At 44.9% G+C, this 72,089-nt stretch overlaps 2 protein-coding genes across 2 annotated transcripts; both read right to left on the reverse strand.

The window, feature by feature from the left end:
* Positions 1-18,002: 18,002 nt before the first annotated feature.
* Positions 18,003-18,671, reverse strand: LOC127347748 (uncharacterized). Its single transcript, XM_051373909.1, has one exon. The coding sequence runs from the start codon at positions 18,669-18,671 to the stop codon at positions 18,003-18,005; it is 669 nt and encodes a 222-aa protein (XP_051229869.1).
* Positions 18,672-24,719: 6,048 nt separating this feature from the next.
* On the reverse strand, positions 24,720-30,518 carry LOC127295882 (cardiolipin synthase (CMP-forming)). The gene is made up of 7 exons (XM_051325885.2): positions 30,051-30,518; positions 28,300-28,397; positions 28,148-28,198; positions 27,954-28,067; positions 25,539-25,595; positions 25,369-25,454; positions 24,720-25,269 (listed from the first exon to the last, which is right to left on the reverse strand). The coding sequence occupies exons 1-7, from the start codon at positions 30,412-30,414 to the stop codon at positions 25,149-25,151; spliced, it is 891 nt and encodes a 296-aa protein (XP_051181845.1). The 5' UTR covers positions 30,415-30,518; the 3' UTR covers positions 24,720-25,148.
* Between the last annotated feature and the right edge of the window lie 41,571 nt (positions 30,519-72,089).

Genomic DNA, 72,089 nt, shown 5'->3' on the forward strand with positions numbered 1-72,089 from the left:
GACACTACTTGACAATAAAAGTAAAAGGTAGTGATGATGTGATACCGCGGCACTCCCCCAAGCTTGGAACAAACCAAGGGGATGCCAATACCGATGATGAATTACTCCTTTGGAGATGGTGGTGATGAACTCCTCCCGCGCTTCTTGATAAACTCCTTCAACTTCAGTTTCTCAGCTTGACAATTCTGCACTAAGATGCGAAGAGATTCATTATTATCTGAAGTTGGCGATGACGACCTTGTGATGCGAATCGAGTGGTATTCCAGCATTCTTCGGAGACGACAATTCTCCTCTTGGAGTATCTCCACTTCTCTTCTTAGGGCCCGATATTGATCACAAAACTCATCGGTAGTCCGTAGAACTTCTTCCAACATGGGGAAGGAGTCGAGGCTAAGAGCGGGTGGTAAAGGTCCCTGCAGGTTATGAGAAAAAGAACGTCGAGTGTCAATAGATCCCACCAAGATTTGCTTGCTCCCTCCAGCTTGCTGCTCTTGTCTTGATGGCATCTTCTTCACTTCTTCCTCCGAAAGCCCCTTGCCCTTGTTGTTGGAGGTCATGGTGCTTCAAGACCGAAAACAGATCCTGGCAGAAACAGCTCGAAACAAAACACGTCGAGAACACGATATACGGACCTCCAGGGGTCCGAGGGATTATATAGCAAAAAATTTCGCGACATAAGGAAAGTACCAGATCGAACTAGAGTCGGAAAGGGGCGACGGGGTGGCCAAACCATAGGGCGGCGCGGGCCCTGGTCAGGCCGCGCCGGCCTATGGTTCCACGCCCTCGTGCGTCCTTTCCACTCCGTTTCGAACTCGTAATTTTTCATATTTTCCAAAAACAGCGAATATATTGTTCGGAAAGTAAATTGCGTACTTTTCATTACCAGTACTGTTACCTATTCAAAGTCGAGTTACGCGGACTGTCAATTTGCCCTTTGATGTAAGCTTCCGGTGTTTCCACTTGAATAATATCAACATCAACATTATAAGAATCACCTGAGATATAATGCTTGAGTCTTTGTCCATTCACCACTTGCGTAGCATTGCCTTGGAGAGAGCTAATTTTGATTGCTCCTGAACGATGCACCTCCTCGACAACATATGGTCCTTCCCATTTCGAGAGTAATTTCCCTGCAAAGAATCTGAGACGAGACCGATACAATAGGACTTTATCCCCAATATTAAATTCTCTTTTGATAATCCTCCTATCATGCCATTTTTTAACTTTCTCCTTAAAGAGTTTAGCATTTTCATAAGCTTCACTTCTCCATTCATCTAGAGAACTCAATTGCAACAACCTCTTATCACCGGCAAGTTTAGGATCTTTATTTAATTCTCTAACAGCCCAATAAGCTTTGTGCTCTAGTTCTAAAGGTAAATGACAAGCTTTCCCATAAACCATTTTATAAGGTGACATTCCCATGGGATTTTTATAAGCAGTTCTATAAGCCCATAATGCATCCTTCAATTTACTAGCCCAATTCTTTCTAGTTTTATTAACGGTCTTTCCCAAAATAGATTTAATCTCTCTATTTGATAATTCTACTTGACCACTAGTTTGAGGATGATAAGCGGAAGCAATTCTATGATTAATACCATACTTAGCAAGAGTTTTTCTAAAACCTCCATGAATAAAATGAGAACCTCCATCAGTCATAATATATCTAGGTACTCCAAATCTAGGAAAAATAATATCTAAAAGCATTCTTAAAGAGGTCTCACCATCAGCACTTTTTGTAGGTATAGCTTCCACCCATTTAGTAACATAATCAACAGCAACAAGTATGTGAGTGTTACCTTCTGAAGACGGAAAAGGTCCCATGAAGTTAAATCCCCAACAATCAAACGGTTCAATAACAAGAGTATAATTCATTGGCATTTCATTACGTCTGGAGATATTACCAACCCTTTGGCATTCATCACAAGATAAAATAAACTTCCTCGCATCTTTGAAGAGAGTTGGCCAATAAAAACCTGATTGTAGAACCTTTTGCGCGGTTCTTTCTCCGGCGTGATGTCCTCCATAAGCACTACCATGACATTTACTCAATATCTCCTGTTGTTCATATTCGGGAACACATCTTCGCATAATACCATCCACTCCTTCTTTATATAAGTGTGGGTCATCCCAGAAATAATGCCTCAAATCATAAAAGAATTTCCTCCTTTGCTGAGCTGAAAAGGTTGGAGGCAAGTACTTGGAAACAATAAAGTTAGCATAATCAGCATACCAAGGACTGTCTCGCGAGCTCACCTTTATTACAGCCAATTGTTCATTTGGAAAACTATCATTAACAGGAACAGGATCATAAGCAATATTTTCCAATCTAGACAAGTTATCAGCAACAGGATTATCAGCACCTTTCCTATCTACAATATGTAAATCAAATTCTTGCAAAAGAAGTACCCATCTAATAAGCCTCGGCTTAGCATCTTTCTTTGTCATTAGGTATCTAATTGCAGCATGATCAGTATGAATAGTAACTTTTGAATCAACAATATAAGGTCTAAATTTATCGCAAGCAAAGTCACTAGCATCGCACATAATCTCAAAGGGTAAGTTCCAATCAGGAGGTTCAACTATAGGAGCAGTTGTTAAGGCTTTCTTAAGAGTTTCAAAAGCTTCCTTACAATCATCATCAAAAACAAATGGTACATCTTTTTGAAGAAGATTAGTAAGAGGCTTTGAAATCTTGGAGAAATCTTTAATAAATCTCCTATAAAACCCAGCATGACCAAGAACACTACGAATACCTTTAACATCCCTCGGATAGGGCATCTTCTCAATTGCTTCAACTTTAGCTCTATCAACTTCAATACCTCTCTCAGAAATTTTATGTCCCAATACAATTCCTTCATTAACCATAAAGTGGCATTTCTCCCAATTAAGAACAAGGTTAGTTTCTTCACATCTCTGCAAAACTTTATCAAGGTTTCGCAAACAACTATCAAAAGAATTCCCATAGTCGGAAAAATCATCCATGAATACCTCTACAATACTTTCACAAAAACCATGAAAAATAGCAGGCATGCATCTTTGAAAAGTAGCAGGAGCATTACATAAACCAAAAGGCATGCGTCTATAAGCATAAGTTCCATAGGGACAGGTAAAGGTGGTTTTCTCTTGATCTTTAGCTTTAACAGCAATTTGTGAAAATCCAGAATAACCATCAAGAAAACAAAAATGAGTATTTTTAGACAATCTTTCTAGCATTTGATCAATAAATGGTAAAGGGTAATGATCTTTCTTAGTAACTTTATTAACTTTTCGAAAATCAATGCACATTCTATACCCTACAACTACTCTTTGAGGGATAAGCTCATCATTATCATTAGGCACAACAGTCATTCCTCCTTTCTTGGGAACGCAATGCACAGGACTAACCCATCTACTATCAGCAATAGGATATATAATACCAGCTTCAAGAAGTCGTAATACCTCATTTCTTACCACTTCCTTCATCTTCGGAATTAGACGACGCTGATGTTCAACAACAGGCTTTGCATCATCTTCCATATTAATAGCATGTTGGCAAATAGAAGGAGAAATCCCCTTCAAATCATCAAGAGTGTAGCCAATAGCTCCTCGGTGCTTCTTCAATATTTCCAATAACCTTTCTTCCTCAATCCCTGAAAGCTTAGAACTAATAATAACAGGATATATTTTCTTATCATCAATATGAGCATATTTAAGATTATCAGGCAAAGGCTTTAAATCAAAAACAGGATCTTCCTTTGGTGGAGGTGTTGTACCCAAATCTTCCACCGGTAAATCATGCTTGAGAATAGGTTGGCGAAGAAAAATTTCCTCAAGCTCATCTCTTTCTTTCCTAAAAACTTCACTCTCGCTATCCTCCAAATGTTGCTGCCAAGGATTATTAGGAACAAGAACAATAGATGCACATTGCTCCATTTTAAGATCATTACTAGGCAAGTCAGCTTTGTAAGGAGTTTTAGTAAATTTAGAGAAGTTAAACTCATAAGATTCACCAGCAAATTTAGTCAAAATTTTCTCTTTCTTGCAATCTATAATAGCTCCACAAGTATTTAGAAAAGGTCTACCAAAAATAATAGGACAATAATCACTAGCTGGAGAACCAAGTACCAAAAAGTCAGCAGGATATTTAATCTTACCGCATAAAACTTCCACATCTCGAACAATACCAATTGGAGAAATAGTTTCTCTATTAGCCAGCTGAATAACCACATCAATATCTTCAAGTTCGCAAGAATCAATTTCGTGCATAATCTCCGTGTAAAGCTCATAAGGAATAGCACTAACACTTGCACCAATATCACATAATCCATAATAGCAATGATCACCAATTCTAACAGATAGCATAGCAACACTAGCTTGTTTGGGTTTATTAGGATGTGAAACAATATTAGAAGCATCTTCACAGAAAATAATATGACCATCCTCCACATTTTCAGTCACAAGATCTTTAATTATTGCAACAAAGAGGTTCAACTTTTATTTGTTCTTCAGGTTCTACAGGTTTCTTTTCACTTTTATGAACCGCACTATTTATAACAGAGTACTCCTTCATTTTAGCAGGGAAAGGAGTTTTTTCAATATAAGCTTCAGGAATAACATGATCAGCAGTTTCAACTACAACACATTTATTAATAGACGAATCAATTTTATCTTTATACGGTTCATGATACTTATCAAAATTCTTCTTAGGCAATTCATAATGAGAGGCAAAAGCTTTATAAAGATTTGCAGCAACTTGAGAATCAAGACCATATGTAGCACTCATATTACGAAATTTATCAGTATCCATAAAAGCTTCAATGCATTTATAATCATAAATTATACGATTCTCTATCCTTGTCGTTCTCCCAACCTTCAGTATTTTCTTGGATTCGATCAAGAAGGTCCCTTTTAAACTCTTCTTTGTTGCATGTAAATGATCCAGAACAAGAAGTATCCAGCAAGGTCTTGTCTTGAAAAGAAAGTCTTGCATAGAAATTATCAATAATAACATTACCAGGAAGCTCATGAATGGGGCATTTGAGCATTAAAGACTTCAATCTCCCCCAAGCTTGGGCAATACTCTCTCCATCATGAGGCCAAAAATTATATATGCGATTCCGATCCTTGTGAATTTCACTTGGAGGATAGAACTTAGAATAAAACCGGGGCACAATATCATTCCATTCAAGAGAATCCCCATTATCCAGTAATTTATACCAATGCGCCGCTTTACCAGACAGCGATAAAGAGAATAGTTTCTTCCTCACTTCATCCATAGCAATACCTGCACATTTGAATAACCCGCATAATTCATGCAAAAACAGTAAATGATCACCGGGATGGACAGTTCCATCCCCTTCATAGCGGTTATCCATAACACGTTCAATAATTTTCGTAGGTATTTTATATGGTATCACTTCCTCACCTGGCGCCTCATCCACTACCGTTGCAGTAGTAGTAGATTTCCCAAATAAAAATTGAAGAGAAGATCTCTCCATAATGACTTATAGCAGCAGGCAGAAATAAAATCAGCACAACAAGAAAGGTTTTCCTTACCAAGTCCACTTACCAATAGCGCTTCACTCCCTGCAACGGCGCCAGAAAATAGTCTTGATGACCCACAAGTATAGGGGGTGTATCGTAGTATCTTCGATAAGTAAGAATGTCGATCCCAACGGAGGAGCAGAAGGTGTTGACAAGCAGTTTCGATGAAGGATTCACTTGTAAATGCTCACAGACAAGTATTCAGGGGGTTTTGATGTAACAGTTGAATAAAGTACGAGTAAGTAAAGTGCGAGAGTATCAATTGCAGCGAGTGGCCCAATCCTTTTTAGCACAAAGGACAAGCCGGTTTGTTTACTTATAATTACCAAACGTTCTCGAGGACACACGGGATTTTAGTCTAGTGCTTTCGCTACATACGGCTAAATAATCTTCATTGTTATGATAAGTGTTGTGTGGGTGAACCTATGCTAATGTACCGCCCTTCCTAGGACTAATACATACTTGTGATTATACCCCTTGCAAGCATCCGCAACTACAAGAAAGTAATTAAGAATAAATCTAACCACAGCCTTAAACTCTGAGATCCTGCGATCCCTCCTGCATCGATATACCAACGGGGGTTTAGGTTTCTGTCACTCCGGCAACCCCGCAATTAGCAAACGAATACAAGATGCATTCCCCTAGGCCCATAAATGGTGAAGTGTCATGTAGTCGACGTTCACATGACACCACTAGAAGAATAACACCACAACTTAAATATCACACCATTGAATATTACTCAACCATAGTTCACTACTAGCATTTAGACTTCACCCATGTCCTCAAGAACTAAACGAACTACTCACGAGACATCATATGGAACATGATCAGAGGTGATATGATGATGAATAACAATCTGAACATAAACTTGGTTCAATGGTTTCACTCAATAGCATCAACAACAAGTATGAATAGATACTGGGAGAGTTTCCCCTATCAAACAATCAAGATCAAACCCAAATTGCTACGGCGGTGACGAGGTGCTGCGGAGGAGATGGTGGTGATGATGGTGGAGATGATGATGATGGTGATGGAGATGATGTCCAGCTCGATGACGGTGACGATGGCGTCGATTTCCCCCTCCCGGAGGGAATTTCCCCGGCGGATTCCTGCCCGCCGGAGAGCTCTTTTCTCTCTGGTGTTCTCCGCCCCGCAGAGGCGGCTGTAACTCTTCGTGAGGAACCCTCTGTGGCTTAGGTCTTCGGGACGAAGGGTTTCGCGAAGAAAAGGAGGCGAAAGGGGTCGTGGGCCCCCCAAACCACATGGCGGCGCGGCCAGGGCATGGGCCGCGCCGCCCTAGGGTGTGGGCCCACCCTGGGTCCTCCTGGCCCCTCCTTCTGGCTTCCTCCGTCGTCTTGAAAAATAGGATTTTTGGTATAATTTCCTCCCACAGTTGATCTTCCGAAATATTGCGTTCTGACGGTGCTTTTTCCAGCAGAATCCTGGCTCCGGTGCTTGATCCTCCAATAATGATGAAACATGCAAAATAGATGAAATAACATAAGTATTGTGTCCCAATATGAAATATATCAATGAATAACAGCAAATTATGATATAAAATAGTGATGCAAATTGGACGTATCAGGCGGCTACAAAGCTTCTTGATGATATGATGATAAATTACTCTGAATGGCACACGGAAAGAGCTCCACAAGGTAAGAAGGTAAATTTTGTCGAAAAAACCTCCTCCTTGAGTGATAAGATTGATGTGATTATGTCTATGCTTGTGAATGGTAGATCTAATGTTGATCCAAATAATGTTCCTTTAGCTTCATTAGTTGCCCAAGAAGAACATGTTGATGTGAACTTCATTAAAAATAATAATTCCAATAATAATGCTTATAGGAATAATTTGGGTAACAACTATAGGACATATCCTGCTAGTGGTAATGATCATTCTTACGGTAGATATGAGGAAAAGATGCTAGAAATTGAAAGATCCACTAAGAGCTTTATGCACTCACAATATGAGCAAAATCAATTGTTTACTAAAACTATGAATGAACAATCTACCTTGTTGAAAAATATGGGAAATCAACTTGAGAATTTGAATATGGGGATTTCGGGTTTGCAAACTAAGATTTCAAATGCTGAAAACCGAATCTCATACTTGTCTGCGTCACAATCCTCCTTAATTAATAAAATGGCTGCTAAACCTGAGGATATTGAAAATAAGATTGTTACTACAGCAAATGCCATCCAAGTTCGAATTAATGAGAATATAAGATTAATGGCTGAATTGCGTGCTAGGTGGGATAGAGAAGAAAATGAAAAACTAGCTAAAGAGAATAATGTAGCTAAAGTTTGGACTATTACCACCACTAGTAATGATAATGATTCACATGTTGCTACACCTCCTACTATCAATGGTAAAATAATTGGTGTTAGCAATGTTTCTACTCCTAGTGCAAAGCGTGCAAAATTACCTGAAATTGCTAAAACTGCTGAAACTACTTGTGATAAAACTGCTGAAATTTTTTCCAACATTGGGGACAATGATCCCATTGCTGTAGCTCATAATGGTTTAGATTTTGATGATTGTAACATCTCTGAAGTTATAAAGTTCTTACAAAAACTTGCTAGAAGTCCTAATGCTAGTGCTATAAATTTGGCCTTTACAAAACATATTACAAATGCTCTCATAAAAACTAGAGAAGATAAACTAAAACTTGAAACTTCTATTCCTAGGAAGTTAGAAGATGGTTGGGAGCCCATCATTAAGATGAGGGTCAATGATTTTGATTGTAATGCTTTATGTGATCTTGGTGCAAGTATTTCTGTTATGCCTAAGAAACTCTATGATATGCTTGACTTGCCACCATTGAAAAATTGTTATTTGGATGTTAATCTTGCTGATAATACTATGAAGAAACCTTTGGGGAGAGTTGATAATGTTCATATTATGGTTAACAATAACCTTGTCCCCATTGATTTTGTTGTGTTGGATATTGAATGCAATGCATCTTGTCCCATTATATTGGGAAGACCTTTTCTTCGAACTGTTGGCGCTACTATTGATATGAAGGAAGGTAATATTAAATATCAATTTCCTCTCAAGAAAGGTATGGAACACTTCCCTAGAAAAGAATGAAGTTACCTTATGATTCTATTATTAGAACAAATTATGATGTCGATGCTTCATCTCTTGATAATACTTGATTCACACTTTCTGCGCCTAGCTGAAAGGCGTTAAAAAAAGCGCTTATGGGAGACAACCCATGTTTTTACTACAGTACCTTGTTTTATATTTGAGTCTTGGAAGTTGTTTACTACTGTAGCAACCTCTCCTTATCTTTATTTTATTGCATTGTTGTGCCAAGTAAAGTCTTTGATAGTAAAATCAATACTAGATTTGGATTACTGCGCAGAAACAGATTTCTTGCTGTCACGAATCTGGGCAGAATTCTCTGTAGGTAACTCATAAAAATCTGCCAATTTACGTGCGTGATCCTCAGATATGTACGCAACTTTCATTCAATTTGGGCATTTTCATCTGAGCAAGTCTGGTGCCATTTTAAAATTTGTCTTTACGGACTGTTCTGTTTTGACAGATTCTGCCTTTTATTTCGCATTGCCTGTTTTGCTATGTTTGATGGATTTCTTTGTTCCATTAACTTTCAGTAGCTTTGTGCAATGTCCAGAAGTATTAAGAATGATTATGTCACCTCTGAATATATGAATTATGCACTGACCCTCTAATGAGTTTGTTTCGAGTTTGGTGTGGAGGAAGTTTTCAAGGGTCAAGAGAGGAGGATGATACAATATGATCAAGAAGAGTGAAAAGTCAAAGCTTGGGGATGCCCCCGTGGTTCATCCCTGCATATTTTAAGAAGACCCAAGCGTCTAAGCTTGGGGATGCCCAAGGCATCCCTTCTTCATCGACAACATTATCAGGTTCCTCTAGTGAAACTATATTTTTATTCAGTCACATCTTATGTGCTTTACTTGGAGCGTTTGTTTGCTTTAGTTTTTGTTTTGTTTGAATAAAGTCGGATCCCACAATCCTTTATATTGGAGATATTACGCTCCGCTGTTTCGTATGAACACATGTGTTCTTAGCTTTATCTTTAATGTTCATTGCGAAAGTTGAACTACCTCATTCATTGATATATGGTTGGAAACGGAAAATGCCGCATGTGGTAAATGGTATAATGTCTTGAATAATGTGATACTTGGCAATTGTTGTGCTCATATAGATCTTGTTTAAGCTCTTGCATCATGTACCTTGTACCCATTAATGAATAACTACATAGAGCATGTTAAAATTTGGTTTGCATGATTGTTCTCTCTAAGTCTAGATATTTTCTGGTTGAGGTGTTTGAACAACAAGGAGACGATGTAAAGTCTTATAATGCTTACAATATGTTTATATGTGAGTCTTGCTGCACCATTTCATACTTGAGTTTGCTTCAAACAACCTTGCTAGCCTAGCCTTGTATTGAGAGGGATTCTTCTCGTGCATCCAAATCCTTGAGCCAAAATCCATGCCATTTGTGTCCACCATACCTACCTACCACATGGTATTTCTCCGCCATTCCAAAGTACATTACTTGAGTGCTACCTTTAAAATTTCTATTCTTTACCTTTGCAATATATAGCTCATGGGACAAAATAGCCTTAAAATCTATTGTGGTGAAGAATATATACGTATGTGTCTTATTTCTTAGTAAGTTGCTTGTTGAGCGGTAACCATGTTTTCTGGGGACGCCATCAACTTTTTACCTTTGTTGAATATCATGTGAGTTGCTATTCATGTTCGTCTTGTCTGAAGTAAGGGCGGTGTTCATAATCAAATGGTTTGAGTATGCATACTGTTAGAGAAGAACATTGGGCCGCTAACTAAAGCCATGAATCATGGTGGAAGTTTCAGTTTGGACATAAAACCTCAATCTCTTATGAGAATATTAACTGTTGTTGAATGCTTAAGCATTAAAAGAGGAGTTCATTATCTGTTGTCTATGTTGTCCCGGTATGGGTGTCTAAGTTGAGAATGATCAAAAGTGAGAAATCCAATGTGAACCTTCTCCTTAGACCCTTGTACAGGAGGCATAGAGGTACCCCTTTGTGACACTTGGTTGAAACATATGTTATGCAATGATAATCCGTGTTAACCCAAGCTAATTAGGACAAGGTGCGGGCACTATTAGTATACTATGCACGAGGCTTGCAACTTATAAGATGTCTTATACATAACTCATATGCTTTATTACTACCGTTGACAAAATTGTTTCTTGTTTTCAAAATAAAAGCTCTAGCACAAAAATAGTAATCAATACTTCCCTCTGCGAAGGGCCTTTCTTGTACTTTATTGTTGAGTCAGTTTACCTATTCTTTCTATCTTAGAAGCAAACACTTGTGTAAACTGTGTGCATTGATTCTTACATGTTTACTTATTGCACTTGTTATATTACTTTGTGTTGACAATTATCCATGAGATATATATGTTGAAGTTGAAAGCAACCGCTGAAACTTATATCTTCCTGTGTTGCTTCAATGCCTTTACTTAGAATTTATTGCTTTATGAGTTAACTCTTATGCAAGTCTTATTGATGCTTGTCTTGAAAGTATTATTCATGAAAAGTCTTTGTTATATGATTCATTTGTTTACTCATTATCTTCATCATTGCTTCGAATCGCTGCATTCATCTCATGTGCTTTACAATAGTATGATCAAGATTATGATAGCATGTCACTTCAGAAATTATCTTTGTTATCGTTTACCTACTCGAGGGCGAGTAGGAACTAAGCTTGGGGATGCTTGATACGTCCCAAACGTATCTATAATTTCATATGTTCCATGCTACTTTTATGATGATACTCACATGTTTTATATACATTATATGTCATTATTATGCATTTTCCGGCACTAACCTATTGACGAGATGCCGAAGAGCCGATTCTTTGTTTTCTGCTGTTTTTGGTTTCAGAAATCCTAGTAAGGAAATATTCTCGGAATTGGACGAAATCAACGCCCAGGGTCCTATTTTCACACGAAGCTTCCAGAAGACCGAAGAGGATAAGAAGTGGGGCCACGAGGCGGCCACACGCTAGGGCGGCGCGGCCTGGGCCTTGGCCGCGCCGGCCTGTTGTGTGGGGCCCTCGTGTGGCCCCCTGACCTGCCCTTCCGCCTACTTAAAGCCTCCATCGCGAAACCCCCAGTACCGAGAGCCACGATACGGAAAACCTTCCAGAGACGCAGCCGCCGCCAATCCCATCTCGGGGGATTCAGGAGATCGCCTCCGGCACCCTGCCGGAGAGGGGAATCATCTCCCGGAGGACTCTTCATCGCCATGATCGCCTCCGGATTGATGTGTGAGTAGTTCACCCCTGGACCATGGGTCCATAGCAGTAGCTAGATGGTCGTCTTCTCCTAATTGTGTTATCATGCTCGATCTTGTGAGCTGCCTATCATGATCAAGATCGTTTCTTTGTAATCCTACATGTTGTGTTTGTTGGGATCCGATGGATATTGAATACTATGTCAAGTTGATTATCAATCTATCATATATGTTGTTTATGTTCTTGCATGCTCTCCGTTGCTAGTAGAGGCTCTGGCCAAGTTGATACTTGTGACTCCAAGAGGGAGTATTTATGCTCGATAGTGGGTTCATGCCTCCATTAAATCTGCAGGACAGTGTGAGAAAGTTCTAAGGTTGTGGATGTGCTGTTGCCACTAGGGATAAAACATCGATGCTTTGTCTAAGGATATTTGTGTTGATTACATTACGCACCATACTTAATGCAATTGTCTGTTGCTTGCAACTTAATACCGGAAGGGGTTCGGATGATAACCTGAAAGTGGACTTTTTAGGCATAGATGCATGCTGGATGGCGGTCTATGTACTTTGTCGTAATGCCCTGATTAAATCTCATAGTACTCATCATGATATATGTATGTGCATTGTTATGCCTTCTTTATTTGTCAATTGCCCAACTGTAATTTGTTCACCCAACATGCTATTTATCTTATGGGAGAGACACCGCTAGTGAACTATGGACCCCGGTCTATTCTTTACATCTGAAATACAATCTACTGCAATACTTGTTCTTTACTATTCTTTGCAAACAATCATCTTCCACACAATACGGTTAATCCTTTGTTCACAGCAAGCCAGTGAGATTGACAACCTCACTGTTACGTTGGGGCAAAGTACTTTGCTTGTGTTGTGCAGGTTCCACGTTGGCGCCGGAATCCCTGGTGTTGCGCCGCACTACACTTCGCCGCCATCAACCTTCAACGTGCTTCTTGACTCCTACTGGTTCGATTAAACCTTGGTTTCTTACTGAGGGAAAGTTGCTACTGTGCGCAGCACACCTTCCTCTTGGGGTTCCCAACGAACGTGTCAACTACACGCATCAGTAGGCCTGTGTAATGCTAGCAATAGTGCCTTCATCTAATTGGTTCACATTACTTCCTTTGTGCGGTTAAAGCTATATACCATTGATAATGTTAACTATCAGTGGATGAGCTTTGGCATCAGGTCATAATGATTAATTTCAGTCACCGCATGAACGAGCTTCCAATTGTGCATAGTCAGTTGTCATAGTTAAGCACACATACAACCCCATTACAACATGTAGAGTTGACGGTGCTTTCCTTTGATATAGCACTCATCTATTTGTTCTTGCCTTTATCAAGTGTGACACATGCATGTAGAAGTTGTTTTTTTAGTTCTGATGGACTGATTAATGAATCTGGCTCTGAAGAATATAGAATGTAAACTGAGTTTAGAAAGTTATTCTTGTGACTAGGTGAAGGTCAAAATATGTGTGAACCGGGGGATGACTCTTCTTCTGATGATGAGAACATGCTAGATCGAGATGCTCGGATGACGAGATCATTACACTTGCAAGAGATGAGAGCGGGTTAGTTCATAATGAACTGATGTTTGCATCATGCATTGTCTGTCAACAAGAAAATGTTTTGTGATCTGACTTTGTGTTTTCTTAATTTGACAGCTGGGATGGTGACAGGTTCCAGTGTCTGGTGTTCCTGATGCTTTATTGATGCCCTTTATGATGCAAGAATGGTGTTTGCGCTCACCCGACATGAATGGCAAACCTCGAATGGTAAGATTCTTTACCAGGTTGATAAAACATGAGTAAAACATGAAATAAGAAACCAAGGTAATTTTTTCGAATTGTTATTGGACCCAGCTCCAATTTCTTCAAATGGTTGTGTGATTTGCTTGACTCATGTGATAATGCATAATGTGGTTGTGGTGCATTTCTCAGCTGGCTACATGGATGCAAGCATAATAAGAGACTGCTGAAAGGCTGATCTCATAGCTTTGCTACTCAAGGTGTGTGATGGAAGCTGTGAAATCCACGTATGTTACATATCTCAAGGCTATTTATTTATTTCTGAGTCGCAAAAGTATGTTAACTAATTATAAGTGCAACCTAATGAACCTGTAATGATTCAGAATACTTGCTGAAGGCCCTCACTATTGTTGCAGATTCATTCGTCCAATTTTGGATCCGTTGTGATGCAGCGGTGGTCGGCGTCTTGGGACCACTGATGTACAGTTCATGTACATTGCTATATCCTTTTCAAGAATTTGATTAAGAAACCTATGAATGGACCCGTGATGTAACTTCACCTCTGGTACTTTCATTGATTACGAATATTTCTGAAAACATGAATTCCTCTGTTTTATTGGTTACCACATTTGTGGTATTATTCCCAAGGGTATGTTCTAATCACCTGCATTTCTAAACCAGCATATCTAAGAGCTGAAGTACATTCTGCTTGTATTTTTGCAGAAGCGCATTGTATTCAAGCCCTTGTCAAAAGTATTCACAACTCATAGCATGTGCAGTCTTTAGCACTTCGAGCTTGCCGCTGATCACATCCCACATTGCGGTTTCAGCATTTGTCAATAAAATTACATTTGATCGGGTAAGCCTCCGTGGTTTGGGCCATTTGTTATTTGGATATTGAGATGGGGTTTGTGCTTTATAGAGGGCAATATGGTTATCTCGGAATGGTACTTTTAGTATGTAGCTGATTCACCCTGCATGTAATCCTAATATTGAATTTCAATTTATATGTTTCTATTTTTGCATTGCTTGACCGATTGAGGAAACACAAGGAGAGGCGAAGCTAAATGATATTTGAGGCAGATGGCTTATCCCTGCTAGTTTTCCTGTTTGTTAGTTAAACCAATAATCCATCCATATTATTTAATTAGAGTATGTTCAATGCGACATTTAATGTAGATGATCAATCTTTCCTTTGATGAGCAGTCGCCAACAATCATGTAGGCGAGACCATTCATGTGCATTTCCTTCCCTTTTCCTTTCTTTGGTACTTTCTTCCCTTGATTCAGTATGTTTGTTCACACGTAAAAGTAGAATATACAAAATCAGTGATGCTTGCTATGATAGTTTAGTATGTCAATAGCCAAGCTATCTACTGTATGGATGCAGTACATCTGAACTTAATAATTCAGAGGGCTAAGTATGCAGATAAAAAAGGCTTTCTCCTACACAATTTCCTTTATTTTTCCTATGCCCGTTAATTATATTGTCAGCTTTTTGGTCATATTTTCCAGCCACATAGTCATACTATAGTTTACACTTTCACACCCCTTTGGATGCTAATTCACCCTCGACCATTGCTTAGCGGTTTGGCATTGGCATGACCATGTAGACATAACAACGTAGCGTTGTATAATGCCTTACAGCCTCATTCTAATATTCCATTGCCTCTACTTTAAATATTGGTGAATTATCCATGATTATTAAAATTAATAGTACACCTGGATATGGATGCTATTTGGATACCAAGTGACATGGTTTGAATGGGGCATCTTTGTGTAATGACCTGATTACAAAAGATATTGGTTTGCTAATTATTTTGAACACAGGGGCAAGAAAGGTGCATGGTATCATGAAGAGGGCATGCTTTTGTGTGGGGGTAAGACCTGAGTTGATCATGGCTGATGAATATTCATTTTAATTGTGCTTGATGGGTCTGCAATTTTTAGTTGCAGAGAAGTGCCGTAGTTGACAAGGCATATGTTTTTGGTGCTTGACTCTTTTGGTCCTGGTCAGAACTGATGGTGCTTGTTCTGTCCTTGTTTTTGTGGTAAAAGCGATACGTAGCTTGGTTTAATGGCTTGATCTCCTTTTTGTTGTTTATGTTGGTGGAACTGATTATTTAAAAAACGAAATACCTTAGTAAGAATCCGAGGTCTGCTTTTCCTTGCTTATGTTGATATCCAGTCTCTTGTCATCCTGCCTTCCCTGCAGTGACTGAAAATGCATTTAATTGTATTAATTTTAATGTATATGATGTATACCAGTTTCTATTGTATTGGTGGTACATATAACTAATTAGTGATTGGCATTGAATTGATGGATTTTCTTGGGTTAGTCATGTTTGTTTTACGATTTTTTCAGCATACTAGATGTGCCTATTCTGGAATGATTTGGGATAAGGGCCGGTCTTCACATTTATCTGTTGTGTTAGGATTATGAAATAATACATGTAGCTGAGAACCTATATGAACCAAACTGATCCGCTATAGTGAAGACAAATTGCTCCTGTAGAGTTGATCATCTTTTCTTGAATTTGTTGGAAGTTTTAGCAAAAATCTTGACATATTTTCACTGCCAAGGTTCCTCCTTTAGAGTTAATCCTCTTTTCGTGAACTAAATAGGTGATTAATTTTAGTGCCATGATTGATGTAGGCATTGCAGTTTGTTTTAATGCACTGATGCATGAATGTTGACATATTTTCTGAGAGCTTCATCGTGAAAATAGTTTTGAAGATACAAAATACTGTGTAAGTAGCATGAGTTAGTAATATGTTCTGAAAGCTATAGCTTTGGCTTGGCATTAGTAGTTAAGTTTGAAACCATAGGCATCATCTTGTTTTCACATCGATTGGTTTTCCTGTTGTGCTTCTCTGATTGGAATCTTTCCTCTCCGTTTGAGTTGTAGTTTGTATTTTTTTTGTAATTAGTTAAATCATGCTTTTCTGATGTACATTGTTTCTTTGCGTTTTCCTGAATAAATCATTTCATTGGCTGATGTTACTTCTTCTATAAAACCTGATCTATGTTTTATTGTTGCTTTAGGTTGACAGGATATCTAATACTCCGTATATGAAGTCATAAATCAGGGATATATGTAAATCAGGTATGACGCTTGGTTCATGCTGGGCGATGGAGAATCACTGCTGAAGGTGATATTGAAGGCATCATCATGGCAGGTCCTACGCTCTAGGTGAGTTCTTTTTTAGGGAAAGAATCATCTACTACCTTAGTTTATTAATAGGAATGTATTTGTGTGACATTGCGGTGGTACCCAAACCCAACTAAAGTGCCACTGGTAGTGCTACTTTGTTTGTCTTCTGCACATGTTGGAGACTAACCCATCTTAGCCTAATGATCGAAAAGTGGTACTGCCATACATCAGGGACTAGAAAAAGGTCATGTTTGCTTTCATCACTAGATACATGCCTCATCTCTGTTGCTCTGGAGAGTGGATTTGGTGATCGGGTGTATACGTGAGCACGCATCCATTACCATTGGATTCGCTTTGAGATTATGGCCTCGTGCCTAACGCCGTTTAACACGTTCAGCTGGAGACACATGGTCACGTATGCAATGATTATACGCACAACCTGTCCGGCTGCCCCTTCAATAAGGGCATCTCCAGCGGCGCGACGCATTTTAGTGTCCGCGCGCGTCCGTTTGCGTCGCGCAGCGGACGCTGAAATGACCGTTTTCGTCCGCGTTTCCGTTTGCGTCTGGGGTTGGCTCCAGCGGCCCGACGCATTTTTTTTTCTCTTTTTCATTTCAACATACTTCCAAATATTACAAATTGGAAGATTATTTTACACAAACTAATACATAGTTTGGAACATGGTTTACACAAACTAATACATAGTTTGCACCATGGTGGACACAAATATAAATATTTTAAAAATAGAAACCAGTTGTGTTGATTTCCGTATGTTCGCTGCCAAGAAAGAACATTCGAGGGCACACCCAGTCACCCAAACTGGAAAATCCAGCGGGAGGATTGACGGTGCCCTTGTTGGTTCTACCGATGGCATGCGGTGGCCGCGGGACGTGTGGCGACGCCATTAACGTGGTTGGCGGAGGTGGGCTGCGGCCGCTCGGCAGCTGAGGCATTGCCATTAACGTGGCGCAGACTGCCGAAGCGACGCAGCGGCGCCAGTCGCAGGCGCGTTTGAGAAGACGTATCGGCGCAGGGTCGCTGCCAGGCGGGCCCGACGAAACGTCCGCCGGATACGAGCGGACACTTTCGGCGTCCGCGCAGTGTCCGCGGAGACGCATCCGTGGCGCATATTTGGGCCAGGTTTGCGTCTCCGCGGACGGCCCGGTCACTTTGCGTCGCCCCGCTGGAGAGGGTGCCAGACGCATTTCCGGTCACGGCGGACGAAAACGACCATTTGTGTCGCGCCGCTGGAGATGCCCTAATGCATAGCAGCAGAGTATGATTAAAATATGCTGAACGAAGCTGTGATCTGCTGCCGCCGGAGCCACCGCAGGAAGCCGGGAAGGGCGGACAGAGAAAGCTCCGGCTGGACTCGGGTTGTGACGATGGCGCCGGCAAGCCATCTTTCCCCACGCCGACCACCTCCTCCATCCGACGCCAAGTCCCTCTGCCCTTCGGGCTGATGAACCGCGTGCACCTGCGCGTGCTCCGCCACCGCCGCGCCGGGCCCACCGAGGAGGGCGGTCCTCGCGTCCGGAGCCGGCGCTGTCTCCGCCGCCGGCGTGGCGTCGGTCGCGTCCGTGTCGTTCAGCACGCCGCTGGAGTCGCTGTCGGAGGACCCCACGCCGGCTGGCGGCGGGCCGTCGGACGCCGCCGGTTCATCCTTCACCGAGGTGAAGCTGGCCGCCGCGTCCTCGTCCCCCAGCTTCCCCTTCAGATCCTTGATCTCGGCGAGGAGCGCCTCCTTGTTGCGGCGGAGCGCGTCGTGGTCGAGGCGGAGGGCGTCGTGGAGGAGCCGCTGCGCAAGGCCTCGGCCCCCGCGTCCCGCGTCGTCCCGCCCTCGAGGAGCTCCAGCAAGCCTGCATCGGAGACGGAGAGGACGGCCAGAGATGCAGGGCGCCAAGAGGACGGCCGCCCAAATCGAGTCAACGGGGGACCGCGGGGCAGCCATGGTGGCCCAAATCGATTTCTTCCGATTCCTGAGCTCGTTGTGCAGCTCGACATGAGCAACTGCTCCTGCCCGTTCTCTGCCGCGAGCGAGGCAACCATGAAGGCGGGGGCCTGGGTAGCAATTCCTCTAAGGGCAGGTACAACGCAAGCGCTTATGTAGCGATGCCAGGATTTTGTTCCTGGCCGAGAGGAAGTTGCTCCGTACAATCCCGGCATGGGGGCGCTAATTTGCAGACTCGGACGCAACACTTTGCGCCAGGCGCTTAGCTAATTTTTAACCTACGGCCGGAACATCAGACTGAGTTAGGTAGAGAGAAGCAAGCGCCTGAAATTCAGATGCGCGTTGGAGACCAGGACAATTTTATGGACGCCAGGATTAATGACCGCTTATTTCTCTGCTCAAGCGCCCAGCTAAGCGTCCCCGGTGTACATGCCCTAAAAATCCTATCTACGGAGTATTCAAGAGCCCTGTACCTCAAATCCCTTTTCTTTTTTTATGATTTGTTGATTCGACATGTTTTGAGTACCAGATTTCTATGATTCGGTGCCAGGAACAATTGCTTGACGCTGATAGGAACCGTGTGGCGAAGCACAAGGGAAGGGATGATCCAATTCCAGGAGCTTGAGGGCGGCCCAAGTCGAGAGTCCCCGTCGCCGCCCACCTGCTGTAATGGCGACTACTTCTGCAGTCGCGGCCGTCGCTCGCCTGCGGTGGTTGTCCCTGCCGCAGCTGAAGTCTCCGTCGCCGCCGGCCCGCTGTATCTGTATTCACTTTTCACGGTTGGGGGAGGAGTAGATGGAGGAAAAGATTAGATGCGTCTAAGGACAAGGTCTAAGGAATCATGTGAAAAACAACTTTTCGGTAGCACATCATCTCACGGGGAAACAAACGCCGTTAGACACATGTCGACTTCTGGGCGCGTGCTCACGTATACACCCGGTCACCAGGCTTCATCCGCTCTGTTGTTTGATTGTAGCTTCGAACCAGTGAATATGTTATGATTGCATTGGATCACCATTGAAAATTTTACTATCATATATCAAGGTATGCTCTGTTGTTGTTGAACATCCAAAAGAAGAAGTTGGATGAACTTAAGAGTATGCTAAAGCTGGATGAACTTGCAAAGAATGTAAATAAAAAAACAGGTTAAGAATCTTGGAGCGTTATGAAACATAGAACCATGTGGTTCCAACCAGCTCACATGTAATTTCAGTGCTTTTTTCTACATTTATTTACTAACTAGGGTACTTAGGTTACGTAGTTACTTGTATGTAGAAGAGATTTGGTCTAAAGTGATCTCTAAGAAATTCAAAGATATGGTTGCTTATGCTCTGATATCTCTATAACTCATATGCCCATGATACCTTCTCCATTTGCTGTTTCTGAATGGTTTCTATCGCTATAACTTTGTTCTTTACATTCAGGTTTATGCTGGCTTTTAGTAGAATATTGCAGTTCCTTTGAGTGCAGTGGTTTGTTTTTTAAGATCTATGGAACTTCAAATTGTGAGAATTATTTGTTAACGTCTCCTATTATCTTGTCTTAATGCATCGTCTCAATTTGATCAAGCAGAAGCTCTCAAACAATGCAGCATACATGTAATGTAATCGTCAGGAAAAGAGAAGAACTACGGTCCCCATACAGGCTGTCAATTTACTATCGGTGCCTATGTGTTTTATTTCTTGCTGATCATTACCATGTATTCACTTACTGACGCATGGTTTCAATTCCGGCTTGGATTCGGGCTTCACGTCAGTGGCGATGCGGGTCAGTAGAGATATTTTGTTGCATCGATATTCAAGATCGATGGTATATTTATGCTATGTTGTGCTCCCTTTGTTCTATCAAATATGCAATTTTGTCTCGACAAGACTAATTTCGTCGTCTGCTCGTGTTCCAAGTGTATCATGTATATGTTTTCATATTTTATACACATGGATATATGATGAAAGTCGCACTTTTGTTTTGCTCTGGCCGAGGCGCAGCGTTGGCGTCTTGCTTTCGACTTTGCAAATGGTGCAATGGGTGTCAGCTGAAAACAACCGGTGGAAATTATTTACGAGGGGCAAAAATTTGTAATAGTTTCTGGTTCCCGTGGTATCGGTTAAGCGGCTCAAAATTTCAAACCAAAAATTTTGTCTTCCTGCTCACAATAAGTGCACACAAAGATAAATGTTATAGTTTAAATCCTGCCTTGATTCTGGCATTGCCCGATAGCGCAACGGGTCATCTAGTCTTCAAAAAGGTTTCTCGATTTTGTTCTACACTTGGACATCTTAGAAGTTCTGAGTAACATAATAGGCATACAATGATACAATTGCTTATGTAGAGATTGAGAAAACATAATTAGACGCCATAGAAATCTGGACTATTTATCTAGCATTGATACCTCGTTAGAAATAGTAGTATTTTACACCGATCGATGCTTGATACACCTAGTAATGGTTAGTCTGATAAATCAAACTTAGGCTGCTTACAAGCACAAATATAATGAAGAACACATGTATACTGATCAGCTAAATCATCTCATGTAATGGAAGAGGAAATCAAAAATTACTATAACTATGCATCATGCGGGGCCGGTTGACCGTAGTTAACTCCTTGGATAATTGTTGGATCGGCTATCATGTACTACTAGATGAATAATGTGTTTGTAGAAGGAATAGTGTACACATACCAACGACCTGTCTTTGGTGACTGTCTCAGATCTTTTAGGGGAGTGGAACACGGGGTTGGCTCCGTAGCATCCAGCGAGAGCATGGCGTGGAGCAGGGCGGTCCAGCTGCTCGTTGTTTCTGCTTAATCATCTTCGCCTCCACCGGATCACACCAACGGGAAGAAACGGATCTCAGCAAGACAACCACAGGACATGGTGCGGATCAGCTAGCTCGAGGGACGTACGACTTGGGGCAAGCCACCGTAAGACGTACGGACTAGCGGCCGAATCCATATCTCTGACCGATCGGCGGCATGCCGCCAACATAGGAAAACGCGAGGAGCATGAAGGCGTTGGTCTTGCCGTTGCCCGTCCGGGCGACCCCAATGAGATCCCGCCCAGGAGGTCGACCTGCACGGAGGCCGTCTGGCTCAGCGTCAGCGTCCCATACCTGCCATTGTCGATGGAGCGGAGCAGCTTGGTCCCGAGACCGCTCTTTGTATAGCCGACTTTTTGTACTCGACCTTGTTGACGGGGCCGTGAAGCTGCTCGAGTGCTCGGCCCCGAGCCCGCACTCTGCTCCTCTGGGGAGTCGAATTCTGCTACTCGCGGTTGTCCATGCTGGGAGGGAGCCGCGGCCCTAGAGGATCAAGGCGTTGGTCGGCGACAGAGGCCTGGAACGCTTTTCAGGGGAGTGGATCACGGGGTTGGCTCCGTAGCATCCAGCGAGAGCATGGCGTGGAGCAGGGCTCGAGTTTTGGTGGTTTACGCTGGCGGCGGCTAGGATGACCAGAAGCCATAGCGGTCAGAAACTCGGCTAGAATTCGACCTGCGGCGGGGTCGCAGGTTGATGCGATAATGGATTGGCTCAGGAGTCAGGACCGGCGTTGCGTATGCCTGCGGGCTCGGCTCTAGCTCTCCCGAGCTGTGGGGTATAATCGACTCGAGGCTTAGCGTTTGCTGATGAGGAACATTTATCCTGTAGCTTGGAACTCGATTTCGATCGTAATGAAGATGTGATTGGCGTAACGCCGGCTGCTTGGGACGGCGCACAGGGGAGTAGCGGGAAGAAGGTTGGATCGATGATTTTAACGGCTCATCATAAGGTAAGAGGAGGCAGACTCCGGTTTGGTCTCTTGCCTGAGAGCATCTCCAGTTGCGTTCCCCAAAGCGTCCCCCAAACCGCGCCGGATTGAGCGTTTGGGGGACGTGTTTTGTTCGTGCCGCGTTTGGGGCACGTCGCTCCCCAGCCGCGTCCCCCAAACGCCGCCCCCAAACATTTAAAATAATTTTTCTTGGCATTTTTATTTCAATTTCCACAAACTAATACATAATTGGGAACGTGGTTTACACGAAGACATAGTTTGGAACATGGTTTTCCACAAACTAATACATAGTTTGAACCATGGTGGACACAAATATAAAATATTGCAAAAAAATTAAACCTAACTAGGCCGTGCATCGAAGGTTTCCTGTGTTCGCTGCTAAGAAAGAACACTCGAGGGCACACCCAGTCACCTAAACTGGAAAATCCAGCGGGAGGATGGTGCCCTTGTTGGTTCTACCGATGAGGCGAACAGGCAGAAACCTCCGTGCACGTATTCGCTGCGAAGAAACAACACTCAGTCGTCCTCCTCGTCGGTGCTGTCGTCGTGGGAGTCCCTGTCGGCGTGGTAGTCCCGGAGGCAGCGCCTCTCGTCGAAGACCTTGACGCTCATGTCCCTATTGCCGAAGTAGGAGAACACGAGGATGAAGCCGGCTTCGAGGCTGTGGTGGCGCGCGAACTTCTCCCAGCCGATGTTGAGGTACATCTTGCCGCGCGCGTCGTAGATCGCGTCGACGATCCACCGGCAGAAGCCGCACGAATGCTCCCGCAGATGCATCTTGCGCGGGCGTACGCCGCCGACGTACTCGGCGAAGGAGTCCGGCAGCCTCTGGATGCCGCGCGGGTCGCCCTTGAGGACGTGGACGAACTCGAACAGGACGTCCGGCTCCACGTCCATCTCCGACGATGAAGCCGACGGCGTGGGAGGCGACGGCGAGCGTTCAGCTATGCCGCGGCCACGACCACGACCACGACCACGGCCGCGGCCGCGAGGTCGGCCTCCGCCTCTACCAGACATAGCGTCGAGTCTTGTTGAGAGATGGTGGCGGCTAGGGTTTGGGAGGGAGGCGCTAGGGTTTGTGTGTGAGAGGGACGATGAGAGGCGCCCCTTTTTATAGGCCGGAGGGAGGCGGAGGAGCGGTGGCGCTCATTAACGCCGGCACGCAGAGCTAGGCGCGACGGGACGCGTCGCTGCGCCCTCTCGCGGAATCGCACCGTCGCTGCGCGCCAATAACTTCCGTCGCGAGGTAGGCGACGGTTAGGTTTAAATTAATTGTGCCGCTGACGGGTCGGCCCCGCCACTCCCCGCCTCGCTTTTCGTTGTGTCCGGCGTCCCCGGTGCGTCCCCTGTGGGACGGGGACGGGCTTGGGGCGCCGGACACCGTATAGGGGCACGCCGGACAAAAAAGGGCTTTGGGGGACGCGGCTGGAACGCATTTTTGGTCCGGCGCGCCCCAAATCCCTTTTGGGGGACAGTTTGGGGGACGCGGCTGGAGATGCTCTGATGTACCAAACGGACGACTCGACCAGGCCACAAATCGGAAGCCCATCACGTGGAACGACAAACTACCGCGATAGACTACCCAAATCTGACGACCCTTAAACAAGGTAGGTAACAAATCTGATCGCACCTATCGGTGTCCCTAGGAACACGACCGGATCGCCATCGAACAGTTGTAGAAGGGCGACATACGAAGGCGTAAAACAAATTGGACGAAAGCCTAAAGCGTAAAGCGACGGACCAAACCACAGAAACGTTAGCTCCTTTATTATTAGGTATAGATTTGCACAAGATGTTGCATTACATGAAAAAATAATCTGGTTATTCATACGTACGACCTCTCTATTGTGGCGTGGAAAATTTAATTACAAAAGAAATGTTCTAAACCGGATATAGGAGATGTATGTTTTAGCAAATGTACCACTAAATTTAGCAAAATATCAAACTTTTCCTTTTTGGGTAATACATTTTGGGTAATGCAGTGTGTTTTGGCAAATGTACCACAAATTTTTCCCTTCTTAGATATTCAGAAATTACATTGCCATCTATCCAATTAACCCATTAAACAAACATTGATGCATAGAAAAGCTTGTAGGATTAGAGATTAAACATGGCAATCCTGCATTTTCCTATTTCTGTATCTTTACCATTCTACAAATCAAAGAGGGTCTTAATCCGTTGTATCATACTAGCAGAATTTGAACCCGAATTGTGGTATCAAAATTCTATGCAAAGCAGAGAAACAACCAACAGACTTAGACCACGCAAAAAAAAAACGAGTGAAAATACATGGAAAGAATAATTTTGTGCTCCATGGCATATGATATGGGTAAAATTACAATGGCAGGAACTCCACACGCACAGACCACCTGGTCTGGGCGCTTTGTATACGGTTACAATCGTTTGCATGTCTCCCAAGTCTTGCAGCTCATTACACACGGTGTCCAACTCTTAAGCTGTGGTGACCCTGAAACAGGTAGTCACCTTGGCATCATGCTACGAGCTATATATTTTTGCTTCTAAAGAGATCCTCGCATGCTCAACAAATTCCCATGGCGGCTATTCCGCCAAGCGCAAATGACACCAGTCACCGAGGATCTCAACAAGATCTAGGCCCCATTGATCAACTCAACAATCTTCCACAAAAATTGCATGATCTTGAATGGAATATTGTCGCCTTTGCTCCTGTTTCTTCTATTACACTATGTGCTAACACTATTTTAGAAGTATCCGCCATATATTTCTGATGTACACCACTAGGGACCATATGGCAAGTCCAGCAGATGCATAAAGCAACGCAACACCAGGAGCAACTAGAGCACCTTGTACAGGTAGACTGCACAACAAAGCGCAAAAAAAATCCAAATCAGCATGCAAATGATAAAAAAGAGACTAAACAATAACAAGGATTAGACCAGAAAAAAAAGGCAAATACCTTGGATCTCTGCTGGCAAGGAGGAGAGTCAATGCAATCATCTGCGTCGCTGTCTTCCACTTCCCTAAATTGTTAACTGCCACAGCCTATTGTAGAAATTACAAACTCAGTATTTGATACTTTGAATGTCCGATTAAGCAGATGTAAGGATAACAAAGAACAGGAGAAACCTCAAGAACTTGGGTATTCTGAGAAGCAGCCCACTCTCTTACAGCTGACATTGTGATCTACAGAAACAGTACACCAGAATATTAGGTAATGACAAACATAGCACCATCAAATTACACATAGCAGCAGATATTCCTGATATGGCAAATGGATATATAGCTTGTAGCCTACAAGAAAAGTGGAAGTAAAGTTGCTCCAAGGTACCACTCACGTGGGATTGGAAAGTTCAGTCAAATCTGGTAATTTTACCAAACATTTAAGGCAGCATACCTAATAGAAATGATTCTTAGCTTCTCAATCTCTGGAAGCATTTTTTTGTACATTTCATGCATGCTCCAGTTTTGTTTCAAACAAGGCTTTTTTACATTTCATACATGCTCCAATTTTGTTTCAAACAAGGAGCATGGTAGAGCCACTCAATCTAACTGAAAAGGCAAAGTGCTTCCCTTCCATGATGTATGTTTCTGTTGCACTAAAAATACAAACTAAAGTTGTCCAAGGCACCACATGTACAGAATTGCAAGGTTGTCACTTGTCGGACATATCTTTGTAATGTTTTAGGTTAAATCAGATAATTTAGCTCGTCAAGTTCTGTTTCAAAGAAGCCTTATGGTGGAGCCAACCTAACTGCGCACCAGCTCCACGCCTCAATAAAAAAATGGTAGAGGTTGGCAAAAGAACCCCTTTCATTTCACCCAGTCAAGCAAATCTATATATCTTATACTACCTCCGTTTTCATAAATAAGGCACGCACGTATTCCAAGACGAACTTTGACCAAAATAAATTGAGCAACAAAATCTTCGTTATAGGATTCGTATTGAAAACCACTTTCTAATGATGCTAATTCTATACCAATAATTTTTATATATTTGGAGTAATTCTTGGTCAAAGAAAAAAATACAGAAAACGAGGGCACCTTATTCATTGGAATGGAGGGAGTATAGACAAACCACACGACAAGTCATTAATTGTTATTTTTCTGAGCATGCGTGCTTCTGCATCACCTTAATTACCTATAGCCGTTCGATCTAAGCTGTGTGTGGAAAGCATCCGTTGGATTCGGCAGCAGACCCTGTAACCCATGTGAGGTTGCCCTCCCCTCTTGATTGACCTTTAATTGCCCCCAATCCAACAAAGTAACCATGAGGCATCCACATAGTACTCCAGCGGTCAATCTGTTTCCATCACTCACCTGCGTCTTCCTCTCTTCATTCCCTAATGACATCCCTTGTGCAGTATATTCTCATGACACCCCAATCATGCTTCTCTGGTTCTTCCTCTGTGGAGTGTGGACATGAGCAGGCATGTCTTGCCTTTCATCAATTGTAAGCGCAAGCAATTCAATCCATGGGAGTGTGTTCAAGGTGCATATATATTTTCTTATTCTTATGTCTTTGATGTGAAAAAAATGTTTTTAACAGTCAGACTGTTTCAACCTTAGTTACCTGAGTCTTGTGACTATCTTTCTTTCAATTGAGGAGGTGCGTATTTGATAACAACTCCTCTACAAGTTGACAGCACAACATGCTCTCATGTTTCCAGATTGAGCTATTTGTTGACTCCTCTAATAGCAACCACTATCCATGCCATTGAGATCGATTGATTCGTTATATGACGCACTTCACGGTGGTAGAGTACTCTTTGCCGTATTTTTGGTCATACTATGGAATAGATTTTTTTATCTCTTAATAATTATGCTTGCTTATTTCCCTAAGTTGCATATAGAAATATATTTGGTTTTTTGTGTGATTACAACAAATACAGACAATCAAGTACAAGCACCTTCAATTTAAGAGACCGGGAATAAGTTCACCCTCACAGCTCCACCAACCTAACGACAGATGTTCCTCCAGTTTATACTAGATGATTTATTTTGATAGAAAAAATATTTTAAATTTCTTGACAAATTCAAAGATGCACTTACATCTCTCTTATCACCCCCACGGCAACCGTGCGGGGTAATTATCTAGTGTATATTGCAACCACAAAGAGAACAGCCAGATTAATAGTTGGTGGTTATTAACTTATCGTTTGGGATTGGAAGGACAAAGTTAGAGATAAGGATCAGGTAAACCATTGTTAATGCATGAACATCCCATTCCAACAGAGAGGGAAGACATCAACTTGCAGCAGAACAAAACAGATATTCCCTGCTTTTCAAATTAGTTGACGCAGCTTTGGTCAGATTTGGTCTAGATACGCATGTATCTTTTAGGTTCGCTCATTTTGGAAAAAGAAGAACAAAAGCTGCGTCAACTAATTTGGAACGGAGGGAGTACATATTATATCAGTCTAAGACACAATTATCAAAGAACCAATATCCTACCTTTTCCATATTTATACACGGATTTACTAGAAACCGATTTTGCCATTGCATCTGTTGGAAAATGATGAAGTAGATTGGCTAAGTAATTACCTCTCTTCCAATGATGGCAATGGAAGGAACTGTCAGAAGCCATGGTCCAGCGCTGAGCAAAGAAGCTTCCAAAGGTTTGGTGCAGAGCAACACTAGTGTCGCAGCTACCATGAGCTGCAGCAGATAATAGCACTCACGAAGTTAGTTGCAACCTTGTTCGCAACAGGATCAGAACATCAGAAAGAGAAACCAACCTTGTCGGCAACAGGATCAAGAAATGCACCAAAAGGTGTTCCCAAATGCATCTGCATAGTAAATTATGTCAGGAAGCAATAAAGGGGGTAAAAAAAGCTGACAATATGGTAACCTGCTCTAGCATATTATTCAGCTAATAATTTTGACACACCTTTCTAGCAATATAACCATCTAGCCAATCGGTGATTGCAGCTGCAAGGAAGATGCCAGTTGTGGCGGTTGCTGCCCAAGGCCCATCCATGTAGAAAGCTGGTAACAGTAAAGATAATAAGATCTTGCACACATAAAAAAGGGATATTTCTGTAGTTAAATTATGATTATTATGTCAAAAATATAAGCACAAATCAGAAAATGTGACAATGATCAAATGCATGTTGACATCAACCAAGAACGAACTGCAACTGCAAGGAAGCTAAGCTGTTGGTTCTTAAGAGGAAAATAGGCAACTTGGCCTCAGCAAACAAGCAAGCACTGTTTCAAAATTTCTATAAGTGAACATGTGTGTCAATCCATTTACAAGTTGCAGGAACTACATGAATCATTGGTAGCAAAAGTATGTTACTGGTCAGTGTAATGAAGGTTTCACTAGTGGACAGGAACCGAACACAAGATAGATGCAACAAGAAATCCAGCAATAAAAGATGGCTCTGTGAAGGTTTGGGGGCAAGAGATTAAGCAGACTATGACAGAAGCAGACTATGACAGAAGTGCATGCTGCATGACATAGAAGATGCATCTCACAAGTCTAGTAACTGTGATTCCATAAGTTTGACTAGCTTAGGTCAAACCAGGGCATAGAAGACAAAAGAGACAGTTAAGGATGTGTGTATAGATAGACCTGCCTGGAGTACTGACACCATACCCCCGTTTTGGATTACAAAAATATGTAGACAGTTAAGGATGTGTGTATAGATAGACCTGCCTGTTAACTACTGACAGCATACCCCCGTTCTGGATTACAGAAATATATAGACAGTTAAGGATGTGTGTATAAATAGACCTGCCTGTTAAGTACTGACAGCATACCCCCATTTTGGATTACAGAAATATACAGACAATTAAGGATGTGTGAATAGATAGACCTGCCTTTTAGCTACTGACACCATACCCCCATTTTGGATTACAGAAATATATAAGACAGTTAAGGATGTGTGTAGAGATAGACCTGCCTGTTAAGTACTGACACCATACCCTCGTTTTGGATTACAGAAATATATAGATGCTACAGATGCTGCAGTTTCAGAAAGTTCATAACAAGAGTAAAATAAAAAGAGTCGCGTGCTAATAATTTGATCTCATCAACCATGTTGGTAGTTGAATGAAGGTTTCATAAAGCAAAAGTATTAATGAAGGTTTCATGCAACAAGTAATCCAGGAATAAAAGTTGACTCTGTGAAGGTTTGGCCAAAAGAGTAGACTATGCACATCAGTGCGTGCTGCGTGACATAGAAGATGCACCTCGAAAGCCTAGTAAGTTGTAAGTTTGAGTGTTTGACTAGGCTAGGTCAAACTGGAGAAAGCAGAACAAAGAGACAGTTAACGGTCCGTGAATAGGTAGACCTACATGTTAACTACTTGCACGTGTTGGATTCAGGGACTACTTCCAAACCTTCACAAAGAGCGTTGTTGTAAAAACATTGCTTGCTGGAACATAACTAAATCCAGTCAATCTGTCCCAGCACCTTAATCGCAACAAACTGCTACCTACAATCCTTTAGGGTTCTGAACAGCTATCTTATTTCTCCTAAGTTATATGTTTGAGTTAAATATATATATTCCCGTATAATCCCGACAGATTCCGTATAAGCTGGATCAGCAGTCGACGATCTTGTGCAGGATAAAAGTATCCTTCGGGAAACTTGAAGTTGGAATAAAAAAGCAAGCTTTACTGAGCAAACTTACTGCTTATGAGGAAGGGCACGGCTGCGACGCGTCCAATGGTGAGCACGGTGGGCAGCGTGAGCAGCTTTGGCGGTGCCGGCACGGGCTGCGTCGCCCCTTCTTTCGACAGTCCGTTGACGGGCGGCACCCGCCTCCTGGTCCCGTTGGCGTCAGATCCCATCCCGTGGGCGGGGCCAGACTGGTTCGGCGGCGTGGAGGAGCAGAGCCCCCTCGCGGACGCGGGCCACCGGAACCAGCGCGGGCAGGCGCGGCCGGCGACCGGCGCGGGGATCTGGGCCGCGCGCGGGGAGAAGAGCGGTTTCGGCGAGGCGGCGGCGGCGGCTTTGAGGAGGAGCGAGGCGTGGGTGGCGATGGGAGAGGGCATGGGGCGGAAGATTTGATTGGGTTTGGAGTGGAGGTGAGGGGAAAGGTGGGTTGAGGCAGGCAGGCGTGCGCGAGACGGCCGTGCGTCTAGGTTGAGGTCAGGGGAGCTGCACGTACCATACGATCGCACGCCGACGCTATGGGAGGGAGGGGGAGTCGGATTCCGGTTGGTGAGGTGGCCGGATCCTATTCCTAGCGTCATGGGGCCCCGGCGCGCCAAGCGTGGGCCCGCCCCGGGGATCTAGATCTGGACAATGGCGAGGCGAGGAGAAGGGGTTTGTGGGCCACGGGAGTGATTTCCTTGTGTTTGAGCGCAACACGATGGAGATTGGACGCATTTCGGGCGTCCAAACGGACGCGTCGTGTTCGTTTGCGTCGGACTAAATGGTCAAAATCATTCGGGCGTCCGTTTGCGTCGGGTGGCTCCGGCGGCACGACGCATAATTTTTTTTCATTCATGAAACCATAATTTACATTAATAAAAAAATATTAAAAAGCCAGAAATGCGTGCTAAAAGTAGGTGCTGCCTACTGGTCGTCGTTGACGGGGTCAATCAACTCCGGCGTCGGCCATGGAAGCTCGTACGCCGGCGGTGGAGGAGGTACCGCCGCATGGGCAGGAGGCTGTGGCCAGGGATCCCACGTCGGAGCAGCAGGCGGAGCGCGGTCGTTGGAACACGTCGACGTGGCCGGAGGAGTCGCCGGCCTCCCCTACGCGAGCGCTGACTCGCGGAGCTGGATTGCGAGCCCGTCCCACAAAGCGAGCTCGTTGAGCTCGTCCTGCTCGTTGTTGGCTACTGCCATGGCAATGGTCTCCTCCTCGGAAATGTCCGGCGGCTGGGTCTCCGGATCCCATGCCGGCCCGCCGGCGTCGTGGTCGTACTATGCCATGGTCACGTCCTCGTCCTCGTCGCCGTCCTCGTCCGCGTCCTCCTGGTCGTTCTCTTCTTCTTCTGCGGCGATCTCGCGCTCGTAGTAGTCTACGTCGACGAGGTAGCCATCGCGGCGGCAGCGTCGAACTCCCACGTCCCGAATGAAATCCAGTTGTAGGAGTTCAGCTCGTACGCCGGATCCTCCCGCAGATCCGGCGGCAAGATCGCTCGGCGGCGGCGCACCTCGTCCCGCCGCTCTCGGCCCTCGCGCGGCACGGGGGGACCGGCACGCGCCTCGAGTTGAGGTACCAGCCCCCTCCCGGCAAGTTCGCGTCCGGCCATGGTACCGGTCGGTTTTCCTCTCATAGCTGCCGCGCGAAGTCGACGCGGACTGATGCGTGCAATTAACACACGTCCGTTGGGAACCCCAAGAGGAAGGTGTGATGCAGACAGTAGCAAGTTTTCCCTCAGAAAGAAACCAAGGTTTATCGAACCAGGAGGAGCCAAGAAGCACGTTGAAGGTTGTTGGTGGCGGGATGTAGTGCAGCGCAACACCAGGGATTCCGGCGCCAACGTGGAACCTGCACAACACAACCAAAGTACTTTGCCCCAACGAAACAGTGAGGTTGTCAATCTCACCGGCTTGCTGTAACAAAGGATTAGATGTATAGTGTGGATGATAATTGTTTGCGAAGAACAGTAAAGAACAAGTATTGCAGCAGATTGTATTCAATGTAAAAGAATAGGACCGGGGTCCACAGTTCACTAGAGGTGTCTCTCCCATCAGATAAATAGCATGTTGGGTGAACAAATTACAGTCGGGCAATTGACAAATAGAGATGGCATGACCATGCACATACATGATATGATGAGTATAGTGAGATTTAATTGGGCATTATGACAAAGTACATAGACCGATATCCAGCATGCATCTATGCCTAAAAAGTCCACCTTCAGGTTATCATCCGAACCCCTTCCAGTATTAAGTTGCAAACAACAGACAATTGCATTAAGTATGGTACGTAATGTAATCAATAACTACATCCTCGGACATAGCATCAATGTTTTATCCCTAGTGGCAACAGCACATCCACAACCTTAGAACTTTCTGTCACTGTCCCAGATTTAATGGAGGCATGAACCCACTATCGAGCATAAATACTCCCTCTTGGAGTTAAGAGTAAAAACTTGGCCAGAGCCTCTACTAATAACGGAGAGCATGCAAGATCATAAACAACACATAGGTAATAGATTGATAATCAACATAACATAGTATTCTCTATCCATCGGATCCCGACAAACACAACATATAGCATTACAGATAGATGATCTTGATCATGTTAGGCAGCTCACAAGATCCGACAATGAAGCACATAAGGAGAAGACGACCATCTAGCTACTGCTATGGACCCATAGTCCAGGGGTGAACTACTCAGTCATCACTCCGGAGGCGATCATGGCGGTGAAGAGTCCTCCGGGAGATGATTCCCCTCTCCGGCAGGGTGCCGGAGGCGATCTCCTGAATCCCCCGAGATGGGATTGGCGGCGGCGGCGTCTCAGTAAGGTTTTCCGTATCGTGGCTCTCGGTACTGGGGGTTTCGCGACGGAGGCTTTAAGTAGGCGGAAGGGCAAGTCAGGGGGCCACACGAGGGCCCCACACAACAGGCCGGCGCGGCCAAGGCTTGGGCCGCGCCGCCCTAGTGTGGCGGCGCCTCGTAGCCCCACTTCGTAAGTCCTCCGGTCTTCTGGAAGCTTCGTGGAAAAATAGGCCCCTGGGCGTTGATTTCGTCCAATTCCGAGAATATTTCCTTACTAGGATTTCTGAAACCAAAAACAGCAGAAAACAAAGAATCGGCTCTTCGGCATCTCGTTAATAGGTTAGTGCTGGAAAATGCATAAATATGACATAAAGTATGCATAAAACATGTAGATATCATCAATAATGTGGCATGGAACATAAGAAATTATCGATACGTCGGAGACGTATCAGCATCCCCAAGCTTAGTTCCTGCTCGTCCCGAGCAGGTAAACGATAACAAAGATAATTTGCAGGTGACATGACATCATAACCTTGATCATACTATTGTAAGCATATGTAATGAATGCAGCGATCAAAACAATGGTAATGACATGAGTAAACAAATGAATCACAAAGCAAAGACTTTTCATGAATAGTACTTTCAAGACAAGCATCAATAAGTCTTGCATAAGAGTTAACTCATAAAGCAATAAATCAAAGTAAAGGTATTGAAGCAACACAAAGGAAGATTGAGTTTCAGCGGTTGCTTTCAACTTATAACATGTATATCTCATGGATATTGTCAATGTAAAGTAATATAACAAGTGCAATATGCAAGTATGTTGGAATCAATGCACAGTTCACACAAGTGTTTGCTTCTTGAGGTGGAAAGAGATAGGTGAACTGACTCAACATAAAAGTAAAAGAAAGGCCCTTCGCAGAGGGAAGCATTGATTGCTATATTTGTGCTAGAGCTTTAGTTTTGAAAACAAGAAACAATTTTGTCAACGGTAGTAATAAAGCATATGTGTTATGTAAATTATATCTTACAAGTTGCAAGCCTCATGCATAGTGTACTAATAGTGCCCGCACCTTGTCCTAATTAGCTTGGATTACCGGGATTTTCATCGCAATACACATGTTTTAACCAAGTGTCACAAAGGGGTACCTCTATGCCGCCTGTACAAAGGTCTAAGGAGAAAGGTCGCATTTGGATTTCTCGCTTTTGATTATTCTCAACTTAGACATCCATACCGGGACAACATAGACAACAGATAATGGACTCCTCTTTAATGCATAAGCATGTAACAACAATTAATGTTCTCATATGAGATTGAGGATGTATGTCCAAAACTGAAACTTCCACCATGATTCATGGCTTTAGTTAGCGGCCCAATGTTCTTCTCTAACATTATGCATGCTCTAACCATTAAATGAGTGGTAAATCTCCCTTACTTCAGACAAGACGGACATGCATAGCAACTCACATGATATTCAACAAAGAGTAGTTGATGGCGTCCCCGGGGAACATGGTTATCGCACAACAAACAACTTAATAAGAGATAAAGTGCATAAGTACATATTCAATACCACAATAGTTTTTAAGCTATTTGTCCCATGAGCTATATATTGCAAAGGTAAAGAATGGAAATTTTAAAGGTAGCACTCAAGCAATTTACTTTGGAATGGTGGAGAAATACCATGTACTAGGTAGGTATGGTGGACACAAATGGCATAGTGGTTGGCTCAAGGATTTTGGATGCATGAGAAGTAATCCCTCTCGATACAAGGTTTAGGCTAGCAAAGTTATTTGAAACAAACACAAGGATGAACCGGTGCAGCAAAACTTACATAAAAGACATATTGTAAACATTATAAGACTCTACACCGTCTTCCTTGTTGTTCAAAACTCAATACTAGAAATTATCTGGACTTTAGAGAGACCAATTATGCAAACCAAATTTTAGCAAGCTCTATGTATTTCTTCATTAATAGGTGCAAAGTATATGATGCAAGAGCTTAAACATGAGCACAACAATTGCCAAGTATCAAATTATTCAAGACATTTTAGAATTACTACATGTAGCATTTCCCGATTCCAACGATATAACAATTTAACGAAGAAGATTCAACCTTCGCCATGAATACTATGAGTAAAGCCTAAGGACATATTGTCCATATGCAACAGCGGAGCGTGTCTCTCTCCCACACAATGAATGCTAGGATCCATTTTATTCAAACAAAAACAAAAACAAAAACAAACCGACGCTCCAAGCAAAGCACATAAGATGTGATGGAATAAAAATATAGTTTCAGGGGAGGAACCTGATAATGTTGTCGATGAAGAAGGGGATGCCTTGGGCATCCCCAAGCTTAGACGCTTGAGTCTTCTTAAAATATGCAGGGATGAACCACGGGGGCATCCCCAAGCTTAGACTTTTCACTCTTCTTGATCATAGTATATCATCCTCCTCTCTTGACCCTTGAAAACTTCCTCCACAGCAAACTCGAAACAAACTCATTAGAGGGTTAGTGCATAATCAAAAATTCACATGTTCAGAGGTAACACAATCATTCTTAACATTTCTGGACATTGCACAAAGCTACTGGAAGTCAATGGAACAAGGAAATCCATCCCACATAGCAAAAGAGGCAATGCGAAATAAAAGGCAGAATCTGTCAAAACAGAACAGTCCGTAAAGACGAATTTTAAAGTGGCACCAGACTTGCTCAGATGAAAATGCCCAAATTGAATGAAAGTTGCGTACATATCTGAGGATCACACACAAAAATTGGCAGATTTTTATGAGTTACCTACAGAGAACCATACCCAAATTCGTGACAGCAAGAAATCTGTTTCTGCGCAGTAATCCAAATCTAGTATTGACTTTACTATCAAAGACTTTACTTGGCACAACAATGCAATAAAATAAAGATAAGTAGAGGTTGCTACAGTAGTAACAACTTCCAAGACTCAAATATAAAACAAAATTACTGTAGCAAAATAAAAATATGGGTTATCTCCCAAGAAGTGCTTTCTTTATAGCCATTAAGATGGGCTCAGCAGTTTTAATGATGCACTCCCAAAAAATAAGAGTTGAAGCAAAAGAGAGCATCAAAAAGCAAATTCAAAACAGATTTAAGTCTAACATGCTTCCTATGCATAGGGATCTTGTAAATAAACAAGTTCATGAAGAGCAAAGTAACAAGCATAGGAAGATAAAACCAGTGTAACTTCAAAAATTTCAGCATATAGAGAGGTGTTTTAGTAACATGAAAATTTCTACAACCATATTTTCCTCTCTCATAATAACTTTCAGAGGCATCATGAACAAACTCAACAATATAAGTATCACATAAAGCATTCTTATTCACATGCATAAAAGTATCATTACTCTCCACATAAGCATAATCAATTTTATTAGTTGTAGTGGGAGCAAATTCAACAAAGTAGCTATCATTATTATTCTCATCAAGTGTAGGAGGCATAGTATAATCATAATAAAATTTACTCTCCATAGTAGGTGGCAACAAAAGACCACTATCATTATAATCATCATATATGGGAGGCATATCATAATCAACATAAACTTTCTCCTCAATACCCGGAGGGCTAAAGAGATCATTTTCATCAAAACCGACCTCCCCAAGCTTAAATTCTTCCATAGCATTAGCAACAATGGTGTTCAAAGCATTCATACTAATAACATTCCCATTAGCATGCATATAAAGTTCCATGGGTTTTTTAATTCTCTCTTCAAACACATCATGTCCTAATTCAAGATAAAGTTCATAAAGATCTCTCATTGTGTTGTTGTTTTCCATTAAGCCTTACTAGTGTTTAACAAGAAATAAAAAGATGCAATTGCAGGATCTAAAGGAAATAGCTTCGAGCATACACACAACGGCAACAGAAAAGTACTTAGTTACCTGGGACCGGAGTATGAGTGCCTTTTACCTTTCCTCCCCGGCAACGGCGCCAGAAAAGTGCTTCGTTGCCGGGATCCGGTGTGTGAGTGCCGTTTACCTTTCCTCCCCGGCAACGGCGCCAGAAAAGTGCTTCGTTGCCGGGATCCGGTGTGTGAGTGCCGTTTACCTTTCCTCCCCGGCAACGGCGCCAGAAAAGTGCTTGATGTCTACGGGTGCTTTTATTCTTGTAGACAGTGTTGGGCCTCCAAAAGCAGAGGTTTGTAGAACAGCAGCAAGTTTCCCTTAAGTGGATCACCCAGGGTTTATCGATCTCAGGGAGGAAGAGGTCAAAGATATCCCTCTCAAGCAACCCTGCAATCACGATACAAGAAGTCTCTTGTGTCCCCAACACACCTAATACACTTGTCAGATGTATAGGTGCACTAGTTCGGCGAAGAGATAGTGAAATACAAGTGGTATGAATGAATATGAGCAGTAGTAACGGCGCCAGAAAAGTGCTTGCTGGCGTGCAGTTGATGGTAGTAATATTGCAGGAAGTAAAGATGCAGTAAAACAGTAAACAAGCAGCGATTTCAGTATTTGGGAACAAGGCCTAGGGATTATACTTTCACTAGTGAACACTCTCAACATTGATCACATAACAGAATAAATAGATAGATGCTAGACTCTACACTCTCTTGTTGGATGATGAACACCACTAACTGTGTAGGATTACACGAACCCTCAATGCCGGAGTTAACAAGCTCCACAATATTCAATGTTCATATTTAAATAACCTTAGAGTGCATAACAGATCAACATAACCAAACCAAGTACTAACATAGCATGCACACTGTCACCTTCACACTACGAAAGGAGGAATAGATCACATCAATACTATCATAGCAATAGTTAACTTCATAATCTACAAGAGATCACAATCATAGCCTACGCCAAGTACTACACGATGCACACACTGTCACCATTACACCGTGCAGGAGGAATAAACTACTTTAATAACATCACTAGAGTAGCACACAGATATATTGTGATACAAAACACATTGCAATCATAAAGAGATATAAATAAGCACTTCACTATGCCATTCATAACAGTGAATAAGTATTCTGTGAAATATAGCCTAAGAGACCCACACGGTGCACACACTGTCACCTTTACACACGTGGGACAAGGAGTCTCCGGAGATCACATAAGTAAAATCCACTTGACTAGCATAATGACATCTAGATTACAAGCATCATCATATGAATCTCAATCATGTAAGGCAGCTCATGAGATTATTGTATTGAAGTACATAGGAGAGAGATTAACCACATAGCTACCGGTACAGCCCTTAGCCTCGATGGAGAACTACTCCCTCCTCATGGGAGACAGCAGCGTTGATGAAGATGGCGGTGGTGTCGATGGAGAAGCCTTCCGGGGGCACTTCCCCGTCCCGGCGGCGTGCCGGAACAGAGACTCCTGTCCCCCAGATCTTGGCTTCGCGATGGCGGCGGCTCTGGAAGGTTTCTCGTATCGTGGCTCTCGGTACTGGGGGTTTCGCGACGGAGGCTTTAAGTAGGCGGAAGGGCAGGTCAGGGGGCCACACGAGGGCCCCACACACCAGGCCGGCGCGGCCAAGGCTTGGGCCGCGCCGCCCTAGTGTGGCGGCGCCTCGTGGCCCCACTTCGTAAGTCCTCCGGTCTTCTGGAAGCTTCGTGCAAAAATAGGCCCCTGGGCATTGATTTCGTCCAATTCCGAGAATATTTCCTTACTAGGATTTCTGAAACCAAAAACATCAGAAAACAGCAACTGGCTCTTCGGCATCTCGTTAATAGGTTAGTGCCGAAAAATGCATAAATATGACATAAAGTATGCATAAAACATGTAGATATCATCAATAATGTGGCATGGAACATAAGAAATTATCGATACGTCGGAGACGTATCACGGACGTACCAGCCGACCCGTGCCTTCTTGCCGGACCGCGAGCCGCTAGACTCGTGGTCGTTCTTGGTCTTGCGGAACGGCCAGCATTTCTTCCTCATGGCGTCGGTGGGGTGGATAGTGTGGGATGTGGCAATGGTTTGGTCGGGGAAATGGCCGCCGGCAGCGTCACTTTAAGAGGCTCGGACGCCATCTCGCCTTCAATGGTCTGCCACTGCAACGCCGCCTCGCTGCGCACGCTCGCAAATAATGGCGCGGAAGACGATGCAGTTGTGTCCCTGCCAGACGGGCCCGTGCGAGGACCGAGCGGACACTTTGCGCGTCCGCTCAGCGTCCGCAGAGACGCAAACCTAGCGCATATTTGGGCCAGGTTTCCGTCTCCATGGACGGTCCGATCACTATGCGTCGCGCCGCTGAAGGTAGTGTTAGACGCATTTTCGGTCACGGCGAATACAAACGGTCCTTCAGCGTTCATTTGCGTCCCGCCGCTGGAGATGCCCTCAGTTTCGCATCAGACTCGGGCTGGCACCTGATCTCTATTGCGTACGTACTACTGGTGTACCCGACGTTTTTTTCTGTAAAAAAGGAGTATTATATCGTACGTTGCACTGTATCTGACGTCAAAGGAAACAGTATTTTTATAAGCAAACTGTGTTTTAATACGCAACGCAAATTATTCGGTATCTGTCTTCATCCTCCATTGTTTAGTGGGTGAAGTGACGCTGACGGCCAGCCTTCACCTAACGGCGCCACGTAAGAGCGACTCTAGAAAACTCACTGCATATAGCATCTATAATTAAATCATAACTGTTATTTAACATGATTTCTGGACCATGGGTTTATTCCTTTAAGTTGGAGAAAAATGGCTGTTCGTTGTTTTATGAGAATATGTTCTGTAGATTTATGCGTCTTGGAGATGGCCTTTTCATATTGAATCTTGATGACAGTGATAAGAAGAATGTTTTTAATGTGTGTGCTAAACGCTTGATATCGATGTGGCACCACCATCTTGGGCATATTGGAAAGAAAAACGCATGCAAAATACTTCATAGTGATGGGCTTTTCGAATCTTTTAACTCTGAATAATTTGAAACATATGAGGCTTGTCTAGCTAATGGGTAAATGACCAAGAATCTGTTCACTGGTTATGTAAAATAGACAAGTGACTTGTTGTGTGTCATACATTTCGATGTGTGTGGTCCAATGAGCACACCTGCATGCGGTGGATATTTCTACTTCGTGACTTATTGTGCGTCAAACATTCCGTTGTGTGCGGTCCAATGAGCAAACTTGCATGCGGTGGATATCTCTACTTCGTGACTTGTAGTGACGATTTAAGTAGATATGGCTATATTTACTTGATGAAGCAAAAGTCAGAAACATTTGAAAAGTTCAAAGAGTTTTAGAATGAAGTTATGAATCATTGGAATAGAAAGATAAAGTTTCTACGGTATGATCGTGGAGGCGAATATCTAAGCGAGCCAGTTTGGCAAACATTTGAGTCATTGTTGAACTAAAGCGAGGGTGATACACTTTTACCATTTAGGCACAAATAATCTCTCCTTCAATGGACATGGGCATTTGCTTCAATTAATATTACTTGTTGTGATCCAGTGATTTCCTTCCTCAAGAACTCAGTGGAATCAAAACTAGAAGGGAAACCAAATATTTGTGTGCTTTTGTAGTTTTATAATTTATTTATTTTTCCTTTTTGGCACGGAGAATTAGCTCACAAGTGATGGAATCATGAGTCTTGTAGGATCGGTTCATCAACCTAAGCGACACACTTAAGTGAACAAACTAAGCCACTTACGGTGAGAAACTCGCTACTACAAAGAAGAGAGGGAAAACTACCGCTATACTACAATTTTTATTGACAACGGTTCAAGTTGGAAGGTCTAGACATTTGATGTTGAAGCTTGTTGGAATGAAACAACCAAGTGGCTTATGCGGCATGTATTTGCACAAGGTTCAAGTCGATGTGAAAATAGCAGACAAAATAAAATCACATAGTTCAATGTACCAACAAAGTTCGTTCACCCAATCGGGAAAAAGAAATAAAGAGAAAACGCAAAAAATATTATAGAGAATTATAGGATAGAGAGTTTCTAAGATAGTTAAAACGAATAAGGTTACCTTGTTGCTCCGTGTTATTGTAACATCCTAGGTTTAGAAGCTACAAAAAGAGAGAATACAGATATGTGCACTGCATTCATGCAGGAAAATTCGGGGAATTGAAGTAGCTCATCAATTCAAGCGCTATAAACCTCAATGTGACTTTTACTAAAACCTTGTTTTGGGTAAATATAATTTGATCCATATGTTGGATCAAATGGAAATAGAACTATTACACAACACCTTAAGTGAGGATCAAATATCAAATCCTATTAAGGATAATAACATGGTATTCCTTACAACAACACATACCTTAAGAATCAAATTCTAAATTATTAACACTTAAAAGTTAGCAACTATCTTTGTGTGTAATTTAATTCACTTTTAAACTTATTACCAAATATGGTAAACCACAAGGTGTAAACTGCATAAAAGCCACACATTCTTATTTAAATCATAACTTAATAAATATATGGAATATCACCAAACTAAATCCGTTTACATTACAAATTATAGTTTAAATATTTCAATAAAACTAACTATGAGTATTTTGGAACTCATATGATCATGCCTTGGTGAAATCAAACACAACCATCCAAAATTTAGGAATGACCTTAAATTTTGACCTTTTGACTAATATTATAATATAAATCCAATCATATATATGATATGGTGCATTATTCACAAGTATAAAAGCATTCACAAGACATCTAGTTACAAATTCCACTTGGCTATCTAAAACAAATCATATGAGAGGATAATATACATGCTACGTAGGATGAAAATATCTACATAGACTTGGATCCCAAGTGAAAGGACGAGATGTCGCCTAGAGGGGGGTGAATAGGCGTTTTAAAAACTCTTACGGATTTAGCTTGTAAGAATGCGGAATTAAACTAACGTTTATTTTACAAGCACAAACCCTAAATATGCTAGGCTCACCTAAGTGCAACAACAACAACTAGAGCTAAGCAAGATAGGCACAAGATATATGTAGCACAAGTGATAGCAAGATATATGTACTTCAAAAACGATGGCTATCACAAAACAAAGTAAGCTCAGGTACAGAAATAACCGAGGCACGCGGAGACGAGGATGTATTCTCGTGTTCCCTTCCTTTGCAAGAATGTACGTCACGTTTGGAGGGGTGGAGGTCCCACGAAAGGATTCCCCAACGCCACGAAGGCTCACCCTATTCTCCAAGCCAAACCCACGAAGGATAATGGCCGTTTCCTTATGGTTAGCTTTTCCTCCACTCCGGAGATGGCAAGCTCCACAACCACTTCACAAGCTCCACGAAGGAGAAGCCCGGGCCTCTTCACAATCTTCCTTGAAGAGATCACCGGAGCACCAACCGCCAAGCCAACTAGGAGGTCTCCCTCCAAGAGTAACAAGCTCACAGTCTCTCACTCGAACTAATCGTGGTGGAGAGCTCAACACTATGCAATGATGCAAAGCAAGAACACTAGAGGTGTTCAAATCCTTCACACTCAAATCCCACCAAAGCAATAAATGCTAGGATGAGATTAGAGAGGAAGAACAAGGAGGAAATCTACAAATGACTCCAAGATCTAGATCCCAAGTGTTCCCCTCACAAAGAGGAGGAATGGATTGGTGGAGTTGTAGATCTAGATCTCCTCTCTTAGATCCCTCAAGAATGAGCAAGAATCATGAGGGGAATCAAGAGATATGGCAAGTTCTTCAAAGTCAACAATGGAGGAGAGAGAGTGGAAGAACTTATTTTGCCCAAGGTGGAAGAAGGCCTATTTATAGCCCAAGCCGAAATCTAACTGTCGTTGCCTATTCGACGGTTCTCCAGAGGAGGGATCCTCATGGAGGGAAGAAGAAGTAGGGGACATTGGGCGGAGAGTCCCCGGGACAGTGGTACGCGATTCTTGTCTGGAATTATTTGGGCGCTTTCGCGTTGTTACAATGAGTTGTGGTTGTGCCTCTAGGGCTCCCGGGATCCGGCTTATAAAGGCGCACAGATCTAGGGTTTACACGGAGAGTCCTAGCCGGAATACAAGTTACCTAACTATGGTACATTATCTTGTCGTGTACGTCAAGGATCCGCCTTCCCTTACATGTCGTAACGGATCCGGCTACCCCTAATGGGTCAGGCCGGATCCGACTCCCAGTGTCGGTTTGGTGGATCCGGCTCCTTGTTCCTGGGCTGGACTTCATCCATCTTGATCTACAGCAACTGGGACGTCCGATGGGCCTCATGCCACCATCACCGTCTATGGGTCACCCGGGCTTGCCGGATCTAGGCACTGTCGATGGTACACCCATGAAGTATACCCACAACAGTAGCCCCAGAGTTCTCCGAGATTCACCTCTTGTTTCCGCCTTGCTGAATCATCTTTGCTTCCGACAATCCTCTTGGTAACATGGGGAAACTTGAAGAACTCGAACTTCATGATTTCTCCTTTTCCAGCCTTCATGCCGGAAAAAACCCTCATCCCGCGGGACTTCATCCATCGACATCATTTTTTCAACGTGTCTCCGGGTTACTCCCATGCAGAGATAACGGCTGGTCGTTTTTAAATTGTTACCCGGAACCTCAAAAAGTTCAAACGGTTCCGCCAATCTTGGCGCCATTTTTGGGTGATTCGAGCGGTAACTTATCCTTAGCCATTTTTACCGCTTAGGGTTTTTGACACGTGTCAACCATCCAACGGCGCCACGCTTACGTTCCGACCATAGGATGTGGAGCACGAATCTCTTCCCCCAGCCTATAAATATCTCACCGTTCACCCCTAATCACCCATTCACCCCCCCTTTTCACCTCTCAGCACAGCGCCGCCTCCGAGCCCCTCCTCCGCCGTACCAGAGTTCGCCGGAAGATCGGCGGAGTCCAAACGCCGTCGTGAGGTGTTCATCGAGTTTGTCCAGTTCTTAAGTTTGGCGAGCCACAGCAGCAAAACCTCACCGCCGGCGACTCCGACCGCCGCGGAAACCATTCCGGTAAGCCCTTCGAGCTTCAGTCTTTTCGCCATTCTTGGTAGGGATGACTAGGGCGTAAAAAGGATCCGGCTAAAGTTTTGCTATCTCGCATTTTTCGTAGATGTCTTCTTCGACTACGCCTCCGTCAACATCCGAGCCTATCGCGGCGAGCCCAATCTCCTCCGCTCCTCCGCCCTTCGCCCCCATTCAGCTGGATCCTTCTAAGGACTCCGGCAAAAACATTGAAGGGACGTTGATACGTCTCCAACGTATCTATAAATTCTTATGTTCCATGCTAGTTTTATGACAATACCAACATGTTTTAGTCATACTTTATAATGTTTTTATGCATTTTCTGAGACTAACCTACTAACAAGATGCCGCAGTGCCAGTTCCTGTTTTATGCTGTTTTTTATTTCAAAAAAGTTAGTTTACAAATATTCTCGGAATTGGACGAAACAAAAGCCCACGGTCTTATTTTCCACGGAGTGTTCCAGAACACCGAAGAGGATACGAAGAGGGGCCACGAGGCGGCCACCCCACCTGGCGGCGCGGCCCCACCTCTGGCCGCGCTGGCCTATGGGGTGGGCCCCTCGGGCGCCCCCCGACGCTGCCCCTTCGCCTATTTATTCCTTCCATCGTGAAAACCCTAGTACCGAGAGCCACGATACGAGAAAAGTTCCAGAGACGCCGCCGCCGTCAACCCTACCTCGGGGGTTCAGAAGATCGCCTCCGGCACCCTGCCGGAGAGGGGAATCATCACCGGAGGGCTCTACATCACCATGCCCGCCTCCGGACTGATGCGTGAGTAGTTCATCCTTGGACTACGGGTCCATAGCAGTAGCTAGATGGTTGTCTTCTCCTCTTGTGCTATCATGTTTAGATCTTGTGAGCTGCCTAGCATGATCAAGATCATCTATTTGTAATGCTACATGTTGTGTTTGTTGGGATCCGATGAATATGGAATACTATGTCAAGTTGATTATTGATCTATCATATATGTTATTTATGTTCTTGCATGCTCTCCGTTGCTAGTAGAGGCTCTGGCCAAGTTGATACTTGTGACTCCAAGAGGGAGTATTTATGCTAGATAGTGGGTTCATGTCTCCATTGAATCTGGGGGAGTGACAGCAACCCCTAAGGTTGTGGATGTGCTGTTGCCACTAGGGATAAAACATCAATGCTTTGTCTAAGGATATTTGTATTGTTTACATTACGCACAGTACTTAATGCAATTGTCTGTTGTTTGCAACTTAATACTGGAAGGGGTGCGGATGCTAACCTGAAGGTGGACTTTTTAGGCATAGATGCATGCTGGATGGCGGTCTATGTTCTTTGTCGTAATGCCCTAAGTAAATCTCATAGTAGTCATCATGATATGTATGTGCATTGTTATGTCCTCTCTATTTGTCAATTGCCCAACTGTAATTTGTTCACCCAACATGCTATTTATCTTATTGGAGAGACACCACTAGTGAACTGTGGACCCCGGTCCATTCTTTTACATTTGAAATACAACCTACTGCAATCATTGTTCTCTTTTGTTTTCTGCAAGCAAACATAATTCTCCACACCATACGTTTAATCCTTTGTTTTTAGCAAGCCGGTGAGATTGACACCTCACTGTTAAGTTGGGGCAAAGTAGTTTGATTGTGTTGTGCAGGTTCCACGTTGGTGCCGGAATCACTGGTGTTGCGCCGCACTACACTCCTTCACCAACAACCTTCACTTGGCCTTCATCTCCTACTGGTTGGATAACCTTGGTTTCTTACTGAGGGAAAACTCGCTGTTGTGCTCATCATACCTTCCTCTTGGGGTTCCCAACGGACGTGTGTTTTACCGTCACAAACAGTTACTTTTCTGGCGCTGTTACACCCCAGGGATTTCTAACTCCCTACACGCCAGCAACTACTTTTCTGGCGCCGTTGCCGGGGAGATCAAGACACGCTGCAAGGGGAGTCTCTCACACCCAATCTCTTTACTTTGTTTATTGTCTTGCTTTATTTTATTTTCTGTCTTGTTTGCTTTCTTTATATCGAAAACACAAAAAAATTAGTTACTTGTTTTACTTTATTTAATTCGGTTTTGCTTTGTTTATTTTTATTATTGCTAAAATGGGTACTCCTGAGAACACTAAGTTGTGTGACTTCACTAGCACAAATAATAATGATTTCATATGCACTCCTATTGCTCCACCTGCTACTACAACAGAATTTTATGAAATTAAACCTGCTTTACTGAATCTTATTATGAGAGAGCAATTTTCTGGTGTTAGTATTGATGATGCTGCTGCCCATCTTAATAATTTTGTTGAACTTGGTGAAATGCGAAAGTATAAGGATATAGATGGGGATATTATAAAACTGAAATTGTTTCCTTTCTCCTTAAGAGGAAGAGCTAAAGATTGGTTGCTATCTTTGCCTAAAAATAGTATTGATTCATGGACTAAATGTAAAGATGCTTTTATTGGAAAATATTATCCTCCTGCTAAATACCTCAGCCACGCTACGGCCCAGACCGAGAAAAATATTCGCGTGTCGCGAGCCGGAGGTCATCGTCAACCTCTCGCTCAAGCAAACAGCTCGGTGGCAGCTCCTCAACCACCCGCATTGTCGTTGCTTATTCGACGGTACCTCGGAGGAGGGATCCTCACGAGGGGGGGAAAAAGTAGGGGCCATAGGGCGGAGTGTCCTCGGGACGGTGGTACGCGATTTACCCAGCTTCGGATCACCTGCACGATGGCAAGGCCTACTGCTGCTTGTCTAGAATTATCTGTGCGCTTTCGTGTTGTTACAATGAGTTGTGGTTGTGCCTCTAGGGCCCCCGGGATCTGGCTTATAAAGGCGCACGGATCTAGGGTTTACATGGAGAGTCCTAGCCGGATTACAGATTGCCTAACTACGGTACAATGTCTTGCCGTGTACGTCAAGGATCCGCCTTCCATATACGTCGTACTGGATCCGGGTTCCTCATGGGCCTCCCTGGATCCGGGTTCCTCCGAAGGTCGGTTCGGATCCGGCTTAATGATCCTGGGCTGGACTTCATCCTTCATGATCAACAGCAACTGGGCCGCCCGACGGGCCACATGCCACATCACCGTCTATGGGCCACCCGGGCTTGCCAGATCTAGGCACTGTCGATGGTACACCCATGAAGTATACCCACAACAGTAGCCCCCAGAGTTCTCCGAGATTCACCTCTTGTTTCCGCCTTACTAAAACTTTAAAGCTTCCGCTAACTTCGGTAACACGGGGAAACTTGAAGAACTCCGACTTCATATCTTTCCTTTTTCCAACTTTTAGTCGGAAAATTTTCCCATCCCGCGGGACTTCATCCATCGACAGAATATAGCATGTCTCCGGGTTACTTTCCTGCGGCGAACGAGAGTTCATTTATCTTCACGCTGCAACCCGGAATCTTAAAAGACTCAAACAGTTCCGCCAATTCTGGCGCCATTTTTGCGCGATTTGAGCGGTAACTTATCCTTAGCCATTTTTACCGTTTAGGGTTTTGACACGTGTCACGCATCCAACGGTGCGACGCTTGCGTTCCGACCACAGGATGCGGAGCACGAATCTCCTCCCCACGGCCTATAAATATCCACCGTCAACCCTAAACCTCTCATTCACCCCCTCTTTCACCTCTCTGCGAAGCGCCGCCCTCGAGCTCCTTTTCCTCCGTGCCGGAGTCTGCCGGAATTCTCGCCGGAGTCTCGCCGGAGCTACTTCGCCACCGCACAGTTCATCGTGTTCTTAACCTCAGCGAGCCACCGTGCGAAATCCTTGTCGCCGGCGACTCCGACCACCGTGGAATCCATCACGGTGAGTTCTCGAGCTTCACCCTTTCGCCGTAGTTGGTAGGGATGATCCTTAGGATGACGATGTGGATCCGACTAAGTTATGTTTTCCGCCACTGCTTCTTCTTCAGATGTCTTCTGCGACCCCGCCTCCAACCTCCGAGCCAATCATGGCAACCCCTCTTTCCTCCGCCCCTCCTCCCTTCGTCCCAGTCCAACTGGATCCCACCAAGGACTCCGGTAAGGACGCCGAAGGAACCTTTGCTAACCCGGAGAAAACCTCCGGGGAGGAACAGGCAGAACAGAAGGCGGAAAAAATTGCCGCCAAGAAATCCAAGGCTCGTCAGCGAGACTCTGAAGCCAAAGGGAAATGGTGGCCCTGCACCACCACTGAAATGGAACCGAAGAACTTGGAGGCGGAAGGTTTCCTGCTTCCCGGAAGCTGGCGAACAGTTCCGGGTTCCCTGGCTCCAGCCCCTCAGGATGGCGAGATGGTGGTAACTAAGGCGCTGGTGGAGCGAGGTTTTTCTTTTCCGCCATCAGATTTCTTCTCGGAAATCATGAAGGTGTACGGGCTCTAGCCCCACAACATATCGCCAAACAGCGTCCTGGCGATCAGCAACCACGTCACTCTCTGCGAGGGCCATCTCCGGGTAACTCCCGAACTTCCTCTATTCCAATATTATTTCTCCGTCAAGAAGGAGAAGATCCGCCAAACCTCTGAGTTGGCGACTTGCGGGTCCATCACCTTCATGCTCCGCCCCGGCCGCGTCTACCCCCATACCGACCGCCACGAATCCGCGCGGTACTGGTCCGGAGGATTCTTCTATCTGAAGGACGTCTCCGACCCGGCGAGCAAAAGGAAACTGCCGTTGTTCAAGAACAGCCCCGCCAGCGAAACTCCGGCATGGACGCAATGCCCTCACCTCTCCGAGTCGCCTCAGCTGACCCGCGCTGTTAGGCGGATCTGCAAGCTCACGGAGGAGGGCCTGTCGGGGAAGGACCTTACCATGTCTTGGTTCACCAAGCGGATCCAGCCACTTCAGCATCGGGACCGCTTGATGTTCCACTACACGGGGCGCGACGATCCGATGCGCGCCACGAAAGACAACCTCTCCGCCGACGCCATCGATAAGAGGATCCGTCTCCTCATCAAGATTCCGCGTGAACTTCATGTTCACGTGTGTAACAAAGACATCCACTCCAACAGTTCCGGGACCGCGGTACGTTATCTTGACGTGCCTGTCAATTCCTTCATACCTTAAATTTTGTCTAAGTTTTGGCTTGGTAACAAAGCTCGAAGCCCTCGAGGAGGGCGAACTCGGAACTCTCCTCCGGGTCCCCCAAGCGGACAATACCGACCTGGAAGCCGCATCTGAAGCGGAAGCTCCCGAAGCTCCGCGTCTCTCCAAGAGGAAGAGGGCTGCTCCCTCCAGCCCTGCAGCCAAACGTGCCCGCGAGGTGCCTAGCACCGCGGCTAGCCGTAAGGCGGAGGCGAAGAAGAAACGCCTCAAACTCATCGACACCAGCAACCGTTGATACGCGTAAAGCACACGTCCGTTGGGAACCCCAAGTGGAAGGTATGATGCGTATAGAAGCAAGTTTCCCTCAGTAAGAAACCAAGGTTTATCGAACTAGTAGGAGCCAAGAAGCACGTTGAAGGTTGATGGCGGCGAAGTGTAGTGCGGCGCAACACCAGGGATTCCGGCGCCAACGTGGAACCTGCACAACACAATCAAAGTACTTTGCCCCAACGTAACAGTGAGGTTGTCAATCTCACCGGCTTGCTGTAAACAAAGGATTAATTGTATAGTGTGGAAGATGATGTTTGTTTGCAAAGAACAGTAAAGAACAATTGCAGTAGATTGTATTTCAGATGTAAAGAATGGACCGGGATCCACAGTTCACTAGTGGTGTCTCTCCCATAAGATAAATAGCATGTTGGGTGAACAAATTACAGTTGGGCAATTGACAAATAAAGAAGGCATAACAATGCACATACATATATCATGATGAGTACTATGAGATTTAATCAGGGCATTACGACAAAGTACATAGACCCCTATCCAGCATGCATCTATGCCTAAATAGTCCACTTTCAGGTTATCATCCGAACCCCTTCTGGTATTAAGTTGCAAACAACAGACAATTGCATTAAGTATGGTGTGTAATGTAATCAACACAAATATCCTTAGACAAAGCATCGATGTTTTATCCCTAGTGGCAACAACACATCCACAACCTTAGAACTTTCTGTCACTGTCCCAGATTCAATGGAGGCATGAACCCACTATCGAGCATAATTACTCCCTCTTGGAGTTACAAGTATCAACTTGGCCAGAGCCTCTACTAGCAACGGAGAGCATGCAAGAACATAAACAACATATATGATAGATTGATAATCAACTTGACATAGTATTCAATATTCATCGGATCCCAACAAACACAACATGTAGTATTACAAATAGATGATCTTGATCATGATAGGCAGCTCACAAGATCTAACATGATAGCACAATGAGGAGAAGACGACCATCTAGCTACTGCTATGGACCCATAGGCCAGGGGTGAACTACTCACACATCGATCCGGAGGCGATCATGGCGATGAAGAGCCCTCCGGGAGATGATTCCCCTCTCCGGCAGGGTGCCGGAGGCGATCTCCTGAATCCCCCGAGATGGGATTGGCGGCGGCGGCGTCTCTGGAAGGTTTTCCGTATCGTGGCTCTCGGTACTGGAGTTATTCTCGACGAAGGCTTATGTAGGCGGAAGGGTAGGTCAGGGGGCGCCACGAGGGGCCCACACGCTAGGGCCACGCGGCCCTAGGCCTGGCCGCGCCGCCCTACTGTGTGGCCGCCTCATCGCCCCACTTCGTTTCCCTTTCGGACTTCTGGAAGCTTCGTGGAAAAATAAGATCCAGGGCGTTGATTTCGTCCAATTCCGAGAATATTTCCTTTGTAGGATTTCTGAAACAAAAAACAGCAGAAAACAGCAACTGGCTCTTCGGCATCTCGTCAATAGGTTAGTGCCGGAAAATGCATAATAATGACATATAATGTGTATAAAACATGTGAGTATCATCATAAAAGTAGCATGGAACATAAGAAATTATGGATACGTTTGAGACGTATCAAGCATCCCCAAGCTTAGTTCCTACTCGCCCTCGAGTAGGTAAACGATAACAAAGATAATTTCTGAAGTGACATGCTATCATAATCTTGATCAATACTATTGTAAAGCACATGAGATGAATGCAGCGATTCGAAGCAATGATGAAGACAATGAGTAAACAAATGAATCATATAGCAAAGACTTTTCATGAATAATACTTTCAAGACAAGCATCAATAAGACTTGCATAAGAGTTACTCATAAAGCAATAAATTCTTAGTAGAAAGCTTTGAAACAACACAAAGGAAGATATAAGTTTCAGCGGTTGCTTTCAACTTCAACATATATATCTCATGGATAATTGTCAACACAAAGTAATATAACAAGTGCAATAGGTAAACATGTAAGAATCAATGCACACAGTTGACACAAGTGTTTGCTTCTAAGATAGAAAGAAGTAGGTAAACTGACTCAACAATAAAGTAGAAGAATGGCCCTTCGCAGAGGGAAGCATGGATTACTATATTTGTGCTAGAGCTTTTCATTTTGAAAACATAGAAACAATTTTGTCAACGGTAGTAATAAATCATATGTGTTATGTATAAGATATCCTATAAGTTGCAAGCCTCATGCATAGAATACTAATAGTGCTCGCACCTTGTCCTAATTAGCTTGGATTAACACGGATTATCATTGCATAACATATGTTTCAACCAAGTGTCACAAAGGGGTACCTCTATGTCACTTTGTACAGAGGTCTAAGGAGAAAGTTCGCATTGGATTTCTCGCTTTTGATTATTCTCAACTTAGACATCCATACCGGGACAACATAGACAACAGATAATGGACTCCTCTTTAATGCATAAGCATTCAACAACAGTTAATATTCTCATAAGAGATTGAGGATTTGTGTCCAAACTGAAACTTCCACCATGATTCATGGCTTTAGTTAGTGGCCCAATGTTCTTCTCTAACAATATGCATACTCAAACCATTTGATCATGAAAATCGCCCTTACTTCAGACAAGACGAACATGCATAGCAACTCACATGATATTCAACAAAGTTAAAGGTTGATGGCATCCCCAGAAACATGGTTACCACTCAACAAGCAACTTATTAAGAAATAAGATACATAAGTACATATTCTTCACCACAATAGTTTTTAAGGCTATTTTCCCATGAGCTATGTATTGTAAAGGCAAAGAATAGAATTTTAAAGGTAGCACTCAAGTAATTTACTTTGGAATGGCAGAGAAATACCATGTGGTAGGTAGGTATGGTGGACACAAATGGCATAGTTTTTGGCTCAAGGATTTGGATGCACGAGAAGAATTCCTCTCAATACAAGGCTAGGCTAGCAAGGTTGTTTGAAGCAAACTCAAGTATAAAATGGTGCAGCAAGACTCACATATGAACATATTGTAAGTATTATAAGACTTTACATCGTCTCCTTGTTGTTCAAACACCTTAACCAGAAAATATCTAGACTCTAGAGACCAATCATGCAAACCAAATTTTAACAAGCTCTATGTAGTTCTTCTTCTTCATTAATAGATGCAAGGTACATGATGCAAGAGCTTAAACATGATCTATATGAGCACAACAATTGCCAAGTATCAAATTATTCAAGACATTATATCAATTACCACATGCGGCATTTTCCGTTTCCAACCATATATCAATGAACGAAGTAGGTTCAACCTTCGCAATGAACATTAAGAATAAAGCTAAGAACACATGTGTTCATATGCAACAGCGGAGCGTGTCTCTCTCCCACACAAAGAATGCTAGGATCCGATTTTATTCAAACAAAACAAAAATAAAAGCGAACATACACTCCAAGTAAAGCACATAAGATGTGATTGAATAAAAATATAGTTTCACTAGAGGTGACCTGATAAGTTGTCGATGAAGAAGGGGATGCCTTGGGCATCCCCAAGCTTAGATGCTTGAGTCTTCTTGAAATATGCAGGGATGAACCACGGGGGCATCCCCAAGCTTAGACTTTTCACTCTTCTTGATCATAGTAACATCCTCCTCTCTTGACCCTTGAAAACTTCCTCCACACCAAACTCAAAACAAACTCATTAGAGGGTTAGTGCATAATTGAAAATTCATATATTCAGAGGTGAAATAATCATTCTTAACACTTCTGGACATTGCACAAAGCTACTGAAAGTTAATGGAACAAAGAAATCCATCAAACATAGCAAAACAGGCAATGCGAAATAAAAGGCAGAATCTGTCAAAACAGAACAGTCCGTAAAGACGAATTTTTCAGGGGCACTTAACTTGCTCAGATGAAAATTCTCAAATTGAATGAAAGTTGCGTACATATCTGAGGATCACGTACGTAAATTGGCAGATTTTTCTGAGTTACCTACAGAGAACCCTGCCCAAATTCGTGACAGCAAGAAATCTGTTTCTGCGCAGTAATCCAAATCTAGTATTGACTTTACTATCAAAGACTTTACTTGGCACAACAATGCAGTAAAATAAAGATAAGGAGAGGTTGCTATAGTAGTAAAAACTTCCAAGACTCAAATATAAAACAAAGTGCAGAAGTAAAATAATGGGTTGTCTCCCATAAGCGCTTTTCTTTAACGCCTTTCAGCTAGGCGCAGAACGTGTGAATCAAGTATTGTCAAGAGACGAAGCATCGACATCATAATTTGTTATAATAATAGAATCATAAGGTAACTTCATTATCTTTCTAGGGAAGTGTTCCATACCTTTCTTGAGAGCAAATTGATATTTAATATTACCTTCCTTCATATCAATGGTAGCACCAACAGTTCGAAGAAAAGGTCTTCCCAATATAATGGGACAAGATGCATTGCATTCAATATCCAAGACAACAAAATCAACGGGGACAAGGTTATTGTTAACCATAATACGAACATTATCAATCCTCCCCAAAGGTTTCTTTATAGCATTATTAGCAAGATTAACATCCAAATAAGAATTTTTCAATGGTGGCAAGTCAAGCATATCATAGATTTTCTTAGGCATAACAGAAATACTTGCACCAAGATCACATAAAGCATTACAATCAAAATCATTGACCCTCATCTTAATGATGCTCTCCCAACCATCTTCTAACTTCCTAGGAATAGAAGTTTCAAGTTTTAGTTTATCTTCTCTAGCTTTTATGAGAGCATTTGTAATATGTTTTGTAAAGGCCAAATTTATAGCACTAGCATTGGGACTTTTAGCAAGTTTTTGTAAGAACTTTATAACTTCAGAGATGTGACAATCATCAAAATCTAAACCATTATGATCTACAGCTATGGGATCATTGTCCCCAATATTTTGAAAAATTTCAGCAGTTTTATCACAAACAGTTTATTGATTTCAATGATTTAAGGCGATTTATACGCTTTGCACTAGGAGTAGAAACATTGCCAACACCAATTATTTTACCATTAATAGTAGGAGGTTTAGCAACATGTAAATCATTATCATTACTAGTGGTGGTAATAGTCCAAACTTTAGCTACATTATTCTCTTTAGCAAGTTTTTCGTTTCCTTCTCTTTCCCACCTAGCATGCAATTCAGCCATCAATCTTATATTCTCATTAATTCTAACTTGGATGGCATTTGCTGTAGTAACAATCTTATTATCATTATCCTTATTAGGCATAACTTTCAATTTTAAAAGATCAACATCAGAGGCAAGTCTATCAACCTTAGAAGCAAGAATATCAATTTTATCAAGCTTTTCTTCAACAGATTTGTTAAAAGCAGTTTCTGTACTAATAAATTCTTTAAGCATGGCTTCAAGACCAGGGGTTACACTCCTATTATTGTTGTAAGAATTCCCATAAGAATTACCATAACCATTACTATTAGCAGAAGGATATGGCCTATAGTTGTTACCAGAATTATTCCTATAAGCATTGTTGTTGAAATTATTATTTTTTATGAAATTCACATCAACATGTTCTTCTTGAGCAACCAATGAAGCTAAAGGAACATTATTAGGATCAACATTGGATCTACCATTCACAAGCATAGACATAATAGCATCAATCTTATCATTCAAGGAAGAGGTTTCTTCGACAGAATTTACCTTCTTACCTTGTGGAGCTCTTTCCGTGTGCCATTCAGAGTAATTTATCATCATATCATCAAGAAGCTTTGTAGCTGCCCCCAAAGTAATGGACATAAAGGTACCTCTAGCAGCTGAATCCAATAGGTTCCGCGAAGAAAAATTCAGTCCTGCATAAAAGGTTTGGATGATCATCCAAGTAGTTAGTCCATGGGTTGGGCAATTCTTCACCAAAGATTTCATTCTCTCCCATGCTTGAGCAACATGTTCATTATCCAATTGCTTAAAATTCATTATGCTACTTCTCAAAGATATAATTTTAGCGGGAGGATAATATCTACCAATAAAAGCATCCTTACATTTAGTCCATGAATCAATACTATTCTTAGGCAAAGATAGCAACCAATCTTTAGCTCTTCCTCTTAAAGAGAAAGGAAACAATTTTAATTTTATAATATCACCATCTACATCCTTATACTTTTGCATTTCACAAAGTTCAACAAAATTATTAATATGGGCAACAGCATCATCAGAACTAACACCAGAAAATTGCTCTCTCATGACAAGATTTAGTAAAGCAGGTTTAATTTCAAAGAATGCATTGCGATGCTTGGTGGAGCAATAGGTGTGCATAGGAAATCATTATTATTTGTGCTAGTGAAGTCACACAACTTAGTGTTTTCAGGAGTATTCATTTTAACAGTAGTAAATAAAGCAAACTAGATAAGGTAAATGCAAGTAACTAATTTTTTTGTGTTTTTAATATGGAGAACGCAAACAAGATAGTAAATAAAGTAAAGCTAGCAACTAATTTTTTTGTGTTTTGTTTTAGTGTAGCAAACAAAGTAGTAAATAAAATAAAGCAAGACAAAAACAAAGTAAAGAGATTGGAAGTGGAAGACTCCCCTTGCAGCGTGTCTTGATCTCCCCGGCAACGGCGCCAGAAATTTAGCTTGATACGCATAAAGCACACGTCCGTTGGGAACCCCAAGTGGAAGGTATGATGCGTATAGAAGCAAGTTTCCCTCAGTAAGAAACCAAGGTTTATCGAACCAGTAGGAGCCAAGAAGCACGTTGAAGGTTGATGGCGGCGAAGTGTAGTGCGGCGCAACACCACGGATTCCGGCGCCAACGTGGAACCTGCACAACACAATCAAAGTACTTTGCCCCAACGTAACAGTGAGGTTGTCAATCTCACCGGCTTGCTGTAAACAAAGGATTAATTGTATAGTGTGGAAGATGATGTTTGTTTGCGAAGAACAGTAAAGAACAATTGCAGTAGATTGTATTTCAGATGTAAAGAATGGACCGGGATCCACAGTTCACTAGTGGTGTCTCTCCCATAAGATAAATAGCATGTTGGGTGAACAAATTACAGTTGGGCAATTGACAAATAAAGAAGGCATAACAATGCACATACATATATCATGATGAGTACTATGAGATTTAATCAGGGCATTACGACAAAGTACATAGACCGCTATCCAGCATGCATCTATGCCTAAATAGTCCACTTTCAGGTTATCATCCGAACCCCTTCCGGTATTAAGTTGCAAACAACAGACAATTGCATTAAGTATGGTGCGTAATGTAATCAACACAAATATCCTTAGACAAAGCATCGATGTTTTATCCCTAGTGGCAATAACACATCCACAACCTTAGAACTTTCTGTCACTGTCCCAGATTCAATGGAGGCATGAACCCACTATCGAGCATAATTACTCCCTCTTGGAGTTACAAGTATCAACTTGGCCAGAGCCTCTACTAGCAATGGAGAGCATGCAAGAACATAAACAACATATATGATAGATTGATAATCAACTTGACATAGTATTCAATATTCATCGGATCCCAACAAACACAACATGTAGCATTACAAATAGATGATCTTGATCATGATAGGCAGCTCACAAGATCTAACATGATAGCACAATGAGGAGAAGACGACCATCTAGCTACTGCTATGGACCCATAGGCCAGGGGTGAACTACTCACACATCGATCCGGAGGCGATCATGGCAATGAAGAGCCCTCCGGGAGATGATTCCCCTCTCCGGCAGGGTGCCGAAGGCGATCTCCTGAATCCCCCGAGATGGGATTGGCGGCGGTGGCATCTCTGGAAGGTTTTTCGTATCGTGGCTCTCGGTACTAGAGTTATTCTCGACGAAGGCTTATGTAGGCGGAAGGGTAGGTCAGGGGGCGCCACGAGGGGCCCACACGCTAGGGCCGCGCGGCCCCAGGCCTGGCCGCGCCGCCCTACTGTGTGGCCGCCTCGTCGCCCCACTTCGTTTCCCTTTCGGACTTCTGGAAGCTTCGTGGAAAAATAAGATCCTGGGCGTTGATTTCGTCCAATTCCGAGAATATTTCCTTTGTAGGATTTCTGAAACCAAAAACAGCAGAAAACAACAACTGGCTCTTCGGCATCTCGTCAATAGGTTAGTGCCGGAAAATGCATAATAATGACATATAATGTGTATAAAACATGTGAGTATCATCATAAAAGTAGCATGGAACATAAGAAATTATGGATACGTTTGAGACGTATCAACCGTGCTCAGCCCAACATTCAACAATTCTTTATACCAACTGGGTAAGCGTCTGGTTTCCGTCAAAAGATCTTACTGCTGCTATGAAATCAACATACACTAACTTGTTATGCCTCTTTTTCTTATATAGCAACAAAAGCTCCGGAAGCCAAGCCCCCAAAATTACCAAGAAGAGGGTCAAGCCATCTCCGGCTTCTATTCCCGTTACCCCAGAAGTAGAGGTTCCGCCCAAGGCCACCTCAACCGCCAAGCCGGATCCAAAAGACGTCATCAATATTGATGATATTCCGGAGGATCCAACTATCGAGACTGACAAGGGCGATTCCGGCAAGGGCGCCTCCTCATCTGCACCTCCACCTAAGCAGCCCGCTGCTACCTCCACAGACGCTCCGACTGAACAAGTCGAGAGAAAACTCCTCTTGAGCGGCGCCACTGGAACGCCCCAGACTCATCCTCACTTCTTCCCAAATCTGCAAAAGGTCTCCCTTTCACAGCGCCACGCGGAAATCTCCGCCATGATGGAGCAAGTGTGGGGGCCTGCGAACACGGAGGAACAAGAGCTGACTGAGCTTGAGAGCGGCATCAAGGCTTTCTTCGCCAAGCACAAGAATGTGCGTCAGGTAACACCAGCCCCCAGGCATTGGTTAATGCATTTTTCCGAGTAACATGTATGAGCCAATGTCTTAAACTTGTAGATTATAGCAGAAAATCAAAATTTTCACATGCTAAAGATTTGAACTTCCGTCCAGCCCCCAAGAATTTGAATTTCCGTCTAATCCTTAAACTGTTTTCACAGAACACGCGGAAGCTGCACGATGACTTACGCATCCATGTGCTGGAGCAGAAAAAGGAGATAGAACTACTGCAAACCAGGGACACGGATAGTCAGAAAGCCATCGCGCAGCTGGAAAAACGCCTCAAGGGTTATGAAGGTAATAACTCCGAGTGAGACCCCAGGATCGTCAGTGTGACTATACTATCTGAACTAACTGTGTTGTTGTATTTTCCGAGTCGCAGAAGAATTTGCCAAGCGCCCCACCATCGACGCCCTTGCCGCCAAGGTCGAAGTTCTTGAGGCGGAGAATGAATCCCTCAAGAAATTCCTGAAGGAATCCTCCGAGGAGGAGACCAAGAAGAAAAAAGAACTCTTGGAGAAGCACACTCAAGAGCTGTCGGATCTTGCTGAAAAACTCAAGAAGAGCCAGCAAAGGATCCAGACCTTGGCAACCAAGAACAAGAACTACGAGGCGGAGGCGGAGGCTATTGACAAGATGATCTTCCATAAGGACCTCTTTTTTCTTTCTTTGTGGCTCCGACTACTTCAGACTTGTGCTTCTGCTCACGGAAAAGACTAATTTGTACTTTTCGCAGCGAGCCTTGGCTTTGAGTGGACGAAGGATGCCACCCTCAAGAGGGCTAAAGCGTATGAAGAAGCGCAGAGCTCCATTGACAACCTCTTCGAACCGTGTCGCGGAGTCGCCAAATCGCTATCCCTGAAGAGAGCCGGAACTGCGGTGATCGATACCATGACCAAACTGATCAAGCAGGTGCCGGAGCTCATCAAGGATTGGCAGGAATCTTCCGCCCGCGGAGTTGCTTCACTTGTGTTGGCGACGTGCAAGGCGCACTTCCCAACCATGAACTTTGCTGATGTCGCACGCGGAGCCCCCAAGTGCACCAATATGAGGGTCCTTCTCGCGGAGACCCAAGGGTATGAACGGCTCTTTGTCGGACGAGTTAACCACTCGTTTTGGTACAACAAGCATGATCTTCCCGCGGGATTCTCTGACGCGGAGGATGAAGATGAAGAGGACTGCCCCGAAGATTTCATGGAGGAAGGCTCCGGGTCGAGCGCGGATCATGAGGAAGAAGACTCCGGCGACGACTCTGGCGATGGCTCCGCCTACGTTGCTTCTGATGAGGATCAATCCTCCGAGTAGAACCTGTGAAACAATTAAAACTGATGCATCATTTTGGCCCCAGAGTGGGTTTGTAATATAACTTAAATTTCTAAGTAGCTAGGAACGAAACACTTATGCATGGGCGGAAAACTTATCCTGCTATCCTTTAATGTTATTTGCATGTTTCGTTTATCGAAAGCAAGTGTTGATGTTATATTTTTCCGGCTTGCCCATTTGACCTTCCACGAGCCGGAAAACCTGTAGCCGGAAACGCTCGCCAGCGGCGACGAAGCCCAATGGCAATCCATCAATAACCGCGGAAACAAGCCCCCAGCCCAAGTGCCGGAAGTCGCTACCAGGAATCCATGAGTTTGCAACAGAAGATATTTCCACCAGAAAACTTAAGCTTACGTCTTAAAGGATGATTTTTGAAAATCACAACTTTCACACACGCCTAGGCGGAAATATCCAGCTCTGCGGTTTTAGTCGGAAAACATACACGATCTAAAATGAACAAGTAAAGGAGGTAAAAGACTCAAAGAGTGAACCAAAAGCTTTATTTCATTGATCATGTATAATTATTACAATGTATGTAATTCTATGCTAAGTGTGGAAAGGACGTAGCTGTGCAATGTTCCAAGGGCGTTCTGTTTCATCGTAGATGTCATCCGGATCCTCCCTCTTGCGTTTCCGGTGCCAATTAGCTGGTCTATCCTTTAGCTCTCGGAAATCGACAAGGTAGTACGATCCGTTGTGAAGCACTTTGCTAACGACGAAGGGTCCTTCCCATGGAGATTGCAACTTGTGATCTTTCACCTGGCGAAGGCGGAGGACCAGGTCTCCAACCATGAACGAGCGATTCCGAACTCGACGACTATGGTAGCGTCGGAGCTTCTGCTGGTAAATGGTGGAACGTTGGTCTGCTAAGTTCCGAGCTTCTTCGATCAGGTCCACAGATAGCTGTCTGGCCTCGTCAGCAGTGTCTTCATCATAGGCGGAGACTCGCGGTGAATCGTGGATGATGTCGGAGTGGAGCACAGCTTCAGATCCGTATACCAGGAAGAACGGAGTGAATCCTGTTGACCTGTTGGGGGTAGTTCGTAAACTCCACAGGACGGAGTCTAACTCCTCAGCCCAAGCTCCGACTGCGTGACGCAGCGGTTCTTCAAGGCGTGGTTTTATTCCGGATAATAGGAGTCCGTTGGCTCTTTCGACCTGACCATTGGACTGTGGATGAGCCACTGATGCCAGGTCTAGTCGGATCCCAACGTCGTGGCAATAATCCTTCAATTCTCCTTGGGCGAAGTTTGTGCCATTATCTGTGATTATGCTGTGCGGGATGCCGAATCTCGTCACAAGGCTGCAGACAAATTTGAGTGCCGTAGCACCATCGGCTTTTCTCACTGGCTTTGCCTCGATCCATTTACTGAATTTATCAATAGCGACCAGGAGGTACTCAAAACCGCCAGGAGATGATTTCTTTAACTTACCAACCATATCAAGCCCCCAGACCGCGAACGGCCAGGTGATAGGGATGGTCTTCAGCTCTTGGGCTGGAGCATTTGGTTGAGTAGCGTAGTACTGACAACCTCGGTAGGTTTTCACCAACTTATCAGCATCTTCTTTAGCTGTGAGCCAGTAAAATCCAAGCCGGAAAGCTTTGGCAACGAGGGACCTGGGAGCGGCGTGATGCCCGCAATCCCCTGCGTGGATCTCTCTGAGGATTTCAATGCCATCTTGATTGGAGACGCACTTGAGAAATACTCCAGTTGCACTGCGTTTGTAGAGCTGTCCATCAACTATTGTGTAGGATCTTGCTCGTCTGATGATCTGTCGTGCGAGGACCTCGTCCTCTGGCAACTTTTGATCAATGAGGTAGTCCAGGAAAGGTTGCGTCCAGGCCGGGATGATGACCATCACTTCCCTTGCTGGAGATACTGCCACCTCTGGGTTTTCCGGGTTAGCGCCCTTGACTGAGGGTATCCGTAGATGCTCCAGGAAAATGCCAGGCGGAATTGTTTTCTGCTGGATCCGAGCTTGGATAGCATATCTGCCGCTGTGTTATCGTCTCGTCTGACGTACTTGACTTCGTATCCGAGGAAGCATTTGGCGATCTCGTCAACTTCGTCTCTGTAAGCCGCCATGATGGAGTTTCTGGCGTTCCAGGTTCCGGCTACTTGTTGTGCCACCAGGTCGGAATCTCCGCAGCAAATTATGTGCTTGATCCCAATTTCCTTAGCAATGCGCAGACTGCGTAGTAGAGCCTCGTATTCCGCCATGTTGTTTGTAGCTTTGAAGTGAATCTGCAAAACGTACTGCAGTTCTTCTCCGGTAGGGGACTTCAGGGTGACTCCGGCTCCTGAGCCTTGATGTTGCTTCGATCCATCGAAGTGCATGACCCATGTTTCTGGTTCCGGCTCCAGATTTGCATCCGGAGCCTCTGTCCAATCTGCGACGAAATCTGCCAAGACTTGGGATTTAACCGCCATCCTAGGCTTGTAAGTGATGTCGAAGGCGGATAACTCGATGCCCCATTTTGCTGTGCGTCCTGTCGCGTCAGCGTTGTTGAGAATCGTGGACAGCGGAGCCTTGCTCACTACTGTTACTGGGTGCTCTTGGAAGTAGTGTCTCAGCTTCCGACTGCCTAGGAATACACCATAGGCTAGCTTCTGAAAGTGAGGGTATCTTTGCTTTGACTCCGTCAGTACCTCGCTAATGTAATAGACTGGTCTTTGGACGTCATATTCATGACCTTCTTCCTTTCGTTCCACCACGATAACGAGACTGATGACTCTGTTGGTAGCTGCCAGGTACAGGAGCATGGGCTCTGACTCTACTGGGGCCGCCAAGATAGGTGGGGAAGTGAGTATTTCCTTCAACCCCTGAAGTGCTGCATCTGCTGCGTCGTCCCAGACGAATTTGTCTGTTTTCTTCAGCAGCTTGTATAAAGGTAGCGCCTTCTCTCCAAGACGGCTAACAAACCTACTGATTGCTGCGACGCAACCAGTTAGTCGTTGCACATCTTTGAGACAAGTTGGCTGTTTGATACACAGGATTGCCTTGATTTTTTCCGGGTTAACTTCAATGCCTCTGTGAGAGACTATGAAGCCAAGGAGTTTTCCGGCTGGCACGCCAAAGATGCACTTCAGCGGATTCAACATCATCTTGTACCGACGGAGATTTTTGAAGGTTTCTGTGAGGTCGCTGATCAAGTCGGATCCTTTCCGGGTCATGACCGCGATGTCGTCGACGTAGGCGTGCACGTTCCAGCCAATTTGGTCCTTCAGGCACCGCTGCATCGTACGTTGGTAGGTGGCACCTGCTTTTTTCAAACCAAAGGGCATGGTGACATAGCAGTAAGTGCCGAAAGGGGTGATGAACGAAGTCACCTTTTGGTCAGACTCCTTCATTCGGATCTGATGATACCCGGAATATGCGTCAAGAAAACACAGAAGTTCCACCCCCGCCGTCGAATCAATGACTTGGTCAATGCGCGTCAAGGGGAACGGATCCTGTCATTGCCTAATCGACGGTACCCCGGAGGAGGGATCCTCACGAGGGGGAGAAGAAGTAGGGGCCATAGGGCGGAGTGCACACGGGACGGTGGTACGCGATTTACCCAGCTTCGGAACACCTGCACGATGACAGGGCCTACTGCTGCTTGTCTGGAATTATCTGGGCGCTTTCGCGTTGTTACAATGAGTTGTGGTTGTGCCTCTAGGGCTCCCGGGATCTGGCTTATATAGGCGCACGGATCTAGGATTTACAGGGAGAGTCCTAGCCGGAATACAAGTTGCCTAACTACGGTACAATGTCTTGCCGTGTACGTCAAGGATCCGCCTTCCTTCTAGGCCGTGCTGGATCCGGATACTTCATGGGCCTCCACGGATCCGGCCTCCTTCGTAGGTCGGTTGAGATCTGGCTTCCTGTTCCTGGGCTGGACTTCATCCTTCATGATCTACAGCAACTGGGCCGCCCGATGGGCCACATGCCTCACCACCAACTATGGGCCACCCGGGCTTGCCGGATCTAGGCCATGCCGTTGATATACCCATAAAGTATACCCACAACAGTAGCCCCCGAAGTTCTCCGAGATTCATCATTCCTCCAACTTTATTCAGCTCGGATCCGAAGAGAATCTTGAAGAGCTTCAAAACTTTTACTTGATTCCGGGTTCATTCACTCGGAAGTCCTTCATCTTCAGATCATGCATAACAACGGAGACTCCGCCTTTCCCGCGCACCACCTCCTTATTTCCCGCGCTAAATTTTCGCAGATGCAAATCTTTAGCCGGAATTTTCGGGAGTGCATGGTTAAGTTACCTCCACGTCGTTTTACCGCACTTGACCTAAAACACGTGTCGTCCATCCAACGGTGTGACCGTTCCGTTTCCACCGTCGGATGCGAATCCCGAATCTCCGCGCGTGGCCTATAAATACCCCGCGGCTCGGTAATTCCTCATTCTTTCACTTCTCCTCACCACTTCATCTTCCTCCTCGCGCCGCGCCGCCCGACGGATCTTGAACTCCGGCGAACTTCGCCACAGTGAACTCCGCGCGCCGCCAGTCCAAGCCTCCCCTCGCGCCAAGTCCGCTTCGGTTGAACGGGAAATCCTTCCCGCCGCCGATCCGTGGTCACGCGAGGCGATTTCTTGCAAGTCCGGCGACCTCAACTTCACCGGAGCTCCGTCGAGCCACCGCGCCATTAGCGGTAAGTGCGCCGACCTTGTAGAAGATAGACTTAGTGTAGATCCGGGTACTCAAATAATTTGTATGGGTGCAGCCGGAAGCATGCCACGTGATTCATCGCACTGTACTGGCAGCTCTCCGAGTAGCCCGGATCCCAATTCATTAGAACCAATATGTCCGGATCCCATAGCATTCCTGCCACCATATGTTTCCGACATTAGACTAGCTCAACCGTTTTCCGCATCTTCCAGCACCGCTCCAGGCCGGATCCCCTCCCTCAAAGAGCTTCAAGAAGAACTCGAGGGACAAGCTAGGATGGCAGCCAAAGTACAGGAGGCGGAAAACAAGAGGGCGTCCAAGGCCCGGATCCGCGAAGGAGAGCGGGGTCAGTGGTGGCCCTGCGCAACTACTGATGTGGAGCTTAGAGAGCTCCAGAACGAGGGTATGATCTCCACTCACTGGAGCTTCACACGTGATTCCGACGTCCCCAAGCCCGAAGCCGGAGAAATCGTTATGACCAAGGCCTGGGTGGAACGCGGACTATCACTCCCTTGCTCGGAGTTTTTCCTCTCCATCCTCAACACATACGGGCTCCAGCCCCACAACATCTGCCCAAACTCATACCTCCTCCTGTCCAACTTCGTAACTCTTTGCGAAGGTCACCTTGGGATCCGACCAGATGTCAAATTATGGCAGTTCTTCTTCCGGGTGAAGAAGGAAACAAAAGACAAAGCAATGGTGAACTGTGGGAGTATGACGTTCATGCTCCGACCTAGCCGCATGTATCCTCCTCATGATTCGCACGAATCCGTCCGGTACTGGAATGCCGGATGGTTCTATGAGAAGAACGCCTCAGTTCCGGACATCCACGATGGCTTGCCCAAGTTCATCAACGAGCCTCCGGAAGAGCTCGCAAGCTGGAGCTTTGTTCCCTCGCTCGCCCAAACCCCTACCTTGGAAAAGGCAGCGCGGAGAATCTCCTGGCTAGTCCATGACGGGCTAACCGGATCTCAGCTTACTCTTAGCTGGTTCACCCGGAGGATCCAGCCCCTGCGCCACAACGTACGCCTGATGTGCGCTTACACCGGGGCGGACGATCTCCTCCGAGTCACTCGCCACGATCTTCCGGCCGACTCCCTCAAGAGAAGGTTCAAAACGTTGGTGAAAATTCCTAGGGGCCAATAGGTCCCGGAACTGATCAAGGATATCTACACAAATGACCAGTGTCCTCCGGTAAGCTCTGTTCTTCTCGTTACTTCAAACTTCACAAGTTTTTGGATGTTAACTTTAACTTTTATGCATATTCCTCCCAGCTCAACACTTTGGCGGAGGAAAACTTCCGCACCATTATTCGTGTCCCTGTCAGCGGCGACGCGGCGGAGGAGGTTCCGGAAGACGAAGAGGAGGGAGAGGAACAGGCACCCCGCAAGGCGGCCCCTCGACCTTCGAAGCGTCCCCGCGCCAACGCTTCCGGCTCAGAAGCCGGAGCTAGCGGCGAGGCCTCCGCCAAGAAGTCCAAAACCGTAAAGCCACCTCCGCTAGACTCGAGGAAAGCGGAACATGCACGCCTGAAGATGCTTTCAACAACTGGCAAACGCACGCGCCCCATCATCCTCGGCGCCCCGTAAGTTTTCGAATATGGTGCACCTTTATTTTGACGAAATTATTTCTTATTCGATCCCTTTCACTTGTTTGCAGGAATCCGAGTACCACCGCCACGCGGACCACCAGCCAAGAGCCCATCACCAAGTACATGAAGAAGTCTCCGGCAGTTGGTCCTGCTACTCCAGCTCCGCCAAGTACCTCCCAGCCTACTCCTCAGCCGTCTCCCCCTCAGGCTGATCAATCTCCCCCTCCTGCTGCGAATACTCCACCGGAAATAATTCCGATTAGCAGCGAGAAAGTGGGCGGAGAAGATCTTAAGGCCAAAGGCCCTGCCCAAGAAGACGCAGAAGAACAAGGCCAAGGAGAGGCTGAAGTCACTTCTTCTGAGAAGGCCGGAGACGGCGCTGGCGACATCGTCGTTTTTCCGAAAAACTTTGGAGATCCGGCTGACATCACTTCCACCCCCAAGGCATATGCTACCAAGTTTTTCAACAAGTTAACCGAGGCGGAGAAATGGGAGCTTGAACAAGACTTGCTCAACGCCATGCTGAACAACGCCTGGGGGAAGCCTGACTCCGCGACATCGGAAATCCAGGATTTTAAGAAGGATGTCGGCCAGTTCTTCGACAAGCTCATCTGCAAGCAAAAGGTACTCCCCAGTAGCCCCCAAGCATGTAAGCGGAAACTCAAATAATAGTTAGCGCTTAGATGCTTAGAGAAAGATTACTTCCGGGAAATGGATTTTAAATTGGACCAGTAGCCCCCAAGCATTATGGCGGAAAGGTTCCGGCAATAATGCTTTGAAAGAAACCACTGTTACAGGCGGAATTTTTACTCCTGCACTGTTTATGTTTTACAGGAACAACAGGCGCTGCATTACGAGCTGCACAAGAACATTGCCCTTCAGCGCCGCGTTACTTTGAGTTAGGCGGAAAATATCCGGACTCTGAAAGATGCGAATGCGGAACTGAACAAACAACTGGCGGACGCCCAAGGTTGGTTTCCGTCTTTTTGGTCATTAGTTCATATTCCGACTTTGAACTTGCTTTTGACTTATGTTATTATAGGCGCATCCTCTTCCCTTGCTACAGCCTCGTCGGAACTTGAGAACCTGCGCTCCTCGTACCAAGAATTGGAAACGAAACTAAAGGAGGCGGAACTAAAGAGGGAGCAGGCCGAGAAACAGCTGGCGGAGAAGAACTCCGAGCACATCAGGGAAACGGGCGAATTTATATTGAAAAGAAATGCTGACAGCGAGACCATCAAGAGGCAGCAGAAAGAGCTCAATGGACTCCGGAAATTTATGGAGACCGCGGAACATCACTGGGACTTGCTCAACGAGAACATCTTGGGTATTATACTGAAACCTTGTCCAGATGTTTGCTCCGACTTTTTTCTTTGTGCTCAAATTGCATGCTTATATCCTGATTATCTTATGCAGAGCCGCTTGGTTATCCGGAAAAGCGTCGGAATTTGTTCCCACGAGACGACCTTCTTCAACTTGCAGGCGATGATTGCAAAGATCTTATCTCCGCCTCTCGCAAGATATGCCACAACTTATCCATCAAGAAGAGTCGCACTTGCAACGTTCGCAAACTTGTTGGAAAAATGGACGTTCTTCCGGAGCTGGTGACGGATCTTCAAGCATCATCGGCCCGAGGCGCAGCTGCAATGACCTTAACTATGTGCTTAGCACATAACCCGGAGCTTGATCTTGAGCAGGTAACCACGGGCGTTCCTCCGGATGCGGATGTTAACGCACTCCTGGATGCAGTGAGCGGCTACGACACCCGTATCGTGCGCAGGATCCGACATGATGAATTCTACGACAAGGTCGTTCTTCCTGCGGACGAGCCTCTAGAAGCCGAACTTCAGAAGGAGCGCGACGCGGAAGCACGACCTGCGGAATCCGGAACCCAATTTACCTGGACCAGCTCCAAGGACGCTCCCCAAGAGGAACCCAAGACCAGCGCTGCAGCTTCTGACGAAGAGGAAGAAAGTGATGAAGACGTGTCATCTCCGGCCGAAGACGCCAAGGAAAAAGATCCAGAGGGCAAGACTTCTCCGGCTAAGGGGGAGTGAAAACTTTTATTCCCGCGGGAAAAACAATGCATCATTTTGGCCCCAGCGAGGGTTTGTAATATAACTTTGAATTCTTAAGTATTTAGGGACGAAAAAATTATGCGTGGGCGAAAAACTTATCCTGCTATCCGTTAGAATTATTTGCATGTTTCGTTTTAAAAGCAAGTGCTGGTTTGTTAATTTTCCGGCTTACTCATTTGACCTTCCACGAGCCGGAAAACCTTTGGCCAGAAACGCTCGCCTGCGGTGACGAAGCCCAATGGCGTCCGTCCATAACCGCGGAAACAAGCCCCCAGCCTAGGTGCCGGAAATCGCTACCAGGAATCCACGAGTTCGCAACGAAAAATCTTTCCACCAGAAAACTTAAGCTTACGTCCTAAAGGACGATTTTGAAAATCACAACTTTCATACACGCCTAGGCGGAAACATCCAGCTCTGCGGTTTTAGTCGGAAAAAACATACACGATCTAAAATGAACAAGTAAAGGAGGTAAAAGACTCAAAGAGTGAACCATAAGCTTTATTTCATTGATCATGTATAACTGTTACAGAGTTTTGTAACTCGGAAAAAATATGCTAAGTGTAGAAAGGACGTAGCTGTGCGATGTTCCAAGGGCGATCTGTCTCGTCGTAGATGTCATCCGGATCCTCACGCTTGCGTTTCCGGTGCCAATTAGCAGGTCTATCCTTTAGCTCACGGAAATCAACAAGGTAGTACGACCCGTTATGAAGCACTTTGCTAACGACGAAGGGTCCTTCCCATGGAGATTGCAGCTTATGGTCTTTCACCTGCCGAAGGCGGAGGACCAGGTCTCCTGCCATGAAGGAGCGATTCCGAACTCGACGACTGTGATAACGTCGGAGCTTCTGCTGGTAGATGGCGGAGCGCTGGTCTGCTAAGTTCCGAGCTTCCTCGATCAGGTCCACAGATAGCTGTCTGGCCTCGTCAGCTGTTTCTTCATTGTAGGCGGAAACTCGCGGTGAATCGTGGATGATATCGGAGGGGAGCACGGCTTCGGATCCGTATACCAGGAAAAATGGGGTAAACCCTGTTGATCTGTTAGGGGTAGTTCGTAAACTCCACAAAACAGCTTCCAACTCATCAGCCCAAGCTCCAGCTGCTCGTCGCAGTGGTTCTTCAAGGCGCGGTTTGATTCCTGATAATATTAGGCCGTTAGCCCTTTCAACCTGACCGTTGGTTTGTGGGTGAGCCACAGATGCAAGGTCCAATCGAATCCCTACTGTCTCACAATAATCCCTCAACTCTCCTTGAGCGAAGTTTGTGCCATTATCTGTGATTATGCTGTGTGGGATGCCGAATCTCATCACGAGGCTGCAGACAAATTTTAGTGCCATAGCACCATCGGCTTTTCTCACTGGCTTTGCCTCGATCCACTTGCTAAATTTGTCAACAGCGACCAGAAGGTATTCAAAACCGCCAGGAGATGATCTTTTTAACTTACCAACCATATCGAGCCCCCAGACCGCAAATGGCCAGGTGATAGGTATGGTCTTCAGCTCTTGGGCTGGAGCGTTTGGTTGAGTAGCGTAATCACGACAACCTCGGCAGGTCTTGACTATTTTGTCAGCATCTTCTTTAGCTGTGAGCCAGTAAAAACCTAGCCGAAAAGCTTTTGCAACGAGTGACCTGGGGGCGGCATGATGCCCGCAGTCCCCTGCATGGATCTCTCTGAGGATTTCAATGCCATCTTGATTGGAGACGCATTTGAGAAATACCCCTGCTGCACTTCGTTTGTAGAGCTGTCCATCAACAATTGTGTAGGATCTCGCTCGTCTGACGATCTGTCGCGCAAGGACCTCGTCCTCTGGCAACTTCTGATCGATGAGGTAGTCCAGGAAAGGCTGTGTCCAAGCCGGAATGATAGCCATCACTTCCCTAGCCGGAGACACTGCCACCTCTGGGTTTTCCGGGTTAGCGCCCTTCACCGAGGGTATCCGGAGATGCTCCAGGAAAATGCCAGGCGGAATTTGCTTCCTGCCGGATCCGAGCTTGGATAGCATGTCTGCCACTGTGTTATCGTCTCTCCTGACGTACTTGACTTCGTATCCGAGGAAGCACTTGGCGATCTCGTCAACTTCGTCTCTGTCGGCCGCCATGACGGAATTTCTGGCGTTCCTGTGTTCGGCTACTTGTTGTGCCACCAGGTCGGAATCTCCACAGCATATAATGTGCTTGATCCCGATTTCCTTAGCGATGCGCAAACCGTGTAGTAGAGCCTCGTATTCCACCATATTGTTTGTAGCTTCGAAGTGGATCTGCAGAACATACTGCAGTTCTTCTCCGGTAGGGGACTTCAGGGTGACTCCGGCTCCTGAGCCTTGATGCTGCTTGGATCCATCGAAGTGCATGACCCATGTTTCTGGTTCCGGCTCCAGACTTGCATCCGGAGCTTCTGTCCAATCTGCGACGAAATCTGCCAAGACTTGGGATTTAACCGCAGTCCTGGGCTTGTAAGCGATGTCGAAGGCGGATAATTCGATGCCCCATTTGGCCGTACGTCCTGTTGCGTCAGCGTTGTTGAGAATTGTTGACAGCGGAGCCTTGCTCACAACTGTTACTGGGTGCTCTTGGAAGTAATGTCTCAGCTTCCGGCTGCCTAGGAACACTCCATAAGCTAGCTTCTGAAAGTGAGGGTATCTTTGCTTTGACTCCGTCAGTACCTCGCTAATGTAATAGACAGGTCTTTGGACGTCATATTCATGACCTTCTTCCTTTCGCTCCACCACAATGACCAGGCTGATGACTTTGTTGGTAGCTGCCAGATAAAGGAGCATTGGCTCTGACTCTGCTGGGGCTGCCAAGATAGGAGGGGAGGTGAGTATTTCCTTCAACCCTCGAAGAGCTGCGTCGGCTGCGTCGTCCCAGACGAATTTGTCTATTTTCTTCAGCAGCTTGTACAAAGGTAGCGCCTTCTCGCCAAGACGGCTAACAAACCTACTGATTGCAGCGACGCAACCAGTTAGTCGTTGCACATCTTTGAGACAAGTTGGCCGTTTGATACACAGGATTGCCTTGATCTTTTCCGGGTTAATCTCAATGCCTCTGTGAGAGACTATGGAGCCAAGGAGTTTTCCGGCTGGCACGCCAAAGACGCACTTCAGCGGATTCAACATCATCTTGTACCTGCGGAGGTTGTCGAAGGTTTCTGTGAGGTCGCTGATCAAGTCGGATCCTTTCCGGGTCATGACCGCGATGTCGTCGACGTAAGCGTGCACGTTCCGGCCGATTTGGTCATTCAGGCACCGCTGCATCGTACGTTGGTAGGTGGCACCTGCGTTTTTCAAACCAAAAGGCATAGTAATATAGCAGTAAGTACCAAACGGGGTAATGAATGAAGTTGCCTTTTGGTCGGATTCCTTCATCCGGATCTGATGATACCCGGAATACGCATCAAGAAAACACAGAAGTTCCGCCCCCGCCGTCGAATCAATGACTTGGTCAATGCGCGGCAAGGGGAACGGATCCTTCGGGCAATGCTTGTTCAAGCCGGAGTAATCGATGCACATTCTTAGTATTTCAGTGTTCTTTTTGGGTACAAGGACGGGATTCGCGACCCAATCGGTGTGGATAACTTCTATTACAAAACCTGCCTCTAGTAACTTAGCTAGTTCCATTCCTATGGCGCGGCGCTTCTTATCTCCAAAACGTCACATAGCTTGCTTCACCGGTTTAGCCCCCGGATTTATCTTGAGGTAGTGCTCGGCGAGTTCCCTAGGTACTCCGGACATGTCAGAAGGTTGCCATGCGAAGATATCCATGTTAGCGCGGAGGAACTCGATGAGCGCGTCTTCCTATTTGGGGTCCATGTTGGCTCCGACTGAAACCTGCTTGGAAGAGTCGCCTTGGATGAGGTCGTGCTTCTTGGTTTCTATCGCGGCCTTGAAGGAGGTTTTCTGCTCGGATATCTGCTTCTTGGTGGTCTGCATCTCAGTCGGATCCACCGCGGCTCTGTAGCCTTTCAGCTCCTCTCCAGATATCACAGACTCTGCGAAGGCGGCTTCGCCTAACTCGCACTCATGAGCCTTTTTGTAGTCTCCGGATACGGTAATCATACCTTTAGGACCCGGAATCTTGAGCTTGTTGTAGATGTAGCACGCTCTTGCGTGGAACTTGTGGTAGGTGGGCCTGCCGAAGATGACGTGGTAGGAGCTCTTGAAGGGCACAACTTCAAACGTGATCTTCTCTTCGCGGAAATTGTGAACATCACCAAAAGCCACGGGAAGTGTGATGCTGCCGAGGGAATTTGCCTTCTTACCCGGAACCACGCCGTGAAACTCAGTGTTGCTGTGTTTGAGCTGTTCCTTGGTGAGGTTCATCCGCTCTAGAGTCTCCAGGTACATGATGTTCAAGCTGGCTCCACCATCCATGAGGCACTTGGAGAAATCATACCCGTCTATGCGGGGACTTACAACCAAGGCGTAGCATTCTTTTGGCACAATGGCGGGGTGATCCTCCCTATCAAATGTGCACGGGATTTCCGACCACCTGACATACTGCGGCACAGCCGGAACTGTGGCGTTCAGGATCCGGGTAGCTGACTTGGTAGCGCGGACTGTTGGGGTTC

Source organism: Lolium perenne, chromosome 4 (genome assembly GCF_019359855.2).
Source record: "Lolium perenne isolate Kyuss_39 chromosome 4, Kyuss_2.0, whole genome shotgun sequence".
Classification (NCBI taxonomy): Eukaryota; Viridiplantae; Streptophyta; class Magnoliopsida; order Poales; family Poaceae; genus Lolium; species Lolium perenne.

Coding starts and splice junctions, on each gene's coding strand:
- LOC127347748 (XM_051373909.1), bottom strand. CDS start 18,671: ATGGCTGCCCCGCGGTCCCCCGTTGACTCGATTTGGGCGGCCGTCCTC.
- LOC127295882 (XM_051325885.2), bottom strand. CDS start 30,414: ATGCCCTCTCCCATCGCCACCCACGCCTCGCTCCTCCTCAAAGCCGCC. Junction 25,455..25,538: donor AGAATACCCAAGTTCTTGAG/GTTTCTCCTGTT, acceptor TTTCTACAATAG/GCTGTGGCAGTTAACAATTT. Junction 25,270..25,368: donor CTTGCCAGCAGAGATCCAAG/GTATTTGCCTTT, acceptor TTTGTTGTGCAG/TCTACCTGTACAAGGTGCTC.